Genomic DNA, 63,231 nt, shown 5'->3' with positions numbered 1-63,231 from the left:
TTTCTCCATATCTAACCTAACAAATCCTTAAACAGTTTAGACATCTCTATCAGATTACCCCTCAAACTTCTATTATCAAGGAAATACAAACAAGCCAGATCTCTGAAACCTGCCCTCAGAATTTAACCTCCTAAGCCATGGTATCATTTTTCCATCAAGTAACATCACTAAAACATAGAATGTGGTCATTGTTGATTGCTGGAACTTTGCTGTATGCAAATTGACTGCCTACACAGTAACAGTGATTACACTTTTAAGAGTACTTTAGTGGTTGTGAAACGCCATGAGGCATTCCCAGGGATGAGAAAGACTCTACCTGAATCCAAATGTGTCTTTCAGCATTATCTCCTTTACATTCGATGAATCAATCTAAGCTTTTCAAAGGTCAGGGTGTAGAACTTCTTTTCTCTCTCTATGAATATCAGTTTCGAGTTTGGCTAGGGCTGGAATGTGTGTGGGTGTGGGTACCAGTGTGCATGTGAGGGCAAAGGGCAGCACTTGGTAACTTAAAGCGGCATTTCTGATGGCAGTGAACTGTAATGCAGCTGCAGTATTCAGAAAAACAAAAACCATTTAATTCCACATCTAACCAAAACTTTTTTTAAAAACTGCAACATATTGACAAAGACGCGGGTACCTAATATAATGTTGCATTTAGGTATAAACGCGTAGTTTGGTTAGTGGGAAACATTGTGTTGCGTCAAAGCAAAACAACGAGGGCTTTTTTTGGTCGGAATGAAACAGGAATGTGTCTCTGTGTGTGTGCGAGAGGGGGATGTGAGGGAGGTCCAGTCTAAAATGAAGCCCGATTTTCTCGAAACTACATATTCAATGTAACTATCTCCTTTTTAAAAACATTTTGATCATTGCAGTTTGAAAATATATTGTCTCCGCTAGCCGGCCACAAAACAAACCACAGGCAGTGAGTAACTTTTTGTTGGGTGTGAGAAACGCATCTTTGTTTTTGTTGTAGGGGACTGTGGGGGTCAGCATGCCTTCACAGCGACTGAATTTATCAACTACACGCTGCTTTTATGCAATCTTAATGTCTCACACTTCCAAACGGGAACAAATCCTTGTCTGATTTTAAAAACGTGGAAATGGCAATCAAGGGATTTTCCCAGGAAGATAGAACCTGCCTTTGTTGGAGAGGAGGAGGGGTCTGCAAGATAACAACTTTTCCAATTCGATTTATGTTGTTCAAGATGTATACTGAGATATAGTTTATGCAATGTATTGCATTCTTAAAAATACACCAACATACTTAAACAGTTAAGAGAACAGGATCTTGCGAACGATTTAATTGAATAACGTTTAAAGTTTATTTAATGGTGTCACAAGTAGGCTTACATTAACACTACAATGAAATTACTGTGAAAATCCCCCAGTTGCCACACTCCGGCGCCTGTTTGGGTACACTGAGGGAGAATTTAGCACGTCTTTCGGACTGTAGGAGGAAACTGGAGCACATGGAGAAAACCCACGCAAACACAGGGAGAACATGCAGACTCCACACAGACAGTGACCCAAGCCAGGAATTGAACCCGGATCCTTGGCACCATGAGGCAGCAGTGCTAACCACTGTGTCACCGTGCCACCCAATGCGACCAATGCAAAAGAGATACTTTTTTTTTCAAAACGTATCTACTTTTGGTGAACATGGACTCCAGCTGAATCTCCCCCTTGGGGGTAGGGGTGAGCCGGGGAGGGGTGTGGAGCAGGCAAAGAGAGAGAAAGAAGGGTGGGGGAAGGAGCAGATGGCCAGCAAAAGAGGGTGAAGAGGAGGAAAGAGGAAATACGGGGGAAGATGGATGGAGGGGATGGGGAGAGACGGGTGAAGGATGTTCTGGTGGGGATGGGGAATGATAGCGGTGAGGGATAATGGGGTGGGGGTGATGAGGATGGGGAGGGATGGGGTGTTTAGGGGAGGGAAGGAGGTGGGTGATTTGGGGGATGGGGTGGGGATGATCCAGGAGGAGGTGGGAGTTTGGCAGATGATGGGAATGATTGGAGGGCATGGAATGGGAGTGTGGATGATGGAGTGGGGCTGGGTTAACTGGGGGAAGATGGGGTGGGGGTGTTGGAAGGCGGATGGTGAGGGGGTGGGGAGTGGGAGGGTGAGGGGTGGGAGGGTGAGGGGTGGGGGGGTGGGAGGGTGAGGGGTGGGGGGGTGGGAGGGTGAGGGGTGGGGGGGTGGGAGGGTGAGGGGTGGGAGGGTGAGGGGGTGGGGGGTGAGGGGGTGGGAGGGTTGGGGGGTGGGAGGGTGAGGAGGGGGAGGGGGAAGGTGAGGGGGTGGGGCGTGGGAGGGTGAGGGGGTGGGGCGTGGGAGGGTGAGGGGGTGGGGAGTGGGAGGGGGAGTGGGAGGGTGAGGGGGAGTGGGAGGGTGAGGGGGAGTGGGAGGGTGAGGGGGTGGGGAGTGGGAGGGTGAGGGGGTGGGGAGTGGGAGGGTGAGTGGGAGGGTGAGGGGGTGGTGAGTGGGAGGGTGAGGGGGTGGGGAGTGGGAGGGTGAGGGGGAGTGGGAGGGTGAGGGGGAGTGGGAGGGTGAGGGGGTGGGGAGTGGGAGGGTGAGGGGGTGGGGAGTGGGAGGGTGAGTGGGAGGGTGAGGGGGTGGTGAGTGGGAGGGTGAGGGGGTGGGGAGTGGGAGGGTGGGGAGTGGGAGGGTGAGGGGGTGGGAAGGGTGAGGGAGTGGGAGGGTGAGGGAGTGGGAGGGTGAGGGAGTGGGAGGGTGGGGAGGGGGTGGGGAGTGTGAGGGGGTGGGGAGTGGGAGGGAGTGGGAGGGTGAGGGGGTGGGGAGTGGGAGGGTGTGGGAGGGTGAGGGGGTGGGGAGTGGGAGGGTGTGGGAGGGTGAGGGGGTGGGGAGTGGGAGGGTGAGGGGGTGGGGAGTGGGAGGGGGTGGGGAGTGGGAGGGGGTGGGGAGTGGGAGGGGGTGGGGAGTGGGAGGGGGTGGGGAGTGGGAGGGTGGGGAGTGGGAGGGTGGGGAGTGGGAGGGTGAGGGGGTGGGGAGTGGGAGGGTGAGGGGGTGGGGAGTGGGAGGGTGAGGGGGTGGGGAGTGGGAGGGTGAGGGGGTGGGGAGTGGGAGGGTGAGGGGGTGGGGAGTGGGAGGGTGAGGGGGTGGGGAGTGGGAGGGTGAGGGGGTGGGGAGTGGGAGGGTGAGGGAGGGGGGTGGGGAGTGGGAGGGAGGGGGTGGGGAGGGTGAGGGGGTGGGGTGGGAGGGTGAGGGGGTGGGGATTGGGAGGGTGAGGGGGTGGGGAGTGGGAGGGTGAGGGGGTGGGGAGTGGGAGGGTGAGGGGGTGGGGAGTGGGAGGGTGAGGGGGTGGGGGAGTGGGAGGGTGAGGGGGTGGGGAGTGGGAGGGTGAGGGGGTTGGGAGGGTGAGGGCGTTGGGAGGGTGAGGGGGTGGGGAGTGGGAGGGTGAGGGGGTGGGGGTGGGAGGGGTGGGGAGTGGGAGGGTGAGGGGGTGGGAGGGTGAGGGGGTGGGGAGTGGGAGGGTGAGGGGGTGGGAGGGTGAGGGGGTGGGGAGTGGGAGGGTGAGGGAGTGGGAGGGTGAGGGGTGGGAGGGTGAGGGGGTGGGAGGGTGAGGGGGGTGGGGAGTGGGAGGGTGACGGGGTGGGAGTGGGAGGGTGAGGGGGTGGGAGGGTGAGGGGGTGGGGAGTGGGAGGGTGAGGGGGTGGGGGAGTGGGAGGGTGAGGGGGTGGGGAGTGGGAGGGTGAGGGGGTGGGGAGTGGGAGGGAGTGGGAGGGTGAGGGGGTGGGGCGTGGGAGGGGGTGGGGCGTTGAAGGGTGAGGGGGTGGGGCGTGGGAGGGTGGGGCGTGGGAGGGTGAGGGGGTGGGAGGGTGAGGGGGTGGGGGTGGGAGGGTGAGGGGGTGGGGCGTGGGAGGGTGAGGGGGTGGGGCGTGGAGGGTGAGGGGGTGGGGCGTGGGAGGGTGAGGGGGTGGGGCGTGGGAGGGTGAGGGGGTGGGGCGTGAGGGGGTGGGGCGTGAGGGGGTGGGGCGTGAGGGGGTGGGGCGTGGGAGGGTGAGGGGGTGGGGAGTGGGAGGGTGAGAGGGTGGGGAATGGGAGGGTGAGGGGGTGGGGAGTGGGAGGGTGAGGGGGTGGGGAGTGGGAGGGTGAGGGGGTGGGGAGTGGGAGGGGGTGGGGAGTGGGAGGGTGAGGGGGTGGGGAGAGGGATGGTGATGAGGTGGGGGATGGGATGATGAGGTGGGGGATGGGATGATGGGGTGGGTTGTGGCTAAGTGAGGGGGTGGTGGGTTGTGGCTAAGTGAGGGGGTGGCGTGTTGGAGCGGGGATGATGGGGAGGGGATGGTGAGAGGGAGGGGATGGCTTGTGAGGGGAGGGGATGGTGAGGGGGAGGGGATGGTGAGGGGGAGGTTGTGGGAGGGAGATGAAGAGGGAGGGGGATGGGCTGTGGGTAAGTGAGGGGGATGGGCTGTGGGTAAGTGAGGGGGATGGGCTGTGGGTAAGTGAGGGGGATGGGAAGGGAGGGGATAGTGAGGGGGATGGGAAGGGAGGGGATGGGGAGGGGGTGACGGAAGGGGGTGACGGAAGGGGGTGATGGGAGGGGAAGGGGATGACGGGAGGGGGAGGGGATGACGGGAGGGGGAGGGGATGACGGGAGGGGGTGATGGGAGGGGGAGGGGATGACGGGAGGGGGAGGGGATGACGGGAGGGGGAGGGGATGACGGGAGGGGGAGGGGATGACGGGAGGGGGAGGGGATGACGTGAGGGGGAGGGGATGACGGGAGGGGGTGACGGGTGGGGGTGATGGGAGGGTGAGGGGATGACGGGAGGGGGAGCGGGTGACGGGAGGGGGAGCGGGTGACGGGAGGGGGAGGGGGTGACGGGAGGGGGAGGGGATGACGGGAGGGAGAGGGGGTGACGGGAGGGGGAGGGGGTGACGGGAGGGGGAGGGGGTGACGGGAGGGGGAGGGGGTGACGGGAGGGGGAGGGGGTGACGGGAGGGGGAGGGGATGACGGGAAGGGGAGGGGATGACGGGAGGGGGAGGGGAGGGGATGACGGGAGGGGGAGGGGAGGGGATGACGGGAGGGGGAGGGGAGGGGATGACGGGAGGGGGAGGGAATGACGGGAGGGGGGGATGACAGGAGGGGGAGGGGGAGGGGGTGACGGGAGGGGGTGAGGGGAGGGGGAGGGGGTGAGGGGAGGGGGAGGGGGTGAGGGGAGGGGGAGGGGGTGACGGGAGGGGGAGGGGGTGACGGGAGGGGGAGATGGGAGGGGGAGGAGGTGACGGGAGGGGTGGGTTGTGGGGGTAGGGGGATGAGCTGTAGGTGGCGGAGGGGGTGGGTTTTGGGTAAGGGAGGAGGGGGTGATGGGTGTGGGCTGTGGGTAAGTAAGGGGATGGCGTGTTGGAGCGGGCATGATGGGGGAGGGGGAGGTTGTGGGGGAGATGGGAATGGGCTGTGGGTAAGTGAGGGGGATGGGAAGGGAGGGGGAGATGGGGGTAAGTGAGGGGGAGGGGGTGGGTTGTGGGTAAGTGAGGGTGAGGGGGTGGGTTGTGGGTGAGTGAGGGGGAGGGGGTGGGTTGTGGGTAAGGGGGGGGGGGGAGGGGGTGAGTTGTGGGTAAGGGGGGGAGGGGGTGATGGGGGGGGGTGTTGTGGGTAAGTGAGGGGGGGGTGGTCCGGGGGGAGGGTCGCTCCGAGCGGAAGCTCCGGCGCTGCCATGTTGTTTGGAGGCGGCTCCGGATGGCGGGGGCCCGGGCTCGGAGGTGAAACAAAAGCGGCTGCAGGAGCTCCCCCCGCGGCGCCGGCCCGGCCTGGCTCGGCCTAAACCCCGCCGCTCGGTGTGTCCCAGAGCCAGGCCCAGCGTGTGGCCTCAGCCCCGGGGGCTCGGCCGACAGCAGCCCGGGTGTGTGAGCTGAGGGGAGCCGGGGTGGGTGAGCGGTTTTCCCGGGCGGTGTGTGAGGGGGCAGGCGGGCGGGAGGGCTGCCATGGAAAGAGCTGGCGAGCAGGCCTGGAACAGCTACACCTACCAGGTGAGCCAGCACAGCGCCGACATGTTGAAGAAACTCAACGGGCAGAGGAAGAACGGCGGCCGCTTCTGCGATGTGGTGCTGCGGGTGGGCGACGAGAGCTTCCCGGCGCACAAGGCCGTGCTGGCCGCCTGCAGCGACTACTTCGAGTCGGTGTTCGGCTCGACCATGGACGAGGCAGCCGGCCGCGAGCTGGAGATGCACACCATCAGCGCCAAGGTCTTCAGGGACATCCTGGACTTCGCCTACACGTCCCGCATCGTGGTCAGGCTGGAGAGCTTCCCCGAGCTCATGACGGCCGCCAAGTTCCTCCTCATGAGGTCTGTCATCGAGATCTGCCAGGAGGTCATCAAGCAGTCCAATGTCCAGATCATGGTGCCCCCTGCCAGGGGGGACATGATGCTCTTCCGCCCTGCCAACGTGGACTTCGGCTTCACCCTGGACCTGGCCGCGGCCGCTGCTGCCAACTGTGCCAATGGCAACTTTGTGGGTGAGAATGGGCACTTGCCTGGCACCGCTGAGGTCAAGGTGGGCAGCCCCGGCGCCCCAGTGGCCACCCTGCCATCCCTACAAGGCTCCCTGCCTGCCATGGATGGCTTGGTGACTTCGCCCACAGCGCCGACCCTCGTGGCCGGTCAGTTCCAGGCCCCAGTGAACTCAGTGGGCATTGACCACGCCAAGGTGGTCAAGCGGGGGCGCGGGAGACCCCGGAAGTCGTCTTTGCTGGACCTGCCACTGCTGACGGCCCCACTGGCCATGAGGGACGAGGGTTTTTACCCCTGCAGTTTCTGTGGGAAAGTGTTCAAGAACGCTAACCGCCTGCTGCTTCACGAGGCTCAGCACACTGGACTGAACATGGAGTTGGGATCAGGGGAAAATCAAATCCCAGGACTTGGGGATGGTCTGCTGGCATCTTCGAGTGGCCTTGACCTTCCTCGTAAAAGAGGCAGAATGCGGAAAAATGTGGCCTGTGAGCTTTGTGGCAAAGCTTTCAGGGACGTTTACCACTTGAACCGTCACAAACTGTCACATTCAGGGGAAAAACCGTTTGAGTGTCCCATCTGCCACCAGCGATTTAAGCGGAAGGACCGGATGACTTACCACATTCGGTCTCACGATGGAGCGGTGGGCAAACCGTACATTTGCATCAGCTGCGGAAAGGGCTTTTCAAGGTGAGTGGAAAGGGTTAATTTATCTTTAAAACTTAATGCGCTGAATAAGGAGGAACTTGACCTGGTTCACACAGTAAGTACTATGCAAGTGATGGGTTCAAGCCAGATTGAAAATCTGAAAAGCAGTCGTATTTTGGTGAAATTATAATTTTTTTAAGAGTTTGAAATTTTCAAATTATTTTCATTTGAAATGTGTAAAGCATTCAGCAGTACAGTTATAGTTTCCTGGCCTTCAGACTTGAGAGTAAAGCACAACACTGGGTACAGATCTGATGGTGGGAACAGTTTCAGCAGGTTAATTAAGAAGCATGTTGTAACAGATCTTAACAGTGTTTCTCTTTCCTGCACCCCCCCCCCCTCCCCTTTATAATGTGTTGGCATTAATACACTGTAAACTGGGCAAAGGAATTATCAAAAAATTGGAAATTTAAGAGGAAGTTATGTAAACTCTCAGCAGGTTGGTCGGTATTTGAATTTGAAAATTTAGTTAAATCAAGTTTGAAAATTCCATTAAAAGACTGTTGGCATCCTATGTGACTGCCACTCAAAGCTTTCTTACTGAGGACAGTGTTCCTAAACAGTATTGTTGCTGTCAGGAAGTCTTCCCATACAGTTTACCATTTAAAAAATAACAGGTGTACTGTACTGTTTCAATTCTTAAACTTTGTGCTTCAGTGCTGTGCATGTAGGCAATTATGATTTTCAATTCTGGATTCTGTTTGGGATAAAAAAGGGGAAAATGTTCAAATAAAATTCAGTGATCATGTTGAAGCACTGTATTTAAACAGGGACAACACAGGGCCTGTTAGACAAAGAAACAGCGTGGAGTTAGAGCTCCTATTGTTTTCAAATGACAAAGTTTGAATCTCTGAACTTGAATTGGGGATTTCAGTAAAAGATGATAGATTTCATTTCTGAAAATCCATGCTCTTTATTTTTTTAGCATATATTTTAACAAAAAGAGCCCTGTTTTCGACCTCCTGTTTCCACCATTTTGTAAGCCCTTTGCTAACACTCACCTCCCCCCACCCCCCCACCAGCCCGCCCCCAAGTGTTATCCACAGAGCATTGGTAGGCACAATGCTTACAGGCTCTGTGATTCTCCATTAGCCACCAACAGACAGAAGGCATGTGTAAGCAGCACTATTTAACTCCTGAATTTTCTCTCTCTCTTTCTCACACCCTCTCTCTGCCTTTCAAGATTACTCGGCTGAGATTTTAGAAATACGCATTTTGCTAGCCTGCATGTTAATGCATCCTGTTACAGTGATACAGGATGTACTTTTTCTTTCTACTGACTTTTTATTACATTGTTTTTCTTTGCTGCACAAGGTTTTGGGGGAGTGAAGGAGGGTCAGGTGGGTGAGCAGTAAACTCTCAGGCTCAACTAATGGCACCATAAAACTAGCTGCTGGGCATGGGTGAAAGATTTTGGCCACTTAATTGTTGCTTTGTCTCTTCTTCCCACTTTGCTCCTCAGTATTCCCCGCAGTAAGGTAACTGAGACTGGCAGTTAGGATTTAAAGAGGCTAGGGAACCAACATGAAGCTATTCTGTCATTGGCATGGTACTCTGGAAGCAGTTCAGAGAAGGTTCACTAGGTTAATTTCTGTGATTAAGGGGTTGTCTTATGAGGAAAGATTGCGCAGGTTGGACCTCTGCTTTTTGGAGTTTAGAAGAGTGAGAGGTGACCTTATTGAAACATATAAGATTCTGAGAGGGTTTGACAGGCTAGATGCTGAGAGGATGTTTCCCCTTGTGGCCGATTCTAAACTAGGGGCACAGTTTAAAAATAAGGGGCCTCCCATTTAAGATGTAGATGAAGATGTAGTTCTTTAAGGGTGGTTAACATTTGGGGTTCTCTACCCCAGAGAGCTGAGGAGGCTGAGTGATTGAAAATACATATTTTATATCTATAAGGAGTGGATGGTTATAGGGGGCAGGCAGGAATGTGGAGTTATGATCACAACCTGATTAGCCATGATCTTATTGAATAAATCATAGAATCCCTACAGTACAGAAAGAGCCATTCAACACATCGAGCCTACACTGACGACAATCCAACCCTGGCGCTATCTCTGTAACCCCATGTATTTACCCTGCTAGTACCCCTGACACTAAGGGGCAATTGAGCATTGTCAATCAACCTAACCCACACATCTTTGGACTGTAGGAGAAAACCGGAGTACCCGAAGGAAACCCACGCAGACACGGAGAGAACTTGCAAACTCCACACAGACAGTCAACTGAGGCCGAAATTGAATCTGGGTTCCTGGCATTGCTAACCACTGTGCCACAGTGCCGCTGTGGCAGAGCAGGCTTGAGGGTCCGAATGGCCCACTTCTGCCCCTGTCTTATGTTCTTGGTACTTGTGTTGCACCACTATATTAACTTTACACCTTATGCTTGATGTGTAGCTTTTACTCATGTTTCAGATTGAATTTGTGTTGTCACTAGGATTCTATTAATAGTGTCCTGTGGAGTTGAAATATTCTTATTGTGGAAAAACAGCAGTCCAGGAATGGATTTTGAGTTAAATTTGTAGGTAATGGGTGAAAAATATGGCTGGTCTGATCTGATTATTGTGTTGCTTGTTGAGAGAACTTAATGTGTCAGAGTGCTGCTTACAAGTGTGTTTCTGGTCCTTCGAATAATTTCGGGATGAATTAAGATGCAAGCATCGCTGGCAGGCTGGTGTTTACTGCTCATCCCTAATTGCCCTTGAGAAGGTGATGGTGATTCCATGTACAGAACCCCTCTGTAGAAGGGTCATAGAATCCCTACAGTGCAAAAAGATGCTATTCAACCCATCAAGTTTGCACCGATTCACCGAAAGAACATCACATGGACTTGAAAATTTAACTATGTATCACCACAAATGCTGCTAGATCTGCTGAGTTTGTCCAACATTTTCTGTTTTTATTATTGATTTCAGTTATTCTGCTGTGGGCATTTACCCAGTGGAGGTTAGACACACTTGCACCCATCCCTCCCCATCAGGAAGATGGGGAGTTGGAGATAACTATATGAACAACAGTGGTTTATCAGGCTTCTTTCGAATAGTCTTTTGGTAGTACAGAACTTGAATATTGCTGATAAAGGAGACATGCTGCCAAATCTTTTCATCTTGCACTCATCAGAACAATTTCATAGTTTGGCCTCAGCTGGAGTATTGCATCCGGTTCTGGGCACCACACTTTAGGGATGATGTGAAGGCATTGTTGAGAGTGAAGAAAAGATTCAAGAGAATGGTTCCAAGGATGAGGAACTTCAGTTATGAACACAGGTTGGGAAAGTTAGGACTGTTTTCCTTGGACAAGAGGAGGCTTAGAGGAAATTTGATAGACATATTCAAAAGCATGAGGGATCTGGACATAGGGAGAAACTGTTCCCACTTGTGAAAGGATCAAGAATGAGAGGGCACAGATTTAAAGTATTTGGTAAAAGAAGTAAAAGTGACATGAGGAAACATTTTTCAAGCAGCGAGTGATTAATACCTGGAATGCCCTGCTTGAGAATGAGGTGGTACAGGAAATAGACAGTATCCTGACAAAAAACAATGTGCAGGGTTACTGGGAAAAGGGGAATGGCTCATTCAGAGAGCCAGTGCAGACATTAAAGGCTGAATGGTTTCCTGTGCTGTAACGATTGTGGAAGTAAGAATACCAATTGTAAAGGGAGTAACAATTTATATTGCAAGAAAAGAGAGTGCTGATTGTTTGGCAAGAGGACTCTGGTAGAGGTGTTGCCATGGGGAATGCACCATAGAACTGTTAACTGTCAAGCTTTTGTTAAATTCAATCCAAGCAGACCAACTCTGGTCAAGGAATTGTCATGGGGAATGAACCAGGGAATGGCTGACCCCCAAGCTTCGTTTAGTCAAAAAAGGGCACAAAGTGCGGACGTGCTCTTTCTCTCTACAAAAGACAGGAACCTGTGTAAATATATGTAGCTTCGAGCACGCATAAGTGAGCCTCACTACAAGCCCAACTGATAATCTTAAATTGGTTGTCAATGTAATTCTGAGCACAATCAGGATTTCTTAACAAGTGCTATCCAATCATGGAATCACGTCTAATATTGTACATTATATTCTGAGGTTTGCAAGCACAGGCTGGTTGGATATGGTCAGTACTTTGCCTGTTACAAGCAATCAAAGGGACATGCTGTTTTATACAATGTGCCACTTGTTGGAATGTGTGGCCTGCATATCTGGCATCAGACTGGCACTGAAATTCATCTAGCATATTATTAATTTGTGTGATAGGCAGAAAGTCTTTTTGGCTCAATGGCAGCATCCTGTTTGTGGAGAATATCACTCGTGTTGTTGCTGCATCGTCGAGTGTGAAACGGTTGGTTTCACCTGTTGCTCCAATTTTTATCCTTCTAGCGTAATCTGAGGTATAACTGGGAATTTTACAGGACCAAAGTTCGCCTTGAGCCCATTCATGAGTTTACGTGATGTACACTGGGCCATGATCTGTTCAGGGTAGCCATTATCCCACAGGAAGGCTTTGATGCGCCCTATTTTGGCATCGAGTTTGCAAGGTGAGCTAATCACTTGGGCCCTGTTTACACAGTTGCCGAAGAGGCCAATTTTATAGCGTGTGGAACTGCAGCGATCCCAACAAGCATATTATCCAGTGAAGGTGGTAGTTTTATGGTAGACAGTCGAGAATCCATTGGCATGCTTCCCAACTGGTACTTTAAGGAAAGGGAGCTCCATTTCAAAGGTGAATTTGAGCACAGGTTGGAGCCTGTTAAGATGTGCGAGGAAATCCTTACCGTGCAGTGGCAGATTCAGATACAACAAATGTATCATCTATGTATCGGAAACCGACAACAATGTTTGTGAGAACTGGGCCTAGGGGGGGTCTCCTGGCAGCACCATCTATTTGGGCATACCGGATACAATTAAAGCTGACAACTGCATGAGTTGCAGAGTTCATAAGTTCAATGACTACAGATTCAGACAATGGAGGTGCATCTAGATCACCAGGATATAGTGATGCAGTGCAAATATCTGACTTTCTTGCGCAATATTTGGTGAACAGGCTAGTAACATCAAACAAGCACATGGACACTGTACAACTATCAGTACACAGGTCCTGTATGGCCTTCTCAGAAATCCTTCACCATGTACGTGGAAAACCTGCTCAGAATTGGTTGCAGCAACTTGCCTAATCATTTGACCAATTCACGTTCTACAGAACTATTCATAGAGCGTAGAGTGCTTCTGTTTGTCTTGGGCAGCCCATATATGTGGACATAATGAAGACAGACAAATCGTATCAGTCCTAACAGTCCGTTACTCTTGCACAAGTCCAACAGGTGTTTTTGTAACTCACTTTTGAGTAGGCCTGTCCAGCCATGCTTAGCGGCAGGTCCAATGGATGTGCATTTGGACTAGTCAGGTCCAATGGATGTGCATTTGGACTAGTCATTAAGAATGGCGTGTGTTTTGTTGGTATAGTGATACTTGTTAAGGATGATTATTCCAGTCCCTTTGTTGAATTTACAGATATGTGTGTCTGGTTTGGCCTTGAGGCCTTGCGACATTACCGGACGTTTGCATTCCGTGTGGGAATCAGCCAAGTCACTCAGTCTCCCACAATATGCTTGCGGTAGACCAGCTATGTGTGCTTTCAAGGATTCAGTGTCTTCAGTGGACACTAGTTTGTGGCGGGATAGTTGGAAATAGAGGAGTTTGAATTTAGCAGATACCTCTTCCCATTTGATGTGGGACAAAGGCACACCAAAATTGAAAGCATTTGCAAGAACAGACTGCTCACTTTGAGAGAGTAGTATGTGTTCAGAGAGATTTACTGCATGTTTGGTGGTGTTAATTACATTGCCAAGCTGCTTCTGCTTAAGTGTGTTTATAGTGTGGATGTGTTTCAAACAGGTATTGCTTATAGTGCGGTCAGCTATTGAAGCAATATAGTAGCACAAACTGATGAAATAGAAAATGAAATAAATTTGTGCACCTAAGACCAAGGGCAGTGTCAAGCACAGCACATATGATTAACCTTATTGCCAATTTGTTCAGTCTCATTCTGCATTAAAGCTCGTTTGATCGGGGGACTGCGTCTCACAGCATTATCAATATGCTTGAAAATTAAAACTGGCACAAGTTTGTGTCTAACATACTGTCAGAAATACAATAGGTGGCTTGCCTGTTCCTAATTTACCTGTGAGTCAAACTGTGTTGTTGATATCTTGAATTTGGTCTTTGTTTTACCTTTATCTCAGGTATACAAATAAGTTGTTTGGGATTGTTGGTAGTATAGAAGTTGTGCTGCAAAGAGACGTACTACGAAGCTTTTCATCTTGCACGCGTCAAGACAGATTCGCAAGAATATTAATTATAAAGGGAACAACAGTTTGAATTTCTTTGCTGCTGTGATGCCAGTTATGTAGGTCGTATGTTTCAACAATTGGCAAATCATATTAAATAGCACATTCCTTCAGCTATTTGCAATAGGCAAAGTACAGATTGTATCCAACCAACCCTTGCATGCAAAACTCCGAATATAGTACGCAACATTAGATATTATTCCATTAGATATTGTTCCATGATTTGACAGCACTTGCTAAACAATCTTGATTGAGTTCAGAATTACACTGACAATCAATTTAAGATTATCTGTTGGGCTCACGATGTGGCCCATTTACTCTTGCTAGAAGCTACTTATATTCACACAAACAACCATGTCATTTGTAGACAGAAGGAGCATGTCCACACATTTCTCCTTTCTTGACTAATCAGAAGCTTGGGGGACAGCCATGACCAATCAGAGTCGACCTACCTGGTTTGAATTTAAACAAAAGCTTGGCAGTTAACTGTTCCTGGTGCATTCTCCACGGTAATGCCTCTACCAGAGTCCACCTGCCAACCAATGAACAGTTTCTCTTCTCATGCATATAAATTGTTGTTCCCTTTGCAATTGGTATTCTTGTGAACCTGTCCTGATGAGTGCAAGACAAAGCTTTGGCAACCGTCTTTTTTTTTAAGCAATACTCAAGTTTCTTTCACTTGCTATGAGAAAACTAGGATATCCCTGCCCCTGGATTGCATTCCCTGCCCTTTGCCTCAGAGTTGGAGATATAGCAGCTGCAGCACTGGATTGTAGCTTAATATCTCATAGCTGAACAGGCCAAGGAAGGAAGCACACATAACAGCAAATCTGTTGAGCCTCACAGTGATGTGGGTGTGGGGACCAGGGGCATGATGGCCTGTGAATGATCCAGGGTTGTTTTACGATTACCATTGCTTTATAGAGTGCTGGAAATCTCATTGGTTGAGTATTGCCAACTGCAGATGCCCTTGATGCATGCAATGCACCCTGCAGTTCACCCAGCGCTTAAACCTACAATGGGAAAGAAATATTGGGGCTAGAAGGTTTTGGTAATTCTAAATAAGTTTTCAATAAAGAGATGTCACAGGTAGAGTAACGAACTTCATAATGACCGTTTTCCCTTTCCCATATTAAAAACTAAGTTATGCAATACTAAATGTATGCTGTGTGGTTCAGACTCCTTGCAAAATAATGCCCTGCTAAGGTTAGTCAAATACGGTGATCTTTCAAGAACTACTCTAGATTAGGATTTAAAAATGCACATTGAAATATAGTTTATTCAGCTAGGGTCCTGAATGATTAATTTGTGCATTGATTGATTATGGGTGGAACACGCTTTATGATACCAGCTGGTCTCTTTGACTTTTATAATCAGTACTTGCCCTTGAACATTGCATCATTGGAGGTATAATGATCTGTGGCAATATGCTGAACCAAGGGCCTTTTAATTCGTTGTTCCATGGGTTTTAGGACAACTTAACCTAAATTCTAATTGAAAAGGAAGCTTTCTTTGAAATACTTTAATATTGTGTGGTTTCTCTCTTTCATTGTAACCTCTTAATGAACTTAAGAACTGACAGCCTAAACCGGGATGTTGGGTTTATGTCACACTATCAGTAACTCCCACAGCTTGCCTCCTGGACTTGCAGAATCTCACTGGCTGTCCTGTCTGGAGACAATACACATCTCTTTAACCTGTGCTTAATGCTCCCTCCACTCACATTGTCTGTATCTTTAAGACCTGGTTGGCTGTAGAGATTCGCATTCTAATCAGTATTCTGTAACTTGATTTTGTGTCTCTGTGCCCTGTTTGAGAGCAGATTTCCACTCCATCTGACGAAGGAGCAGCGCTCCGAAAGCTAATGGTATTTGCTACCAAATAAACCTGTTGGACTTTAACCTGGTGTTGTTAAAACTCTTCCTCAGTTTATGTACAGTGTTAGAGAAATTCCAAATAAACAAGGATTTAAGACATTGATAAAACTACCAGCTCTAAGTGAAATGACTCCAGATCAGACTTATAGACTAACAGGGAATACTGTCTGCATAAAGACACATATAATCACAGTAAGAGATTTGAACAAGTATTTCTGATTTTAACATGTATTTTTAAAGCAATCTGTGCACTTTAGCCAAAGGCAGGCTGCTCCAGAGCATGATGGGATGAAGACTGAGTGAGACGAACCACATTCTTTGGAACAATGAAACCACAGAATGTGTATATTTTTATCAGCATAAGTTACGGATGGTATGGGTTCCCGAAGCCATAGCATGAATAGAGCTGTTCAATTTGTACTGATAAGGCAGTGCTTCTCAGACATGGGAATATCTACTGTCTGACTTGATCATTGACGTAATTGAGAGTGGGTAAGAACAGCAGCTTTGAACTCTATAGCTAAGCGTCAGGGGTTGCTAAGCGATAGGGGGAAGAAGTATCCGGATTATACGAACCAATGAAATCCCATGATGTCAGAGGATAGAATGTAATTGGCTAAGGTATATGAGAACTGTTAACAATGATTGATTAATACTAATGATGACTGGTTAATAACTAACAGAAAGGCGGGAAAAGTGAACTTGAAAATGTATAATTGTCCTGTCTGATGTATTGTAACTTCAGAGTGGTATTGGAATGCTTAGGGTCTTCCCTTCAGAGAGGTGTTGGACTGCCCAGTGCTATCTCTCCCAACTTTCATTGGTCAAATGAAGATACATCTTTAAGCAGGATACTGACTTCGCGAGTCTTTGTATTAGCTGAAGCTTTGACAAATACTCAGTCTCTGAAAAAACCCCACAACTTACGGCCACTTATAGTTTACCATCAATCAATGCCAAACTTTGCCTTTTCTGCTGTCGACCAAGATTTTTTGCTCAGGGCGGCACAATGGTTAGTACTGCTGCCTCACAGTGCCAGGGACCCCGGGTTCGATTCCCAGCTTGGGTCACTGTCTGTGTGGAGTTTGCATGTTCTCCCCCCCTGTCTGCGTGCATTTCCTCCGGGTTCCTTCCACAATCCAGAGATGTGCAGGTTAGGTGAATTGGCCATGGTAAATGCGTGAGGTTATGGGCATAAGGCGGAAGGTTAGGCCAGGGTGGGATGCTCATTTGGAGAGTTGGTGCAGACTCGTTGGGCTGGATAGCCTCTTTGTGCATTTTAGGGATTCTGTGGAGAGCAGTGTAAGAGACTCCAGTTGGACAGTATAGTACAACAGTCTTTTATACCTCCATAGCTCTGCAAGATGTTAAAGGACTAAATCAACCAGAATGGACAATCAATGTCCTTTCATCTCCTTTCAGGGCATGTTGGAGGAAGAACTTCACCCCATACATTGGAGGCTAGATATCTGCTAAGTTGCAAAATGTTTTGCAATATATTGAGGCTTGGTTGCTGGGAAATGTTTTCTCTGATCAAAGTAACATATACTCTGGGATGTGCCATGTCGACCTTTGTAGAATCGGCTGAATCATTGCAATCTTACAACACAGAAGAAGGCCAGTTGGCTTGTTGTGCCTGTGTTGAAAGAACTGTTCAATTAGAAAGTGTAGATGTACGAAGGGTGTCCTTGACCATAGGTCACTGCAGGTGCAGCAAGCTATTAGGAAGGCTAATGGAATGTTAGCCTTTACCATAAGTGGATTTGAATACAAGAATAGTGAAGGCTTGCTTCAATTGTATCAAAACTTGGTTAGACCGCACCTGGAGTACTGTATGCAGGTTTTGTCCCCTTACCTTAGAAATGATATTATTGCCATAGAGAGAGTGCAGCGAAGGTTCACCAGACTTCTTCTGGGGATGGCGGGACTGTTACGAAGAGAGATTGGGCAAACTGGGCCTGGATTGTCTAGAGTTTCGAAGAATGGGAGGTAATCTCATTGAAAGTACAAAATACTTAACAGAATAGACAAGATAGATGCAGGTAAGATGTTTCCCTTGGTTGGGGAGTCTACAACCCAGGGACACAAATTCAAAATAAGGGGGAAGCCACTTGGGACCGAGATAAGGAGACATTTCTTTACACGCAGAGTTATGAATTTTTGAAATTCGCAACCATGGGGGCGGTGGAAGCTTGGTCATTCAGTATGGTTATGGTAGAGATTGATAGATTTCAGATTGACAACATAAAGGGTTATGGGGATAGAGTGGGTAAAAAGCACTGAAGTGTGTCCGATAAGCCATGATTGTATCAAATGGTGGCATAGGCTCCACGGGCTGAATGGCCTACTCCTGCTCCTATCACTAACAGTGGCGATGCAGATTAATAAGACCATTTTAAAGCTAAAAGCAAACTATGCACTGGGGTTAATTTCTAAAGGAATAGAATTCCAAAGCAGACAAGTTGTGCTAACTCTTGTCTAGATTATATTTGAAATGCTGTGCACCGCTCTGCTTTGGTTATAAAAGATACAGACGCCATGGAGAAGGTGCAAAACTGGGTTAATACCTAAACTGAATGATGAGCTCTCTTTAGAAAAGAGAAGATTTTGGGGTGGCCATATAAGGCCTTTAGGATTTGAAGGGTTTGATGGAGTAGACTTCAAGATGATGTTTCCATTTGTAGGGGAGGCCATAAATTCAGGAAAAACGTTTGAGTGGTTAGAATGGAACATGGTACCACAAGGTATAATCGAGATGAATAGCATATATGCATTTGTGAGGAAGCTGAGGGACAAAGGAATAGAAGGATGTGCTGACAGGGTGAGATGAAAAAGGAGAGGAGGGAGTTTGTGTGGAGCATAAACACTGGCATAGACCAGTTGAACCGAATGGACTGATTTGTTGCTGTTGGCTGAATGAATTTAATGTACTGTTACTTGTGTTCAGATACTTGATTTTTTTCAAACTGGGTTTAATGCTTATGGCATTTACAATTCTTTGTAGGACCTTTCTATCCTGCCATATACATTTTCAAGAGAACTGACTTATTTGTTGCCATTTACAGAGTTATTATTTAAAGAGGGGAGAGTAAAAGATCAAACTCAGTAGTTCACTGCTCTTCTAAGCGACGCCTTCAGTGATGATACTGGAACATTATTTGAATCACATCATTATCCAGTATTGAATATTGGAGCCATTACCAATTGTGCCATCACCACCTCCCACTACTACTTATTGTAGAATTGTATGTCTCTACAATGTGTATTGTAGAATGTGTATTGTAGAATGGCTCGAGTAGACATAGTCTCTGGTTGTCATTGTTAGGGACGCAAAGAGTATTGGTTGCACTGTGTTGAGAGAAGAGAGCAGCCAGTCTGGTCATCGTTTGCATTTGGGGTTATTTACTGATCTTTTGGGAAGGTAGAATCTTACAACACAGAAATTTGGCCCATTTTGCCTGTTCCTGTTCTTAATGCAGCTGGACTTAACATCTGCTTAGATATGAATTGTTACTTGAGGTTATGGTTCTTGTGAAAGCCTGGGACTGTCTGTTCCATATAGTAACTCTTTATGCATTGGTCATTTGTATAAGATGGCGCTTGTGCTTTGGGTTGTTCAGTTGTTTAGACACATTGCCTACCAAATCGAGCAGTGTGATCGATCATTTTAATAAGGTTAAATTGTAACGTTCACAATGTAAAAGCAATTGCATTAAGTAATATATTTAATAATGTGCTTATGTTCATAGAATCATAGAAGAGTTACTGTGAAAAAGGAGGCCATTCAGCCTGTCATACCCATGCTGACTCTCTAAGAGCAATTCAGTTAGTGGCACTCCCTCACCCCCATAGCCCTGCAAATCTTTCCTTTTCTGATAATTATCCAATCCCCTTTTGAAGCCATGACTGAGTCTGCCTCCACCACTAGCTCAATCCGGATCCCAGCCATTTGCTGTGATTTTTTAAAAAAAACGTTTTTCCTCATGCCACCATTGCTTCTTTTGCCAACTACCTTTTTAATCTGTTCGCTCTGGCTTTCAGTCTTTCCACCAACAGGAACAATTTCTCTCTATCTACTCTGTCCAGACCCCTCATGATTTTGAATAACCTCCATCAAATCTCCTCTCAACCTTCTTCAAGGAGTACCGTCCCATCTTCTCCAATCCATCTATGTAACTGAAATTCCTCATCTCTGGAACCATTCCTGTGAATCATTTCTGCACTCTCTCTAATGTCTTCAAATCCTTCCTAAAGTGTGGTCCCAGAACTAGATGTAATGTTCCAGTTGAACAGTGGCGGAGTGGTAATGTCGCTGGACTATAGTAATCCAGAGACCCAACTAATGCTCTGGCGTTATGGATTGAAATCCTGCCAGGGCAGCTGATGAGATTTGAATTCAGTTAATAAATCTGAAATATAAAGCCAGTTCAGTAATAGTGACCAAGAAACTAGCATTTATTGCTAGAAAACCCCACCTGATTCACTAATGTCCTTTAGGGAAGGAAATCTGCCATCCTTAAATGGTCTGGCCTACATGAGATTCCGGACCCACAATAACGTGGTTTACTCTTAACTGCCTTCTGAAATGGCCTCGCAAGCCACTCAGTTCAGGGGCAATTCAGAATGGGTAACAAATGCTGGCTTTGCCAACGACACCCAATTCTCATGAAAGAATGAAAAGAAATCATCACCCCATCAAGTGCATATCGACCCTCTCTTTAACCCAACAAAAAAAATTAAAGCAAGTAAAAATGCTCATCCTCTGATTGGGTTTGGATTCGAGGTCACTGCTGAGAATAGCAAATCACTAGACCACGAGGGGAAGTTAAAGCAGGAGACATAGTCGGGGAATGTTGTTTATCATCATGCAATTTTAAAATCCTTTTGGAATAATTCTAAGTTTCACTCAATGAAGGAACATAGTCATGGTGGAAAATCTTAGTAAGAAGTCTCACAACACCAGGTTAAAGTCCAACAGGTTTATTTGGCAGCACAAGCTTTCAGAGCGCTGCTCCTTCTTCAGGTGAGTGAGGACTCGTGTTCACAAACGGCATATACAGACACAAACTCAATTTACAAGATAATGGTTGGAATACGAGTCTTTACAGGTAATCAAGTCTTAAAGGTACAGACAATGTGAGTGCAGAAAGTGTTAAGCACAGGTTAAAGAGATGTGTATTGTCTCCAGCCAGGATAGTTAGTGAGATTTTGCAAACCCAGGCAAGTCGTGGGGGTTACAGATAGTGTGACATAAACCCAAGATCCCGGTTGAGGCCGTCCTCGTGTGCGGAACTTGACTATCAGTTTCTGCTCATCGATTCTGTGTTGTGTGTCGTGAAGGCTGCCTTGGGGAACACTTACCCGAAGATCAGAGGCTGAACTGCTGAAGTGTTCCCCAACTGGAAGGGAATACTCCTGCTTGGTGATTGTCGAGCGGTGTTCATTCATCCATTGTCGTAGCGCCTGCATGGTCTCCCCAATGTACCATGCCTCGGGACATCCTTTCCTGCAGCGTATCAGGTAGACGATGTTGGCCGAGTTGCAAGTGTATGTACCGTGTCCCTGGTGGATGGTGTTCTCATGTGAGATGATGGCAGCCGGCAGGTCTTGCAGAGATTGCTGTGGCAGGGTTGTGTGGTGTCGTGATCCTGAAGGCTGGGTAGTTTGCTGCGGACAATGGTCTGTTTGAGGTTGTGCAGTTGTTTGAAGGCAAGAAGTGGGGGTGTGGGGATGGCCTTCGCGAGATGTTCGTCTTCATCAATGACATGTTGAAGGCTCCGGAGAAGATGTCGTAGCTTCTCCGCTCTGGGGAAGTACTGAGTTTGTGTCTGTATATGCCCTGTTTGTGAACACAAGTCCTCACTCACCTGATGAAGAAGCAGCGCTTCGAAAGCTTGTGCTGCCAAATAAACCTGTTGGACTTTAACCTGGTGTTATGAGACTTCTTACTGTGCTTACCGCAGTCCAACGCCGGCATCTCCACATCATGGAAAATCTTAACGCATATATCTCCGGAACTGTCTCAAATAATGAAAGAACTTTGGAGGATGTCAAAACATTTTTCTTAAAACTGTTCTGATTTGATTTGCTGAAGCTTTAGCCAAAATCTAAATTTCCCATCCTGCAGAATACAATTTTCTACTTGCCAAAAAAAAGGTGCTCAACACCTGGGTACTTTTAGTTTGTACACAGTGTTTGTTGGTAATGGACCTGTGTTCCCTTGGGCATTGTTAAAAGATAGTGAAATTCGATGTTTCAGAAAGAAGATTGGCACTGTGTTGTGTGATTGGAAGAGTGATTGTCTCTACCCATTTGTTTGCTGTGTGGCAATTGCATGACAGATGGAAAAATCTGCACATGAAGTAGTTTCTCTGCAAGAATGGAAAGTTGGAGGGTGTTTCCTTGTGCCACTTTAGATCTGGGCAGCAGGAGTTTGGATGACATTGTGACTGACCAGGGAGTCAAAGGATAGGGGTAAGACAGGAAAGTAGAGATCACAATCAGGTCAGCCATGATCTTATCAAATGGCAGAGCAGACGCCAGTGGCCAAAGGGCCTAATTCCTCCTAATTCATCTGTTTGGATATCTTGACCTGCACCAAGTCCTGCTCACCAATCATCCCTGTGCTCACTGACCTACATTGACTTGTATTTAAATAATGCCTCAATTGTTAAATTTCTCATCTTTTGTTTTCAAATCTTCAGTGGAGGGATATCACCAAATGTGCCTTAATATAAAATTTTGCTTTGTGCTTCTGTGAAGTGCATTGAGCCATTTTACTGTTTTAAAGCTACTGTATAAATGCAAGTTATTGTTGTTGCTCACCTTTTGTTCAGCAGCCTGTTTAAGACCTGGGAATAGGTCACCTGTGCACCGTCCTGGACTAGATAACAGTGGCATTTGGTAAATTTTAACAAATGCATCTATACCTGTGGCAGGAGGATAATTTCCAAGCTGTGATTAACTCTCTGCAGACATTGAGACTGTGCACTCCTACTGCGCCTAACTGTACTGTTTAAAACTAGAACAGTATCCATCATGTTAGCATTCAAATTGAATAGCCCATTCATATCTAATAATTCTGTTGTCTTGAAAGTGGCTTTGAAGTTTGGTTTATTTGAATTCTCTGTGTGCAGGGAGTGCACTGTGGTGGTGATCAAATTCTGGAATGTTGATGCACTGAGCTGGGAGGAAATTCTTCAATGTTGGGGAGTATTTCACAGTAATGTGGGAGTGAATTCTAGAATCTAAGGAAACTAAATCATTTAGTTCAAGAATGTTTTAACTTTAAAATGAAAATTAATGTGCTCACCTAGGGGTTAGAATATAACTTGTTTTAATATATGAACATATAAAGAATTTGCATTTATCTAGTGCCTTTCATGACCTCAGGACATTGCAAAGTGCTTTTCAACTGTTGATTGACTTTTTAAAGTGAACTCATGAGTTGTAATCTAGCAGTTAATTTGAATAAAGCAAGATCCCACAAATAGCAACAAGGTAAATAAATTTTTGGTGTCACCTCTGAAGAAATCCCTGCACCTCTTCTCATAAACAGAAAGGGCCTTGCTTCAATATCTGGTTCAAAAGACAGCACTACTAAATAAAATAGTGTCAGAAGTATATATTTTGTGTTCTAAACCCTGGAGTGAGACTCAGATTTGCAGCTTGGTGATAGGTGGAATGAAGCAAACACAGTTTTTCCTGCTTCTGCTAACCCTGTCCATGGATCAACTGTTGTAAGGGTGCAAGATTAACCACGGGCTTATTTAATAGATTCAGGCTGCCACTGAGTGGGCAGGTGCAGCCACTGTAGTTGCTGAAGAGCGGTCTGGAGAATTAACAATGGCTGATTTATTCTCTTTCCTCACCCGCCCACCATTTGCTTACACATTATGCAATCCCAAAGTTGTATAAGTCACTAAATAGAGCTGTTAAACTATTGAATTTGAGATTGACATTTCTTTTTAGCATCAGTAGGGCCCTGAACCCATTTGGAATGTCCAGCTTTCTTGGTGCTTACATTTCACCACCTCTTGAAGCTCATCTTGTGCTTTATAACTCCAAAATTCTTGTGTGTATGAGAAAAGAAGCTCAGGGAAGGCATTGTCAAACACTAGGGCAGCACGTAAGCTCTTACATTACAATAGCTGTACGCTATATTTATGTAGGAAAAAGTTATTTTTATTACATTTATACATTTGTCAAAATATTAGCACTAGAATCCAGTGCTGCATGCTAGGGCAGCAGTTGCTATGGAAACTAAATCTATTTTGGTTGAGGGCATTTTGACGTGGGACAGTGATTCCTCATTGGTTAGAAACTTGGTGATGCTTTGTTTAAACAACCATAACTGAGCAAATTGTAGGGCAATGATTTTGGGTTCATACCTATGGGAATAAGTTTGGAGTTTCAAGAGACACTCAATTACAAGATCCACACGCATGCAGACAATACTCAGCTGTATCTTATAACCATCTCTCTTGATCCATTCAATGTTTCTGATTTATCATATTACTTTCCAATTTCCAGTATTGGATGAGCAAAACTTTTCAACAGCTAGATATCGGGAAGACTGCAGCCATTGTCTTTTTTGTCCCTGCAGCAAACTCTGTTCCTCGACCACTGCTTCTAAGCTAGGCAACTGCCTGGCACTTAGCCAGATTGGTTAGCAGCTTTGGTCTTGAATTTGATTCCAAGATAAGCGTCCACACATACCTGCCCCATTACCAAGACTACCTACTTCCACCCAATTTCAGCCCAGCCGTAGCTCATCTGATGTTGATGGGGAAGGGGTTAGGTTGACCCTCTAATCCATGCCTTTGTTACCACGAGACCTACCTATTCCTGCACCCTCTTTGCTGGCCTCTTACCTCCCATCCTACGCAATTTTGTACACACCCAATACTCAGCTGTCCATATTTTAACCCATTCACTCATTATCCCAGTGATAAGTGACTTGCACTGGGTTCTGGTTTGACAACACCTCAATTTTAAAGATCTCCTTGTTTACAAGTCCTCCATAGCCTCAGTGCTTCCTATCCCAGTTACTTCCTTCAGCCCCACAGCCCACCAAGATCTCTGTGCTCCTCCGATTCTGACCCCTTGTGCATCCGTGATTTTAATTGCTGAACCATTAGCCATATGCTTTCATCTGCCTTGGTCCTGACCTTTGGAATTCTCTCTCAAACCTCTCCGTGCCTCCTCAAGGAAACTTTTAAAATCAAGGTTTTGGTCATGTGTTCTGATATCCATCCTGTGGCTGATCCAATTTGTTTTATTGAAAATGCTCTCATTAAGCACCTTGTGATGTTTTGCTGCATTAAAGGCACGATATAAATGCAAGTTGTTGTTGCTGGGATAGTTTAGATCAGGATAACGTTCTGGATTTAACTTTTCCATACTGTTTATGCTCTGTACCTCACTGTAAAGTATGATGCAGTTTTTATGTTCTCTGAATATAGTTTGTTGTCGAGAACCTTTTTAAGGTCATCTTTCAATTGTTTCCTTGCAAATGGCGGCCAAATTTGCCTACACAACAATTTGTAACTTGAGTGTTGCGGTGCTGAATGCAATGAAGTTTGATATGAATGTATTTGTTAAAACAAAAGTATCCATGTTGACAATTGGTGTTGCTGGTTAACTTCCTGTCATGCCAAACACCACTTTCCTTATTGTATGGCCTGCTGGCATTATGAAGCTGTTATCCACCTCATTGTTGAACCTTCTTCTTGGAGGTGTGAAGAGTGCCCAATTGACCTATTACTCACCCACACGATGCACCTCTCAAGAGTTGGTCCACAGGCATGACTTGTACAACAGAATGTGTGTATCGTGTGGTGAACTCAGATCCTCATCACTGCTTCGTGGCGTATGCTGTCAGGACATGTTCATCTTTAATCCTTCAGAGTTAATGTTTTTTGTGGGGCATAGCTTTAAATTGAGGGGTGATAGATATAGGACAGATGTCAGAGGTAGGTTCTTCACTCAGAGAGTGGTAAGGGCGTGGAATGCCCTGCCTGCAGCAGTAGTGGACTCGTCAACATTAAGGGCATTTAAATAGTCATTGGATAAACATATGGATGATATTGGAATAGTGTAGATTAGATGGGCTTTAGATTGGTTTCTCAGGCCAGCGCAACATCGAAGGCCGAAGGGCCTGTACTGCACTGTAATGTTCTATGTGTGGAAGGCATTATTATTTAGTTTTTATTAGTCACAAGTCGGCTTGCATTAACGCTGCACTGAAGTTACCCTGAAAGTCCCCTAGTCACCACGCTCCCGCACCTGTTCAGGTACACTGAGGGGAGAATTTAGCATGGCTAATGGACAGAACCAGAATGTTTTTTGGACTGTGGAAGGAAACCCACACAGACATGGGGAGACTCCGCACAGATAGTGACCCAAGCTGGGAATTGAACCTGGGCCCCTGGCGCTGTGAGGCAGCAGTGCTAACCATTGTGTGTTAGGTCTGCTGATGAACTCGGCATGGTTTGGAAAATCACATTTTTCTGAGAAAATAAAGGGACAATATCAATATGGTTGGGATAGAATCTGGTTAGTCTTCACTGGTTTCAGTGCGCTACATATTAAAGGTATAAGAATGAAGTGTGTGGGTGTATCCATTAGTGTGGGAGTTGGTATACATAGTTATGTAGAATATACAGCACAGCAACAAGTCAGTTGACCCAACTGATCTGTGCTGGCATATATGTTGTACACAAGCCCACCACCTGCTTTGACCCAATCCTATCCAGTACCTGAATATAGTTATTATGAATAAAGTGTAGACATTATTATAACCCGAATTGGTTGTTTCTTTTTGTTTAAAATCGGAATAGAACTATGTTGTACATCTGTCTGTATTAATTTTATTTGAGTGCCTTTTGAGTGAATTGGTTGTTTAATGTCCTATTGCACAGACCATTGACCAAGCCAAGTATAAGGACTAGTTTCACGCATTTTGTTGAAGCAGATTTTCACCAAACGTTAGTTTTATGAAGTTGTATAAAGAACCAATTAAACCACTGTATCGTTACTGTTCACATTTTCTCAGTCTAGAAAGCCCTCGGTTTCTAGATCTCTGAAAAGTTGCATTATTGGACATAGTTTGCTAAGAATTATCCCTATCTCCTTAACTCCTTCCTATCCAATTCCACGTTCTGTATGATTCCAGAATACCCCATTTCTTTATGGTAACAGCGATGGATTGCAATTAGTGGCTGGTCTAACTCAAAATACTTAAATATTTAAAATTACAATTGGAAAACACTGCAAAATAATTTGTGGCCTCCTGAGAAAAGCATTTTGGCTGCTTTGCAATATGTCAGCATACTATTTACCTTACTTGCCAACATATGGGATCATATTTTTAGCCCCTGCCTCAAGTTATTTCTTTTCCACTGAAATGTATTAGGAAAGTTAGAAAAATATGAGCTGCTCCGTTGGGTGTATTGTCAGAAAAATCTCTACTCCGACTGATGGGGATATTCAGGAATGAAAGGAACTAGACTGTTGTCCCTGGATGTATGTGTACACATAGTATTTGCTGGAAGAAAACTAGAATGGTTGCAAACTCTCATGCAATAGTCAAAGCAATGACGTGTGATGTTTAATGCACACCAGAATGAAATGCTACAGATAGGAAGAAACATTGAGCAATGTAGGTAGTCAGTGAGTCGTGCTGAATTAACTCAGTGAAGTCAGAATTCTACATGCCTAGTCGCTGCAGAACTGTCTTGGTAACGTGTTCTCACAACCTTCACTGTTACTGGGTCAAACAAAACCCAGGAATTCACTCCCTAACTGTGGGTGCAACGTGCAGTTCAAGAAGCCAAGTGACCAACACCTCCTTAAGAGTAATTAGGAATGGGCAATAAATCCTGGCCTTGCCAGTGATGCTCACATCCCAAGAATAGATTTTTAAAAAAACATTGTATAAATCAAATAGAAAACTGAACCAAATATCTAAAACAAGCTTACAAGTTGGAAGAAGTCACGTTTAACTCATAGAGTGCCCTGAGAATGAGAATGGGGAGTTAATAGTAGATAATAAAGAAATAGAAAATGAAATTAACAAATATTTTGCTTCTGACTTCACTATAGAAGATACAAAAGCCATTCCAATACTAGCTGTAGATCAGGTGCTGGAAGGGAGAGAGAAACTTGGTGAAATTACAATCACTAGGGAAGTGGTTTGAGCAAACTGATGAAGCTGTGGGCTGATAAGCCTCCGGGTCCAGATGGGACTTCATCCCATGGTCTTAAAAGAGGTGGCTGATGAGTTAGTAGATACGTTGGGGTTAATTTTCCAAAATATGCTCTATTCTGGAACGGTTCCACCAGAATGAAAAGTAGCAAATATAACCCCTCTATTCAAGAGGGAGGAAGGCAGAAAGCAGGGAATTTATAGACCAGTTAGCTTGATATATCATGGGGAAGGTGTGAGAATCAGTCATTAAAGGGGTTGTAGTTGGGCTCTGAGAAAAACACGAGAGGAATCAGCATGGTTCTACAAAAGGGAAATCATGTTTAACCAATTAAAGTTCTTTGAACGAATAACATACACTGTGGATAAACGGGAGCCTGTCAGTGTACTGCATTTGGGTTTCCTGAAGTCATTTGATAAGGTGCCACATCAAAGGTTATTGCAGAAAATATAAGCTCATAGTGTAGGGGCTAACATTTTAGCATGGGGAGACGATTGGGTAGCTGACAGAAAACAGAGAACATAAACAAATAGGTCTTTGTCTGATTGGCAGGGTGTGTGAAGTGGAGTGCCGCAGGAGTCTTTGCTGGGGCCTCAACATTTTACAATGCATATCAACTATTTTGCTTCCCAGTTAAGAGAGCAAGGGCATGGTAGCTAGATTTGCAGACGACACAAAGACAGGTAGGAAAGTATGTTGTGAAGAAGACGTAAGTAGTTTGTAGACAGATATAGATAGGTTGAGTGAGTGGGTGAAAATATGGCAGATATAGTATAATGTGAGAAAATATGAAGTTGTTCACTTTGGCAGTAATAATAAAAACGCAGAATACTACTAAAGTGGAAAATACCCATAGAATTCCAAGGTGCAGAGAATTCGAGTGCATGAGTCACAAAAAGTTAGCTTGCAGGGGCAGCAAATAATTAAGAAGGCTAATGGATGCTATCCTTTATTACAAGAAGCTGAACATAAAAGCAACTGTGTTATGCTTCAGTTGTACAGGGTATTGATGAAACTACTTCTCAAATACTGTGGTGGAGTCTTGGCCTCCTTATTTAAGCAAGGATGTAAGTGCATTCAAGACAGTTCAGAGGAGGTTTACCAGATTGACACTTGGAATGAGCAGTTTGTTTTACAAGGACAGGTTAGGCAGACTGGACTTGTTTCCAGTAGAGTTTAGAAGACTGAGGGCTGACATGATTGAAGTACATAAGATCCTAAACGGCCTTGACAAGGTGGATGTGGAAAGTTGTTTCCTGTTGTGGGTGAGTCCAGAACTAGGGGGCACTGCTATAAAATTAGGGGTTGCCCTTTTAGGATAGAGGAGAAGATAATTTTTTTCTGAGTGTTGTGCAACTTTGGAACTCTCTGCTTTGGAGATGCGAGCATAGAATATTTTTACATGGTAGATAGATGCTCATTAGGTAAAGGAATCAAAGGTTATTAGGGGCAGATAGAAATGTGCAATTTGAAACACAAACAGTCTAGCCATGATATTGAATAGTGGAGCAAGCTTGAGGGACCAAATTCATTTGTGGGACATGGACATCGCTGGCTGGCCAGCATTTATCGCCCATCCCTGGTTGCCCTTGAGAAGGTGGTCGTGAGCAGCCTTCTTGAACCGCTGCAGTCCATGTTCTGTGGGTTCACCCACAATGCCATTAGGGAGAGAATTCCAGAATTTTGACCCAGCGATTGCAAAGGAATGGTGATATATTTTCAAGTCAGGATGGTGAGTGGCTTGGAGGAGAACTTGCAGGTGGTGGTCTTCCCATTTATCTGCTGCCCTTGTCCTTCTAGCTAGAAGTTGGTCGTGGGTTTGGAAGGTGCTGTCTAAGGACCTTTGGTGAATTGCTGCAGTGCATCTTGTAGATAGTCCACACTGCTGCTACTGAGCATCGGTGGTGGAGGGATTGAATGTTTGTAGATGTGGTGCCAATCAAGCGGGCTGCTTTGTCCTGGATGGTGTCGAGCTTCTTGAGTGTTGTTGGAGCTGCACCCATCCAGGCAAGTGGGGAGTATTCCATCACACTCCTGACTTGTACTTGTAGATGGCGGATAGGCTTTGGGGAGTCAGGAGGTGAGTTACTCACCGCAGTATTCCTAGCCTCTGACCTGCTCTTATAGCCACTGTGTTTATGTAGCGAGTCCATTTGAATTTCTGGCCAGTGGTAACCCCAAGGATGTTGACAGTGGGGGATTCAGTGATGGTAACACCATTGAATGTCATGAGGCGGTGGTGGTTAGTGCCCCTTATTGGTGATGGTCATTGCCTGGCATTTGTGTGGCGCTAATGTTACTTGCCACTTGTCAGCCCAAGCCTGGATATTGTCCAGATCTTGTTGCATTTGAACATGGACTGTTGACTACTGTCTTATTTTCTATGTGTATTGTGTCCATTTTGTGGTCACTCAGAAACTAGAGAGGTAGTCACTCAGGAGGCTGTTCTCAGAAGAGCAACAAGACTCAGTTAAGAGGGGAGAAAATGGAGAAACATGGGCTTTTCAACAATGGAAGGAGATGATTTTTGAATATAAAATAATGAACAGTATAAAAAAAGCTTTGTCCAGAAGAATACTGGCCTTCATATCTAGAGGACTAGGATATAAGGGGCTCGAGGTCATGCTTCATCTCTTTAGATTATAACTAGAGCACTGTGAGCAGTTCTGAGCACTACACCTTAGGAAGGATACATTGACCTTGGAGGGAATGCAGGTTCGATTTACTGAAGTGATGCATGGAATCGGGGAGGTAAATTATGAGAAATTACACAACCTATGATTGTATTCCTTGGAATTTATAAGGTTAAGCAGTGATCAGACTACAGTTTTCTGGATGTTAAGTGAAATGGATGTAGGGGGAGAGAAACCTGGGGTCGAGGATCTTGGACTAGTATCATAGTCTAAAAATTATAGTCTGATCTTTCAGGAGTGAAATTAGCAAATGTTTCTTCATGCAAAGGATGGTAGGAGTTTGAAATACTCTTCTGCAAATGGCAATTTATGCGAGATCAATTGTAAGTTTTAAATCTGAGGTTACCAGATTTTTGTTAATCAAGTGTATGAAAGGATATAGACCAAAGGCAGGAATATGGAGTTAGGTCAAAAATCAGCAATCACAGAATCCCTACAGTGCAGAAGGAGGCCATTCAGCCCATTGAGCCTGCACCGACGACAGTCCCACCCAGCTCCTAATCCTGTAACCCCCACATATTTACCCTGTTAATCCCCCTGACACTAAGGAGCAATTTAGCATGGCCAATCCACCTAACCCGCACATCTTTGGACTGTGGGCGGAAACCGGAGCACCTGGAGGAAATCCACGCAGACACGGGGAGAACATGCAAACTCCACACAGTCACCCAAGGCCGGAATTGAACTCTGGTCCCTAGTGCTGTGAGGCAGTGGTGCTGCTCTAATGATCTAACTGAATGGTGGAACAGGCTTGAGGGGTTAAATGGCCAACTGCTTTTCCTGTGTCCCAGGTTTGTGTACCACAAACCAAACTGTGACAGTAGGACAAGAAGATTTGACTTCAAATTAGTGGAAAAACAAATTTAGCTCAGATGTCAAGAGGTTCTTCTGCACAGATGGATTAGACCCTTTGAGTGGAGTACTGGAAATTGAAGCCCAGGAAAGTTTTAAGAAAATTTGATGCAATGCTATGTTATGTATGTTTATGTATTGAGGGTTTTCTAAAAGGATGGCCACAATAACATTCTTTATCGATACCCATCTTTTGAACTCTAATGGATAACTTCAAAGTCAAATAGATTTATGGAGGATTGGTTGTGTTTTTTGGTTCTAGGAAGGGGGAAATAAAAGAAGCAGTCACTGAGAGAATGAGAACTGTGCAAAAAGAACACTTGAAGGAACCAAGTCTTTTAATATTACCTTTCTCTGAAGCTACCAGAATTCCATCGCAGGATAAGTAGTTTCAAATAAAAAGTATCCAATTTTTCCCCAGGTCACTCAACTTGCTTTATAAGTGTCAAAATCTTCAAGTCAATTGTGATTTTTATTCAAAATACTACCTGAAGCACCTAATTGAATGCAAATGACTCTGATTTTCATTGAAAACCATGGAGCTGGGTTACAAATGCTTTGATGATGCTTTGCATGGAGGGTGTTAATTCTATAAGGTTGCTTATAGTTAAGACATTTGCCCATTCATGTTTGAAACTTTTGAGTCAAAACCTTCAAAACCATTTCCAAACTTGCAGCTTTTTTTTCTCTCAAGCTGGATGAAATGCAAAAATTTGTTGGAATTAGGAAAAGGTCATTAAGGTTAATTAATCTGACCCTTTTTGGTGGCATCTGAACTCGTGTCTCGGGATCATAAATCCAGGCCTCTAGTCTATGGTCCAGTAATATAACCACTGTGCGACCATACTCACCAATCCTCATCACTTAATTTGGGACATGTGGACACACTGTTGGAGCTCTCTTTCCATCTCTCTAAATATATAGATAAGTACATCACCCTTTTTGTCTCTAGGACCTGGATAAGGGTCGGGCAAAAGGATTGAGATCTCTTTTCCAGTGGCTGTGGGTGTACTGCATTGAAATGCATTTGGAATAAAAGCAACCTAACTTTTGGGATTGTGAATTGACAGCACAAAACTGTCCAGACTGAATCAGTGATCTTCAATCATGGAGTGAGCACAGATTGGCTGTATGGAAAACGGAAAAACATTAAAATTTAAAGTTTATTTATTAGTGTCACAAGCAGGCTTACATTAACACAAATGAAATTACTGTGAAAATCCCCTAGTCGCCACACTTCGGTGCCTGTACTGGTACACTGAGGGAGAATTTAGCACAGGTTTCGGACTGTGAGAGGAAACTGGAGCACATGGAGGAAATCCACGCAGACATGGGGAGAATGTGCAGACTCCGCACAGGCAGCGACTCCAACCGGGAATCGAACCCGGATCCCTGGTGCTGTGCGGCAGCTAACCATTGTGCCACTGTGTACCAGCGCAATGAAGTTGTGGCTATGACACAATGTTGGAGCAGAGCAGATAGAGCTTTACTCTAGAGCTAACAGGCTCTATATGACCTGGGATTACTTGATGGTGACATGGTGTGCCGAAACGAGGAAGAAATAAAACAAACATGTTGGAAATATTTAGGTCTGGCAGTATCTGTGGAAAGAGGAACTGTTAATGTTTCGGGTCACTCTCCACAGAAGCTACCTCACCTGCTGAGTATTTCCAACATGTTCACTTCATATTACCAACATCCACAGTATTGTCCTTTTTCTAAACAAGAAAAAGTTCTTTTTCCCAGTCTTGACGTCCTTCACTTTCATGACAACATTTTAATTACATCCTTGTGTTTTGCTTCTCTTGAGTTCTTCCAAGTGGGGCTGTAGCAGAGAATGGAGAGAGAGCGATGGTCTTTTCTCTATAAATGTAATTCAGTTTGGTACTTCTCTATGGTGCCTATAATACAATTGCACATTGCTGAGTTTGTCCCAGAGAAAATCTAGTGTGGACTCAAAATTGTCAGAGTTAAATGCTTCTGAATCTGTCACTGGCATAAAATTGTTCCCACTTTCACAGATAAAAATTGTATGATGCCACAGTCAAAAGCAGACTAGCTTTGTTGCCAGCCCAACAGGGACTTGTGATGTAATGACTTCTATTTGAGTAGCTCGCTTGGTTAATCCTAGATTTCTCAGCCCTTTATCAAAGGCACTTCGTATTTTTGGGATGTAATTTCATGCATGATATTGGTAACTGATATTCTAGCCTATTCACAATGAAAGAGGTCGCTGAGGAGCTTTACCGAATATCCATAGATGTGCGTTTTCCAGTGAGGTTTACTGGCTGGCAATTAGAAGCAGGTGAGTCTCTGACCCTCCTCTATCCCTCCCCTGCACCACCACCAACCCCCACACCAAACTGAGAACCAGCCCAGGTTTTGGATTTTGGGTATGTCAATGAACTAAGGTATGCTTTCTTACATATAAGCACGCCTTGAGTAGCTTGTGAAAGATTTCACATTGCAGGAGATGCAATGTCTCCCTAATATAAATTGTCTAAGTGTGTGCTGCTGGAATTGAAACAGAGTTTTTGGTGTAACGCTGTATCAGCACTTTAATCATGTCATTGTCTTTTATTCTTCAGTGGTGTTGTACCTGTTAATTCTTAGATACTTTCAACCAGTTTACTTACTCCAAGGTTTTTACCCCGGTGCCCTTATTTGCAAGGTGGACAAAGGACAAACACAAAGGTTCAACAAGTTTATTAATAATAACAGTATTAACCCTTAAATTACCCACATAAAATAAGAGGATACCCCAGATTCAAGTATTCTACCCGTAAAGATGGTTTGGTTAAACTGCAGGCCCGATTCTCTGAGTCCCTCTGGTCTGTCGTCACGAAGGTGAGTCTCGATGGCAGCTTCTTCCTTCTCTGGTCAGTCTTCCGAATGGTCACAACTGCCTCCCTCATCGAGTCTTCGCTGCAGTGTGCCTCTGAGTGTGTCCCTTTATCCCCAGCCTGCTTGCCTTTCCAGAAACTTCTCTGGCTTCCAGCCAATGAGGTCCCAGGAGGGGGTTCCAATACCCAGTGGATTTCTTGATGTCTGCCTGACAGGACACCAGGGTCCACCCCCCAGGTGTCCATCTCCATGTTGTTGAACTTGTTATCAGATAAGGTATCTACAGGAACTCTTGGTGACAGAAAGTCTGGCCCGATCTGGGCTTCTAACAATAGACCGATGCATTTCAATGAGGTGCCATGATCTCCTGCTAAGTCTCAAGTAGAGTGTAACAACCTTTGATGGGTGGTTGATGGGTCAGGCCCAGACACATTTGTGTATTTGTACAATTGGCCTGCCTGAGGTTTGACTGTGTTTGATTTCAATATGCCCAATTCTTTAATTTAGGATATCCAATTTTATCAGCCTTAAAACTAGGCCCTGTTTATATCTCCACAGTGGCAACTCTATTCGGATGTCACCTTCTTGTTCGTCCTTTCAGAATTGTTACAGAGCAGGAGGAGGCCATTTAGCCCATTGTGTCTGCACCGACTCCGAATGAGGAACTCACCTAGCTAACTATGTCTTCTTGATCTCTGTTTGCTAGCCGCTGTTAAAATTTCAACTCCTGTTCAACTGTTAACAGTCCCTTGCAAAACTTTGAACAATTGGTAATTGTTGAAGCCAAAGAGCTAAATATTGCTCTCCACAGGAGAGGGTTACAGTCCCTTGGGTCTGAGCCGAGAGCTGCATGCAATTGGGCACCCTGCTGATCTCAGGCCCAGCAATAATGCTTTCAATCTCAAACGTGGCTTCCTTGAATGACTATAAAATGATAAACAGAAGCCTGAAGATCATGCTGTAGGTGAAAAGTGTATTTTGGTTGCATTTGACCAGTAATGCTATCATTACATGCTCTGTAATGATAGAAGGAATTTGTGTTGTCTCTTTGCTTCGGAATGCAGCTTGTACTTTGCACTTCAGTGGTAGTAGTGTATAAGCTTCAGTGGTAGTAATGTGGTTGTATAACGCAGATTGGTAGGAATGTTGCTTCATTTGTGCTCGGGTTCAGTTTATCAATGCTGTTTAATTTTCTGTCTCCTATCCAGGCTTCTTTCTTAAGATCATAAGAAGTAGGAGCAAATTAAGGCCACTCAGCCCATTGAGGCTACTCCACCATTCAATACAGTCATGACTGAACTGATTGTGGGCTTAACTCCACTTTCCTGTCTGTCCCCCATAAGCCTCAACTTCCTTGTTGGTCAAACAGTCTTGAATATATTCAGTGACCATCCTTCACTGCTCACTATGAAAGAGAATTCCAAGACTAATGACCCTCTGAGAAGAGGTTCCTCCTCACCTCTGTCTTGAATGGGGGACCCCTTATTTTTAAACTGTCTCTCTTTGTTCTAGATTTCTCCCCAAGTGAAAACATCTTCTTGGCATCTATCCTGTCAAACTCCAACAGAAACTTGTATGTATCAATAAGATCACTTATCATTGTTGAGGTGGCACAATGGCACTGTGACTTTCATGTCACAGAAAGCTCTTCATATGAGTATAAGCTGATCACAAAGAATATGGATTAGTGAAGGGTAGGTCAACACTGACTAATAAAATTACATTTTTTGAGGGGGTCACCAGAAAGGTCGATGGGGAGTGTCTAAGCTTGTTTTTAACGATTCCCAGAAGGCATTTACTCAGGTTATATGAGAATCTGATTATTAGCAAAACTTAGCCCATCATATTTGGAGTGTATTGCGGTGCTGTGGGTGGGTCAGACTTTGGGGACATAGTGTGGTTTTGTGGGTGAGGGAAATATTTCACTTCCCAGCAAGGTAATATAGCCGAGTGAGATGTCAAATGTACAGTGGGGTGTGCCTGAGGGCTGGGGAAATGTCACCGTTTTGTAGTGACTCGTATATGTCCCTTTTTAAAGTAGGAAATGAGTTCTCTTCAAGTTGCTTTCTTTTTATTTCCTGAGAGACATGCCGAATGTTGCGTCCATCTCCTGCCTCCGCCATAGATACACAAGGTTAAAACAATAGTTTAGATTTAAGACCGGTTTGGAAATGATGCAGCCATGGACTGAACATAAATAATAAAAACATAAAATGTCCAAAAAACTCAACAGGTCTGGAAGCATCGATGGCAAGAGAAACAATTTCAAGTCCAGTATGGCTCTTCCTTCAGATTCGTTCCGCAGCAGAGTCATATTGAACTTGAAATGTTAACTCTGTTTCTCTCTCCACAGATTCTGCCTGTCCGGCCGAGTTTTTCCAGCGTTTTCTGTTTTTCAGGTTTCCAGCATCTGCAGTATTTTCCTATATTATTTTGCATTGATCGTGTGTTGCTGTGCTTAGTGTGGTGCAGTCATTTTACAGGGAGATTAACTTTCAGCGTGGGGCTGCACACACGCCCACACAGCCACACACACAGCCAGACATGCACATGGTTACCACAGCAACCAGGTCACTGGAGCTTATCTGAGACACCACAGCAAAATTAATAATGGGAGACAGCACAGGGAACACAACAGAAGTCGATTCCAGAGTCAGTTACTAAGTAAAGAGAGTTGGCGTTCAAAAGATTTTTAAAAATTCTTCTGTGGGTTGTGAGCATTGCAGGCAAGGCTAGCATTTGTTGCTCATCCCTAGCTGCTCTTGAAATTGCTTATGTTTTCAACTAATAATGTTTCCAGGATTTAGTAATGTTTCTGTCATGTCCTATAATTGACTACCTGGGGCTGTGCTTAAAACTCTAAGTAGTTTGAGTACCAGTGCTTGATCATTGCCCAACACTGTTAAATAACTGTCCATGTCGCATAGGCTCAGTTAATAAGTTCATCTTGTGAAGATATAAATAAAACACTCTAATCAATATTTATATCTCCTCTTAAATGCTAGAATGATTCCCTGTTATAATTTATCATTCAAACCTGCTGTTAGTCGAGACAGCTCCTTGAAGATGTGAAAAGGAGGTTAGTGGATGAAGATCACACACTTGCAGGTGGCGATGTTCTCGTGCATGTGCTGCCCAGGTCCTGCTAGATGGTAGAGGTGCAGGTTTAGAAGGTGCTGTCGAGGGAACCCTGATGAATTGCTGCAGTGCATCAACTGCTGCCATTGTACATCGGTGGTGGAGGGAATGAATGTTTATGGCTGTGGTTGGCATATTTCTTTGTCCTGGATGATGTCAAGCTTCTTGAGTGTTGTTGGAGCTGCACTTTTCCAGGCAACTGGGAGGTATTTCCTCGCGCTCCTGATTCTTACCTGGTATAGTTGCGCAGTCCTGAAGACACAAAGTACATCAACTTGTACCTGGCATAACAAAAGTATTGATACACCCGACAGGGGTAAACCATATCTTAGTAGCTGTACTCGGGTATAAAACGTGCTCTACATGCGGAAGGAAGACATCTTGGAAAGCATTCACATGACAAAGAAAGGCAACATAGAGCAAAAAGAAAAATTAAAATCCCCAGGGATTAAGAAGTTTTTTTAAAGAGACTTTTGAAGGCTGGAAACCAGCTGGAACTCGAGGAATGGCTTTAGTGAATGAGTGAAGGATGTTAGGTGGTGAATAAGCAGTTACCTGAGCACAGGGTATTTGTGGGGATGTTACAGCAGGTCCCTTAGGGGAGGACAAAGATGTGGAGGAATTAAAAGTAAGAATCAGAAGCTGCAGCTATATCGTGGATTTTCTGTCCTTGTAGCTATCTTGCTTTAAAGAATACAATTGATTTCCTTCAGGGCAAGTTTTGCAAAGAGGGCAAACATAAACATCATAAGACCCATAAGATACAGGAGCAGAATTAGGACATTCGGCCCACCGAGTCTGCCCTGCCATTCAATCATGGCTGATATGATTCTCATCCCCATTCTCCTGCCTCCTTCCCGTAACCCTTGATTCCCTTATTAATCAGGAACCTATCTATCTCTGTCTTAAAGACACTCAATTACCTGGTCTCCACAGCCCTCTATGGCAATGAGTTCTACAGATTCACCATCCTCTGGCTGTAGAAATTCTTCCTCTCAGTTTTAAAGGAGCGTCCCTTCACTCTGAGGTTGTGCCCTCGAGTTCTGGCCTCTCCCACTAGTGGGAACATCATCTCCATGTCTGCTCTATCTAGGCCTCTCAGTATTCTGTAAGTTTCAATTAGATCTCCCCTCATCCTTCTAAACTCCATATGTTATAGGCCCAGACTCCTCAACCGCCCCTCCTATGACAAACCCTTCATTCCTGGGATATCATTCTTGTGAACCTCCTCTGGACCCCCTCCAAGGCCAGCACATCCTTCCTGAGGTATGGGGCCCAAAACTGCTCACATTATTCCAAATGGGTCTGACCAGAGTCTTATACATCCTCAGCAGTACTTCCCTGCTCTTGTATTCTAGCTCTCTAGAAATGAATGCTAACATTGAATTTGCCTTCCTAACTGCCAACTGAACCTGCATGTTAACCGAGACTCCTGTACCAGGACTCCCAAGTCCCTTTGTGCTTCAGATTTCCGAAGCCTTTCCCCATTTAGAAAATAGTCTACGCCTCTATTCTACCTACCAAAATGCATAACCTCACACTTTCCCACATTGTATTCCATCTGCCACTTCTTTGCCCACTCTCCTAGCCTGTCCAAGTCATTCTGCAGCCTTCCTCAACACTACATGTCCTTCTACATATCTTTGTATCTTCCTCAAACTTAGCAACCATACCCTCAATTCCATCTTCCTGATCATTAATGTATGTAGTGAAAAGTTGTGGTCCCAACACTGACCCCTCTGGAACGCCACTAGTCACCGGTCGCCATCCTGAAAAGGACCCCCTTATCCCCAATCTCTGCCTTCTGTCTGTCAGTCAATCTTCTATCCGTGCCAGTACCTTACCTCTAACACCATTGGCTCTTAGCTGATTTAGCAGCCTCCTGTAAGGCACCTTGTCAAAGGCTTTCTGGAAATCCAACTAAATCATGTCTACTGGCTCTCCTTTGTCTAGCTTCTTCGTTACCTCCTCAAGAATTCTAACAGATTTGTCAGACATGACTTCCCTTTGATGAAGCCGTGCTGACTCAGCCCTATTTTACCATGCATTTCCAAGTACTCTGCAATTTCATCCTTAATAATGGACTCCAAGATCTTACCCACGATCAAGGTCAGGCTAACTGACCTATAATTTCCCATCTTCTGCCTCCCTCCCTCATGTTTGTCTGTGATTGGGTGTGTGCCCTGTGACGGAATGGTGTCTCATCCTAGCTGTATCCCCCTAATGCCCAATATCTGTCAGCATAGGCTCCGACTCCCTGTGATCCTGAATTAGAGTAAGCAGTTAAGTGAAAGTGAAGTGAAGAAGATGAACTGTAAAACCGCCTATACAGGCGACGTCTTAGGGAGGTTGGAGGTGGATCAGATTAGGCTTCAACCATTACCTCAAGAACCCCTGACTGTAAAACTTCAGTATTATGTTCAAATTCTCCACATTTAGGCAGGGCTGGAAAGTGGAGTTGAGGCCACAATCTCATCAGCCGTGATCTTATTGAATGGCTGAGCAGACCCGAGGAGCCAAATGGCCTACTCCTGTTCTTTACAATGTCATGAACTGACGCCTGTTTTGATTTCCCATGTTCAGCTTTTCTCCCCCTCCCCTCCTCCATCTCATCTCTCCCAGAAGAACAGATTAATTTTGGGATTCTGCTTCGATTGATCCTGATATCATTCGAGCAATATTAAGTGTCAGTCTAACACCTTATCCAAAAAATATATTTACTTTGTTTGAGCTGGCTGATAATTTTTTCTTCCTTACACTGAAGCCAGTTGTTAGCACCCTGGCAGATCAGCTTTCATAACCAGACCAAAATCAAGCTGAAGACCATCATAGAAACATAGAATCCCTACAGTGCAGAAGGAGGCCATTCGGCCCATTGAGTCTGCACTGACCACAATCCCACCCAAGCCCTATTCCCGAAACCCCATATATTTACCCCGCTAATCCCCTGACACTAGGGTCAATTTATCACGGCCAATCAACCTGGCCTGCACATCTTTGGACTGTGGGAGGAAACCGGAGCACCTGGAGAAAACCCACGCAGACATGGGGAGAATGTGCAGACTCCGCACAGACAGTGACCCGAGGCTGGAATTGAATCGGGTCCCTGGCTCTATGAGGCAGCAGTGCTAACCATAGTGCCACCGTGCCGCCATTAGGCATGTACTTCTGTTTGTACCATGCCTGCTGGGTGACTGGGAAAATTACCAATTATTTTTGCATGTCAATAGTCTCTTTAGAAAGGAATACTGGAATAAATCTTATCTAATAGGCAGCCTGCCACTTGTAGCTAAAGTAGTAAGTGGAGCGCTGTATTGTACTGAAACTGGATTTCAGAAGGTTGCCCTTTCACCTCCAAGCCTGAGTTTCAATCCAGGCTATACGGATGAGGTAGATTGAAGCCTGCTTACTTTCTGGAAGACTTCTTGGGTGAAATGATTTTGTCTGGATCCTTGTGAATGTGGATGTACAGGGCGTCCGCAAGCATGCATATGTACTCATTGTGATTTCATATAAATCAGCAGAATGATTGGCTGCTGTTAGAAGTGGAAAGGTTTGCAGTTGGTTAAAGTTGAACCAGAGTAGTGGGTATCCAACAGAAATTATGAAGAGAAGTGGTTAACGTTTTTGGTCAAAGGAAATACTGTTTCATTCTCCGCAGATGCTGCTTGACCTGCTTAGTATTTCCAACATTTCCTTTAATTTCAGATTTATAGTGCCCATAGTATTAAAGTAAAGTTTATTTATTAGTCACAAGTAGGCAAGTATTTATTAGTCACATTGCAATGAAATTATTGTGAAAATCTCCTAGTCGCCACACTCCGGCGCCTGTTCGGGTACACTGAGGGAGAATTTAGCATGGCCAATGCACTTAACCAGCATGACTTTCAGACTGTGGGAGGAAACCGGAGCACCCGGAGGAAACCCACGTGGACACGGGGAGAACGTGCAGACTCCACTCAGACAGTGACCCAAGCTGGAAATTGAACTTGGGTCCCTGGCACTATGAGGCAGCAGTGCTAACCACAGTGCCACCGTGCTGCCTCTTTTGCTTTTGGGAAAATTATCAACTGTTTCCTGCTAGTGAATTGCCATTTTTTTTCACCAAATCCCTCCCTGTCCCCAGTCCCCACCTGACAACAGTGATGCTGTTGTTCACAGGTCCTCTGGCAAAGTTGCTTTCAGGAATTGGGGAGCAGATTAATTTTACTTGTATATTGCTGAAAGGTAAAGTCGCCATAGTCCCAGATGACCATAGACTGACTGGTGGTGATTTAACCTGAGGATCGCCACACCCCAGGCGAGGAGCAAGGTTGAGAAGGCAGGCCCTCATAAATAACCACAGCTGGTACGGGAATTGAACTTGCACTGTTGGTGTCGTTCTGCATCACTAACCAGCTGTCCAGCCAACTGAGCTAAACCAAACCCAATTGCTGCAAAGAGACATGTTGTTAAAGCTTTTCATCTTGCACTCATCAGAACAAATGGAAGAATGCCACTGAAGACTGTCCCCTACTACCACTACCGTCTTATGTGCTCTGCTCACTTGAATGGCTTCCTGTACCCCAGTGCCATTTTGTTCTTTCCCCTGCCTGCAGCAGTAGTGGACTCGCCAACATTAAGGGCATTTAAATGGTCATTGGATAAACATATGGATGATATTGGAATAGTGTAGGTTAGATGGGCTTTAGATTGGTTTCACTGGTCGGTGCAACATCGAGGGCCGATGGGCATGGACTGTGCTGTAATGTTCTATGTTCTATGCCATGGCCAGTTAGCTTATCACCCTACAGCCCCCACACTCAACCAAACAAGCTGAGAGAACCTTAAACCTGTTGGATAATTGCAGAGGCTGACACTCCTGCCCTCTGGCGTGCCTCAGCTGTAGTCACACCCCCCCTGTCCCTGACCACTTTCCAAACCAGAAGATCCTATCCTAAGGGGTGTGACCGCCTCCTGAAACAAAGCATCCAAGTAATTCTCTCCCTTTCTGATGTGTCACAGTGTCTGCAGCTCAGCCTCCAGCTCAATGACTCTGAGCCAAAGTTCCTCCAGTCTCAGACACTTAATGCAGATGCGTTTGTCCTGGATCAATGTCATCCAGCAGCTCCCTAATGCTGCAACCTTGACAATCACCTGTCCTGCCATCCTTAATGTGTTTTAAATAATTAATTAAATTATTTACTTAAGGTGCTTTTTATATATTTTATTAAATAACTACCAAATTGTGAACTGTTTTAAAGCCTATGGGAAGAGTAGAACTTGCCCACTTAACTCCAAGCTTGCACTCTGATCTTTGGTGCACTCTGTTTACTTCTCTTGCACAACTCTGTTCTATTTTGAACTACTTGTATCACCATACTATATTCAGCCCTAACTTTCCCTTATTCCCGACGCAAGATTTTCACACACTGCCCCTTACACTGAGCACTTAGTGATCAATCAGCTTACCAATTTCTTGTGACCACAGTTGAGTTTTGTTCACCCACTGCTACCTCACAGCAGCTGAAATATTCACTTGTTGCCATTCCTATCCCTTCCTATCAGCATTGTTAGAGTTCCTTCACCACACGGATTGCAGAAGTTCAAGGAGAGGGTTCACCGTTACTTTTTCAGCAGCCAAGAATGAGCAATATACCCCAGTCTTGCCAGCTATTGTCTGTGAAATATTCTATACAGACACTTCAACCAGTTTATTACACTTACTCAAGTGCCTTTATTTTATAAGACGGACAAAGGACTGTGATTCAAACTTAACTTTATTAAAAACACTCAATATATTAAGTTAACTTTCTCCAAAGTAGGCTAATTGCCTGGTGAAATCGATTGGGTTGTTGGATTCAGTTCACTGGCTCACAACGACAGATGGACTTGGTCCGCTTAGTACAAAGGTGGATCTCGCACGCACTCCTCCTTGCGCCGTCCCAGGTCACAGTGGTGGAATCTTTGCTGGAGTTTGTCTTGAATATGGCTGTTTTTATCCCTCCTTCCTTCATAGAATGTTCACTGGTTTTTGGCCAATGGGATGACAAGTTGGAGGGTCACAACACCCAATGAGGTTAGGCCAGGTCATCCTAGTTGTACATATCTCTTTAATAGCGGGGAGTCTGGCTGAAACTAGGGAATACACAATCATATCTTTTGGCTGAGTACCTCCTGATGGGTTTGGGCTATAGCGACTCTTCCATTGTAAAGTTTAAGCCTCTTCATTCAATATGTAAAAGGTCTGGTTTCGGGTCATGATGACTCCCCTATTGTTAAAGTGAAGTATCCCTGTTCGATATGCGAGACAGTTCTGGTATGTGTTCCTGTTGGCTTTTGACCTGTGGTGACCTTCAGCAGTCACGGGCATTCAGCCTTGGATCTTCAGGTAAGCGTTCTCCAAGGCGGCCTTCACGACACATGACAGCGCAGAGTCGCTGAGCAGAAACTGATAGCCAAGTTCCGCACACTTGAGGACGGCCTAAACCGGGATGTTGGATTCATGTCACATTATCAGTAACCCCCACAGCTTGCCTCCTGATCTTGCAGAATCTCACTAGCTGTTCTGTCTGGAGACAATACACATCTCTTTAACCTGTGTTTAATGTTCCCTCCACCCACATTATCTGTACCTTTAAGACCTGGCTGGCTGTAGAGATTTGCATTCTAATTAGTATTCTGTAACTTGATGTTGTGTCTCTGTGCACTGTTGGAGAACAGATTTTCACTCCATCTGACGAAGGAGCTGTGCTCCGAAAGCTTATGGTATTTGCTACCAAATAAACCTGTTGGACTTTAACCTGGTGTTGTGAGACTTCTTACTGTGCTTACCCCAGTCCAACGCCAGCATCTCCACATCGTGACCTCATAGAAGCAGTTTTGAGCTGCATTAATTTAAAATGTCCAGTTTTATGTTGGCTTAATTTCTCAGGCCTTGTCCACTTGACCATACCATGATGCTTAAATTCCTAGAATTAATTATTTTAAAAATTCTCCAAAGTACTTAATTCTGTGCACCCGGAATGCTCTTTGAAGATGTGTGTGTAATAAATATGTTTTTAAAATCTTAAATTTCAATACCTAGCTAATTTAAATATTTTCTTTTACAGACCGGATCACTTGAATGGACACATCAAACAGGTGCACACTGCTGAGAGGCCTTTTAAATGTCAGGTGTGTTGTTTGTTCGTTATACAATCTCCAAAGCTCTTAGGTTTAGCAGTGATCTGCCCAAGGACAGGTTATCTGCTCTTTGCTCCACGTCTCGCAGTCCTACAGGTTCTTCTTGTGCTGCTTGTATAGCCTCCCATGTTGAGGTTCAGTGACCAGTTTGACTAGAGAAAAGAATACATGTGGTGGTTTCCCATTGCCTCCCTCGAGTGCTTAAAGGAAACACCAGTTCTCTTTCCAAAGGAACGTATCTGCCTGTAAGCATCCGCCGTCCCTCGAGGTTCCAGCTCTTTCGCCACTGCCATCAAAAAGTAACTGGTTTTGCCTTTGGCGATGCCTTGCAACCCTGAGCATGGGATCCTAACCTGGATCTGGGACAACTTGCAGCAGGGCAGAGTCGATTTCCCTCTCCGGACTCAAATAATCTTGCCCAAATGTATAATTTAGGTAATGCCATACCTTACTCTATAGCAGCTGCTACATTTCTGCCAACGATACTCCCAGTGCAGTTTGCCAGTTGGAGAGTGTCACAGAAAGCCTGGTCCTGTCTTCACCTGGCAGCCGGACATCAGGAGCTACTGGATAGCAATCAGGCGCAGGAACCCTAACTTTCTCTCGCCCAGGGACACTTGAGGCCAATTTCAGCAATTTTACACCTACCTTAACTGACATCAATAATTCATCATAGCTCCGAGATAGAATGTTATGGTGTTTCTGGCCTCTTTAGGGCAGGGAGTTTATCAACTGAACTGAAAGGAAGAAGTGTTGATTTCTGCTTAATTTCTAAGTGGTAATTGGGAATTATACTGTTGAATAGATTTTTAAAAAAGGACTTTATTTCTGTAGTGTCCTTCACCACCACCAAACATCTCAAAATGATTTAAAGTTGTTTTAATGCGTTGTCACTGCTGTAATGTAGGAAACAAGGCCGGTGCACAGCAAGCCTCCACAAATAGCAAAGTGATAATGACCAAATCATTTAGTAGATGTTGATTGAGGGATAGATATTGGCCAGTACAGCGAGGATAACTCCTTTCCTACTATCTTCAAAACATAGAAACATAGAAGATAGTAGTAGTCAGAGGAGGCCATTCAAACTTCGAGCCTGCTCAGCCATTCATCACGATCATGGCTGATTGTCCAACTCAATAACCTAATCCTGCTTTCTCCCCCATAAACTTTGATCCCCATATTCCACAATATGGGATATTTTATGTCCACCTGGGAGGACAATAGATGGCTCAGTTTAATGTTTCATCTGAAGGTCTTCTCAGCATTGCACTGGAGTATCAAACTTGATTTTTGTGTTCCAATCGTAGAGTGGGACTTGAACCCAGAGGCGAGAATGCTACCAAATGAGCCATGGCTGACACCACTGTTATTATCAGAATCATTTCCTTATTGTTTGTGTTCTGCAGACCTGTGAAGCTTCCTTTGCGACCAAAGATCGCCTGCGTTCTCACTTGACATGTCATGAGGAGAAGGTCCCCTGTCAGGTGTGTGGGAAATACCTACGTGCAGCTTATATGACTGATCACATCAAAAAGCACAACGAAGGACCGAATAACATCTGTAACATCTGTAACAAAGGTAACGTTTAAAAACTGAAGAGGACTTACTTAAAAAAGAAAACCCAACTTGCTGTGCTATTCACCTCAATTAAAGGTTGATTCTGTAGAGATGTTCTATTAATCTGATGTGCTTTGTTGGTCTGAGGATTTTGTGTTTTTAATTGCACTAAGGGACAAAGCCAAAGTAAAAACATTCAGTGATTTATAGTCTTTACTGTCATTAGTAAAAGTTGATTTGCAGAGTTGGTGAACTGAAAATCTTTAGTTTACCTTTCTAATAGGAAGTCCTTTGAGCTCTTACCCTCAAGTTTCATTTTAATCACGAAATTGTGCCTATCATGCCTTTTGTATGAAAGATTCTTGATGGTAAAGTTGAAAGAAGCACCTAAAGCCTAAGATGTTTTTGGAAGGATGAAATTAACCTTCATGAAATTTGGTGTCTCTAACGTGAACCTGGACTCCCATGTGAAATATAGCATAGTGTTACGGAAGTATTACACTTCAACCCAATTAGCTCAAATATGTGTTTGGAAATTATTGTTAACTGAATGTTGCTGATAGAAAAGGTGATTGTGAGTTTTGCACTGTCATTAGTAGAAGTTGATTTGCAGAGTTGGTGAACTGAAAATCTTTAGTTTACCTTTCTAATAGGAAGTCCTTTGAGCTCTTACCCTCAAGTTTCATTTTAATCACGAAATTGTGCCTATCATGCCTTTTGTATGAAGAAATTTCAAAAGTCCAGATAATTATCCACCTTCTACAGCAGAAATAGCAATTGATGACAGTAGCAAATAACTAAGTGGGTGGTGGTGTGCCTCCTGCACTGCTACCATATTGTAGAGCATCTGCCCAGCAAACTGGGATTATCTCATCTTAATATTTACAATGCTGTTGTGTTTGGTAATCCTTACACTTAGTAAGCAGTCGCTGTCTACATCTGACTGCTAACAAGTTCATCCTGTAACTGGTTTTGCTCTTCTGCATGCCTCCCTCTACCCTTTCCTGAATTGCACAAACTCCAGTGTGAGCAAGCCCATGTAGCACCTTGGTCTTACGGCTATACAGTCTGTCTCTTTCTTTATCCAGAGGTGATTGGTTGCCATTTTTAAGACCTAAGATATGAAGTGTTTATAATGCCACATGACTAACTGTATGTTTTCTTCACTAGTTTGGCTCCATAACTTCATACTAAGACAATCTTGGGAGATGGTGACATAGTGGTAATGTCACTAGCCTAGTCATCTAGAGATCCAGGCTAATCTAGGGACATGGGTTCAAACTCCACCACAACAGCTGGTGGAACTTAAATTCAGTTAATAAGTCTTGGAATTGAAAACTTGTTCCAGACTAACATCAATCGTTGTAAAAACCAAACTGGTTCACTTGTGTCATTGAGAGAAGGAAATTTGCCATTCTTACCCAGTCTGGCCTATATGTGACTCCAGGTCCACACAATGTGGTTGACTCTTAACTGCCCTCTGAAATGGTCAAGCAAGTCACTCAGCTCAAAGGCAAGTAGCAATAGGCAACAAATGCTGATCATGCCAGCTATGCCAAATTTCCAACAAAGATTATTTTTAAAAATTTGAATAAGTTGCTAAGCTTGCCATTAATCACTGTGGGGAAAAGTATTGCTTTTCTGTCTCCAGTTCTGTATAGCAGCCAGTAAGTGTTGCAAAGCATCTCAGTAGGTCTGAGTGAGGACTTGCGCAGGCCCACCCTCACCCTTCCCCATTTAATTAGTCTTTTATATGCCAGCATTATAAATCTTAGGCTGGGACGAAAGTCAATGGACTTCTGGCTGCCTTTCCAAATTTTCTGTCCTGCCCACAACATTTCCCACCGTGGGTTGGACTGGAAAATCCCACCCATATCTTTCCTGCCTTTCAAACTTAGTTTGTGAATTTTATGTTCATATTGAGGGATGCAATATTTCCTCCAGTGTTGACTCGTCCTCTGATCATATATGTGACTTTTCAATGAAGAGGGAGGCTCCCTCTATACAACCCTAACAATGCTTTCTGGCTGCTTACTTAAGAAGAGTGTGTTTTATCACTGTGACACTCTCTCTTTCCCACACCAGCGATCATGTGGCCTTGAGACAAAATTCATGTCAAACCGAATTGGGATTTTTAAGCATGGTGGCATTTTGTATTTAAAAGTATTGTACTAAGTTCCTGTTTCTTAACTATAGCCAGAGCACTCAACCCTGGTTGAGCAATATAGGTTGAGTTCCCAGTGTTTGAATGGTATCAATGCAAGGCCTTTGAGATTGGGATTGTTTAGGTAATCATGCCAACAGAAATCTTAATCCCAGCAGAAGCCAGGATTCCCAGAAGTATCTGATTAGTTGGGGTTTATTTTTGAGCACTATGGCAACCAAGGAAAGACCATGCAGTGTGGGATTCAGTTTAATACCCTAGTGCACATTGTGAATATGATATTGGTTACTTGAGACACTGCAGGAATAAATTGAAATGATGAATGCTGGATCTTTTTTCTATTTGCTGAGAGTTTATACCTTTCTCACACCACCATTGCGGGGCAAATGTCTTTCTGGCCAATCAGAGTATGTGCCAGGAGGCATACAGGAGCACTGAAGACACCTTGTCTGATTTGCATTCATTGTGGGTGATTGGTATCTTCTGAATGGAGCTGCTTACATACATTCAGCCTGTAACATCATTGTTTTATCAACTCACTCCCATATGAAGCTGAGCTTTATCCGAGAATGGTGTTTGGAAAATAGTGTCCTGTGCACCCCCCCCCCCCCCCCCCCCCGATTTTTGTGTTCCGTGTGTGTGTGTCAGTTTCTTGCTGCAGCCAGTGCAGATGGTTAGTTAGTTGGGCATTATACTTGGAAGGGTGGTGTTTCTGTGCCCAGGCATGAAACACTGAGCTAGGAGCGAAAACACAAAAAAATTGCAAGGTGATGTATAATTCTTCAGTCACAGCCCACGATGAAAGCCAGCAGACTGATATCCTGAACTCTTTGTCTAATACACAAATGACATCAACTGGTTTGTGCAAAGAATTTTGGTGACTTACATTAATATTTTTTCATATTTGATGTTTTGTCAATTGATTTGAGTGTAATGTGAGCAGATGTCCTATTTCTTCAAATATGTTGTAATCGTTTAGTTGAATTCCCACTGCACCCTTAGAATACAGCAAATATTGACTGAAATATGCCCAAAAAGCAATAATTCATTCAAAGTTGGGTGTTGGAGTGTCTGAATGAAGATGTAATTTCTAAAGCTGGTCTTGATGTGGATTTAAAAGTACACAGTCACAACAATGTCTTAAACTACTGATCAAAGCATAGAATCATAGAATGGTTGGTTATAGTACAGAAGGGGGCCATTCGGGTCTGTGTGGCTCCCTGTATGAGAAATCCATCCTTTCCCACATCCCTGAATGTTTCCCCTCTGCAAGTACTTATCTAACTCCCTTTTAAAAGCCATGATTGAATCTGCCTCCAGCACTCTTTCAAACAGAGCATTTCAGATCATAACCACTCATTTCATTGCAAAGATTTTTCTCATGGCACCTTTGCTCTTTTTGCCAATCAACTTAATTTAGGTCCAGGAAAAAATTTGTTGCGCGAATGCTTAAAGATAAATGCAGAACTTCACTGCCACTATCTGAACAGTAAACCAGAGCTCACATGGATCACGCTACACTAAACCTGAGTCATTGGGTGGCTATGTGAAGTGGATGCTCAGCTGTTTATTTAAATATAATGGAGAGGTATCCATTAATTAATCCTCTCCTTCCCTCCTCCAACTCCCATTCCAATTTAATCCTATCCTTTTCTGGAGTTGCTTATCATGTTGGGCTGTGGTCCCACAAGCAGTGACTGCCTTCCGGCACTTCACTCGAGTGCTAATTCTTAGTACATGACCCCCTGCAGGCTACTGCGTCGTTGGATGGTATGACTACTGTAGCCAATAGGAGGGGAGTGTACTGTTCCTTGGCTAAAATTCGATAAGCAGCAAACCTTTTTATCTGTGTAACTCAGTACCATAACATGATGCATTTACCCAGTGAACCACTCAGGGAAGCTTCATATGTATTATTATAGCCAGCTAAATGTTAGTGTACCCCTTTCTCTAGAGTTCTGGTCACTAAGCACAGTGGCATGCAATGGCTATATCCTGAAAGGATGTATGAGTTCAAATGATGTATAAATGGCTGGGTTTATTAGCACCATTGATAAGAAAGAGGTAAAACACAGCCCATGAAAATGTTTGTCTTTAATTCTGTAATTAAATCTTTCTTAAAAATAGGAGTATTAGAATTTAGCATGAATGCTTAATGGAAGTCTTTTTAAAAAAAACTTCTGAAGGGCTAGAATAGGACTCTGGGGCAAACCTTGTCCTACAGCTAGACAAATCTAATGGTCATGTCTTCATTTCACATTTATGCTCTCACAAAATATCAATAAGCCAGCATGTATTGTTCTTTCCAAGCTGGTGAGTGCTTTATGGTTAATTGTAGATCTCCCTCCTCCCTCCCACTGCTGCCACATCTTTTGCTGATGGTGCATAGTTAGCTGATCTCAAAGATCGCACTGTCACACCTCCTCATTAGTGAGGCTTGCTTTCTCTTGGGCTGTTGATTTCACAGAGATTATTGATTGTGATCATCCAACACATCTTTTTATTTTTTGGCTTCTTTTCACTGGCTGTTCCTGCTGGCTGGCTGTTTTGCTGCTGCTTTATTTTGTATTCAGAGGTTCCTTTTCTGTTAATGACCACCAACAATTGTTGGATAGCATAGCTATTCTAGATAATCACTGCAGGATTTTCCCTTTGAAAAGGACTTTTGCCATTTCCTATTTGAGACTCAGTTTATTAGCCCTGCACTGCAACTGTACATTGTTACTCATCAATTATGCATCTTGTTTATTTCATTATGCATCTCATTTTATGAGCCTTATATCTTTCATTCTTTGCCCATGCATTTCCACTACTGCCTTCAGTCTGAAGTGTTGAACAGTCCATTTTTGCAGCAGTCTCCACACTGAATGAATCTCTGAGTTAATCTGCCTTCAGGCTTGTTTTGGTGGTGAGAGCTCGGGATGGGATAATCTCGACCATTGCACCACCTCAATGCCACTTTTCCACCAGATGGTGCCAAGCAGTCTGACCTGAGACTGAAGGATTTGTTTGCCACAGTGCAAATATGAGTTGAAATTCTGGTTTGTAGAATCATGGTTCTCGGTCCAAAGACCAACCCTGAATCCTTGTAACTATTTAGTAGCTGTGACTTTACATTCTGTATGTCACTGCACACTGAACAATCGGGTAAACCAATCTTTTCACAGCCTCTGTCTGTCTTGCACAAGGAATAAGGGAAGAATATATCTGGTTGATTTTCTTTTGGGAGCGCATTGTCTATCCATTAACTCCTTTCCATCCCGTCCCATGTTGCAACTGCTGGACTAGCTATATTAGCGCCTCTGCCTTACCAAGGTGTGGTTTCCACACACAGTTCCCTCAAGTTAGATATTCAAAAATGTAAAACTAACCTGATGTAGTATACTCAGTAAAGGGAAACCCTGCAACTCGGAGTTTAAGATGGAAAACAAACTCTCCATTGTACTTTGTTTTTAGAAAACGTTTTACAATTTTGGACTTTGCCATTCCAAACTTGAGAAGTATCTGCAACGAATATTTGGAGATGTAAGACACAAGTATATTAAAGTGCTGATGGTGTCTCAGTTCTGGTGGTATTGCTGGGACCAGCTTGAGGGCAAGTGTGGAACAGAATGTACCACAAAGCATTAAAGTGTAATGGTTTAAGTATGCTTATTCCCAAATGTGCTAAGCCTAGTGCTTTCCCCTCCATGCCAAAGGATACTGCTTGACAAGTGTACAGGGATAAAATGTGAGGGGCGAGCTACTGAGAATAAAATGTATTAGACATGAAGCAACTCCTTTAGAGAGGACTGGTGGCATACTCTAATTTTGGATGTTCAGAAGGCTTGGAAGGGTTGGGGTTTCATCTGATGGAGTGACAGAATCTCTTCTGTCTTTTTCCTCAGGTTTTTCTACTGCTTCCTACTTAAGGGTCCATATTAAAACCCACCATGGTGTCCCTCTGCCCAACTCGCACACTTCTGATCCTTGTGACAGGCGATGCAAGCCCCAGCCTCAGATCATGATTCACAAGCAAATGCAGAGCGGGGAGATGGCTTTTCACTTTGACAGAACACGTTCGTTACAAGGCAAGCCAACTGCCATCATTCTTTTGTATTGTGTGAGTGGGCAGGCCCATTCAAAAGTCGTCATTGTGTGACACAAATCCTATTGTAAATCTATACTGGTATCTGCTGAGGAATAACAATGTTTTTCCAAGGGGCTGATGTTATCAATGATTAAATTAATAATTGTACAAGTTCTTATCTGTGGAGTGACAGGATACAGTAATGTATCTGCGAGTTCCCTCACTAGGTTAAATTACCAACTGCAGCAGTCTCTCTGGAAGAGCTTCTTTGAGTGTGGCTTAATCTCTTTTCTGAGCAGAGGAAGGGAATGTCACTTGAGGAAAAGGAAAAAAACAAGACTCTGCTATTTGCATATCTCTTGTCCTCTTACAACACAATATTATGGAGGGAGGCTTTATTCTGGAGGAGACTATCTAGAGCATTCAACAAAATTAGAAAGACTGAGCATGATAAGAGAAAGGGGAAACATTACTGACAAAATGCTAACAGGAGTGCAATGATTGCAGTGTTAATGGATACAGTTATTCAAATAAAACATCGACAGTATTGGGCTTTGTGGGGGCAGTTGGGCAAAGGGTATGATTTTTCTGACACCATCTCATTTGGAGGTTTCTATGCTAGTCCTGTCTTCCTAACTCTGCAGGTGGCCAATAAATAAGTCACCAGCTTCTCTGCAGATTCTGAGGTCTGTGTGGCTTCATTTTCTCCTTTCCTCCCTCGGTGGATTTGTTTAATGGCTGAAGCCCAAAACAAACCTGACCTTGCTGTTCTTTGCCATGAGCAGTTATGAGCAGCAGCCTGCAGGTAGCAATGTACGAGAGGAATCATGGCTGCCATCCCCTCCCATGTCCTGTCGGGGTGTAGGGCAGATTGTGATACACCCCACCCATTCACTGGGAAAATTATGTGGTCAAAGCAACAACCTAACACTCAGTGCTACAGCAGGCAGTGCCTTTACTCTAGGGTCCTGCTGTGCAATGTTAAAAGGGAAATATTGGGGTCCCTGCAGTATGCAGTGGCCAGGGTCCCATGGCAGTGCACTGCATGAGCAGTGGAACATTACACCTGTACAGTATAGGTCACACACTAAAAATTAAACATAATGTAAACCCTCTTCCTTGGAAAGTCAAGAAGCTCTCCTTGTTGAACAGCTTGTTGCATTTTTCTAACAGTGCAAACACCATTGAACTTTAGTTTCTAAGTAGTTACCATCTTGCATTCAGTTCTGAATGGTGCCAGCCTGATGCATAACTTGCTATGTGATGGGGAATACATACCATCTCCCATGCAATAGCTTATGGATCTCTGCTGGGGAAAAGGGGAGATGCATATGGTTTTGACCAGCAGAAAGGAATGATATGCCCCCCCCAGTATGCCTCTAGTAACAGAGAAGCATTGGTAGAGAGCCAGCCCTGTGTTGAAAGGAAATGATTAGAATCTGGAAGGCATTGCTAAAAAGTGACTGAGCTGAATAAAGTGAAGTCTAGGTTAAAAACTGGGAAGTGAAATTGCACTGTGATGTGTGTTTGTTTGAAATTCCTTCAAGTGATCATCTGCGGCAAGTTTAAAAGATCCTTAAACAGGTTAGTCGTCATCCAAGTCAAGAAATGAAGAATTTCCTGAGGGTGCATTTAAACTTTTCACTAAACAAACTCAGCCCAGAAGTTCCATTTGACGGATTCGTCAGGTTTGGAAAGAAAACAACAATGTTTGAAATTTTGTTTTAAAAGTGCTAAATTTTGACAGTTTGAATTATATCGATGTTGAATAAATGCTTTTCCAATGTGCCAGTCATATTTAAAACAACCCAAATATTTCACCAATTGGAAGGGGAAAAAGTGATGAAGTCACAGTCACCAGCGATGGTGACTGTCACTGAGACTTGAAGGGAAAGGTCTAAATCGGTCGCGTTACTTGTAGCACACAAAAAAATGTCCAGCTCGTATCAGAACGGTGTTTCCGGAAGATCCTTAATGAATTATTTTACACGTTCCACTCCTCCTTGCGTTCTACTTTACCCGTTCTGTCACGCACCACCTTTTTAAATTGTATCGCTTCAGGTTGAGTGAACCTGAAAGATGATCACCATGTAAAAAACCTCTTCCTGATTTCCTGTCAGACTTCCAGCAGTGTGTAGTGGACTCACTGTGACACATTATGTACAATGGGCACTGAACAAGGCTTTGGAATTAAATTACTTTCCAGAACAATCTTTATCTTTTCAAAAAGATAACCATTCGCAACTATTAATGTGTTTTTTGCTTAGAATCCCTTCTAGATTATATAGATTTTTAAAAAATTACTTTTCCCAGTTGAGAAAACAGACGGGTAATCTGCCTCCAGGGCTCTGAGACAGATATGTTGCTCTCCATTATTGATTATAGGTTCCTATGTTCCGGTCATGGCAGTGTGTGTACGAGTGATCCAGTAAATTTGATCTTGGATTTTCCATCTGCCTCCATCTCTTTTTCCTTGCATCTTATCCTGACTAAAACTGGAAACTTCCTGAGAAGGGTTGTATGCACTAAGCTATCACTCTGCCATCACTATAACCTTTTTTGAGGACTGGAGAAAGGAGGGAGAGACTGGATTTTTTTTTCCAGGCTCTGTACTTGTACACAGACATATGGTGCGTAATAAATTGTGACTGTTCCTGACCCTTCAACCAAATGCAAATGTTGTAGTTTTTTCCAAAACACTTCATTTAGTTTTAAGGCGCGTCTGTTGGTGAATTTTGTGTACAAACTATGTAGATGAAGTAAATGAATTGGAAATGATATTTTGTGAAGTGAAGCCTGCTTTAAGTCTGTAGTCAGGACAGAGCATTGGGTGGTGTGGTGCCTGGTTTGTTTCTGTATTTCCAGTCACAGCAAGCTATGGCTAACATTGATTTTCTTGTATTTCTGCAGACGGTGAGATGGATGGTTTGAAGTGTCAGCATCAGGACTCGCAGGACAACTCTGACTCCTTTGGAGATCTCTCAGACATCAGTGACCTTAAATCTCCTCTGAAACATGACCAGGATGAGTCCTTTCAGTGTGACCTCAACAACGGGAAAATTAAAATCGAGGCCAGTGCTGAGCAGTACACTGAACCGAAAAAATACACCTGCCCAGACTGCGGCTCAGTGTTTAAATCCAAGTCTTATCTGAACAAGCATATGCTAAAGGTCCACGTCAAGCCCACTGGGGGTCCGCTGGCTGACTTGCCCACTGGCCTAAGCTCGCCTTTTTCACCCCAGCAAAACATGTCCCTCTTGGAGTCATTCGGGTTTCAGATTGTTCAGAATGCATTTGGCTCCACTTTGGCTGATCCTGATCCTGATCCAGGTCCTGATCCTGGTCCAGAACCTGAACAGAGCACTGAGGATCCTGCAGAGCAGAAATGAGGTTTCGTCCATGAACAGCTCCTCAAAGTACAAAACATGGTCAGCGTTCAGTGAATGGCAGTGCTTAAATTGTCCACATTTAAAAAAACAAGACATCCAAAACAAAACACTGGGTGGTGGGAAAGGGTCCGTTGGGTGCTGTGGTCTGTGTCATCCTGGCCACCAGACTCGGTGTTCTCCAGAACATTTTCTTGGATAGAAAACGGTTCCTTGCCCTTTCATAGTAGGAGTCAGTTAGCCCACAGGTTGGATGCAGCAGGTGTATTTGTACCACGTTCAGTATATGAATTGGGAGTTGTCTCCAGCAGCTGATTATTTCCAAAGAACTGTTTTTAATCAAATGGTCGCGTCATGTTTTTCCGGCAGACGTGCTTCCATGCCAGCTAACAAGCATCTGCCCAATGAAATTATTAAATGGTGGAGGAGGCTTGAGGGGCCGAATGGCCTAATCCTGCTCCTACTTCTTATGTTCTCCAATGCTAAAAGTATACACTAAGTAGTCTTTTTTAAAATTGAAAAGTGCGCTAAGGAATGAATTAGATACAAGTATTAAGATCGGTTTAGTACCAAATATTGAGTTTTTAAAAGAAATTATAACTCCAAAGCCCATAAAGAATGACCGTTGCACAGGCCTTTGTTAGTTGTTAGGTGCCCTTTTAAATGGCTTAGATGCACGGCTCACAGAATTGTTGAGTGCTTTTGTGGATAGAAAGTGGATGTTTGAGTCATCCATGGGCTAGCCTGGATGTAAAGGGACATCCCATTACAGTGATGTCTTAAAAAGGTTACTCCCAACTCCAAACTGCTGATTGCAATGCGTGTTGCAATGCCAAGTGTTTGATGCTGAAATTTCGCTGTTTGGTACTTCGTAACTAAATTGTGGGGGGAGAAAACGATGTTGGTATGGTTTCAGTGGGGAAAATATTTCTGAACATATCTACAAGCACATTAACACAAAATGGTGAGACAAAATCCTAGTGACTTATATTTAACCTACAGAACATGCTGTCATGTTCCAAAGCGAATGCTACCGGCAGTCATTAACTGCTGATGGAGAGAGAATCCGCAGCCTTTTACCAGGATGGCAGCATGAGTTGAGGCCCAGATTTTCTGAAATTTGAGTCCTTTTATAAGCTTGTATTCACTGAAATGCAAGACTGTTCACTGATATATGAAAGCTCTTCCATCTGATCTGATTTTTAAAATGAAATCCAAATTTGAATTGCTAAAGGTGTATCACTTTCCTCACAACAATTGTGATCTCTTTTGACACCAGCAGGCTGTTAGCCAGAGCAGTGAATGACTCCACGAGGTGCAAACATTCTCTTGGAAACTTTATATTCAGTAGATGAACTGATTTTAAGAAAAAGAATCTGTGATAGGAGCTAGACATTAGCAAAGTGTTTTGTGTACAGATTATGTGAAGCTTGAGGCTTGCTTTCAAAGGTTTCAAGATAAAGAGAATGAAAATACACAGGACAGGAAAAGGCATTTTAAAAATAATATGGGTCAAGGCTCACAGACAAGTGCACCAGATCTTCAGTTAGTTAATGCCCGGTTAAATGGGGCCCTTGCTTTTTATTGATGTTTATTTATCAACTAGCAATTGAGTTGAAGTTGGGCTCAGCGATTTTATTAACATGGTAATGTCGTTGTCTGGAACTAATGCCTTTGGATAAACAGAGGAAAAAGGAGCTTCATACGATTGCTGCCTTCGTTCCAAATGCCGTGCAATGCGATTTTAACCTTATCGTGTATTTTAAAATGTGATAGGCTTTGAAACTACAGTTTGAGCAAGCAGAGGCTAAATGAAAGGAATGGCCGTGACTTAATAACAGCACACATTAGGTGTTTGGTTAATGAGACAAAAACCATTCTCTTTAAAGTAGAATAATAGTTAGTGTCTGTTAAAATGGCAGATCCCATCTGATCCTAAAATGAAACTGGAAACTGCATTTTCTGTGTATGGTACAGTTCTTAATATCCAGACTACTGACTCCAGTCAGAGGATGCTCGGTCAATTTGAATCATGGAGCTTTGTACCAGTTGCAGCTGGTTTAGGTGCTGCTGTATGTTCTTGACAGGCTAGGAAGTGGCCATGCAGCAGTCAAGAAATTCACATCTGGGGAGGGCAGGGGAGAGAGAACTATGTCTCCTGCTTCAAATTGACATTTTTGTTACGTTCTGTGCTGTAGAGAGGGTGTGGGTAGATGACCTTATTTCTTGCTGTTTATGCTGACGTGGAGCCCCATTGCTTGAAAGTCCGTGGCACCTGAAATGAAAAGGAATGGGAGCACACCAAGCTGGGAGGCTGGGGGGGAGAGCAAAAAACATGTACTTTTATTTAAAACAAAACACTGTTTACAAAATCCTTTTGGTCATTGGAGTCAGTGTTTAAAATTGGACACATAGTTGGGTTAGTGATGTGCTTGCAGTGTCTGTTCAGCCTTGATGCAGGAGCCTACATGTATTTTTGAACGATCCAGGCCCGTGTATTTCTGATCAAATCAAACAGCAGGGACAGTGAAATCTGTTTTTGTCCTTTTCATTAGAGTTTCTGTAATTTAATTGGATAGGAAGAAAGTTTTGTTACCATTGGCAATCTCCAATTTACATTAATATTATGGATTCTTTAGGGATATGTAATAATTTATGTTTTGTCTTTGTTAAATATATATATCTATATATTTATATATATTTGGTGAGGTTTTGTACTAGGGAATAGAACACTTTTCTACTTGGTAACGCATTAGTTTGCAACACTTCCTCAGGTCAGGTCTGGCACAGACCACGTGCTGCCACAGCGTGTATCAAGTCCGAGCTTCTCTGTTTCCATATCAGCTATTCTTACAGATTCTCTGAGTAGACTTTTTCATTTGTGGTGAGTGACTCATGGAACTGGTTGGAAATGGTGCTAAATTCCCTTTGTTACTTCCTACACTGCAGAGAGAGAGTGTCGTTCATCCCATCTGCGAGACTGTATTAACATCAAGGTCTCAGGTGATGGACAGTGCACGCACTACTGATTCACGCTCCTCCCTTTTCTCTCCCTTGTTTAAAAATGCAGGAGCTGATTATTAGCCGTCATCCTTCATTTATCAGTGAATGAAAAATATCCTGATAAACCCAGAAATAGTTTCCCAGTAAATGATTAAGATTTTCCACAGGCTGATTACATCTGAAAGGCTAATTTATTGTGTGTGTTCCTTGTCCCATTTCTTTATCAATGTTGCCACCAAATCTGAATGAAACTAGTTCAACTCCCAGATCTCTATCCTGGGCTGTGGTGACTAGAATAATCTCAGCCAGATTATAATATGGGTCTCATAAAAGCCTCTCGGTGACCCCCACGTTAGATCGGGGAAAGTTGGGCTAGAGTTTTTGCTCCTAATTACTCAGTCATTACCTTTGTTGGAAATGTGTGGGAAGGTTGAGTGTTTACAGGATCGAGCTTGAATATAATCTTCCTCCAAACACAGGTAAATTCCCTGTCAGTATGTATCTGGTCATTATGCAGAGACCCTTCTAGAAATTGCAGGAGGGTCACTACAGAATGGCCCTGTGGGGTCATGTGGGCAGGTCGGGTGAGGACAGGATGGGGGTTGGCTGTCCTGGTTTACCACTGCCTATTTAAGAGTTCTGTTGCAATTCATTATCCCGATTCACACACCGAGAGGGAAAGGCTGTCCTACATTTGGAGGCTGTCCTATACCTGTGGAAATATGTCCAGCAAGACTGGTGTCTTTGAGAGATGGGATGCACATTTGGCAAAAAGGCGAACCCATGATCTTTTATTAGGGCGCAATGAAATGGGAGGGTTTTATGTCTGGAATTCTGTATCATAAAAGTGAATGAAAAGTAAGGAGTACAGTAGAATCTATTGGACATGCTTTGTGATCATCAGGATTTGATGCTGCACAGATGTAAATGTATGAGAGTATTTAGATTATTTAGTTTTCCAGAAATAGTGATGTTTGTGGGTGACAATACTATGGGGAGTGCATTTAGTCAGGAAGTATCTTTTAAAAAGAAAAATGAATTTCTATCTTAACCTTGAGAAGCAGCAGTTACTGTACAGGTGAGCTCCTGATGGGAGCTCGATGTTACCAAAGAAGAGCTGAGCTGGGGATTGGTGGAGTTTATCTGACCTGTGTACAAACTGAGATGGCAGCTTTCACAACTCGGCATTGGCAAATAAGATTAGAAATGGGTAACTCAGCTAGGAATGAATTGGGGTGAGATTTGAGGAGTGTTTAGGTAGGTTTAAGTATACTGTTTCAAATTAATGATTTCTCGGCCCTTCTTTTGACTGCTTCCCCCCCATTAGGAACTGGTAATTTGCATTTAGGCAGGTGCCATGTCTGTTACAAAACACTGAATGGCAGATAGGAGCTACTTAGAGAGTTAGAAACTGGGCATGTGCGGCTGTAAGAAAGGCCAGGAAGAAATGGACACGATTTCCGGAAGTTCCTGTAACCTTTGACCAGTTGGATGAATTGCTGAGTTTGTTGCCTCTCGGGATGTTTTAGGGGAATGAACTGTTGGGTGCTGAAGAGGCTTGGTGAGGTGGCTTTCCCAGGATCAGTCTCTTGTGCTACGTGCTGAGGGTTTATAACATCGTGGGGTGTTCATTTAAACAAATATTTCTATTCCAATTTGTACTGAAGTCTGTGCAAAAGTTCAATTTTCACAACATCAGAAACTTGTGTAGTGCACGTTTGTCACTATCCCTCAGGAATAAATAAAGGCCAGGATCGCAGACAGGAGGAGAGTATTATTCCCCAGTCTCCCCAAAAAATTAACATTTTAAAAAGCCCAGTATCTTCTAAGGCTGTGAAAGGTTTTGGAGATGGGCAGGGAATTTGGGGTTAAATTAAAAATACAATGGCTGTGGCTGCAGCAAGACATGTTTGGACAATGTGGTCTAATTCTATATCTCCTGCCTCAAGTGAACATGTGGTTTAGTTCTGTGCTGCATAGAGACCTGCTTTTTTAGGTTTCTGAATTACTCTGGTGTTGTAAGCTGCAAGGATTGGACAGTCGACATGCCCCAGACTCGCCCCATTGATAGGAACTAGACTTCCGTATAACCAGAAGGCTGGTGGGGGTGGTCCAGGGAGTTGGGAAAGAGATAGTGGGCTGTGTTGGTTACCTCCAAGTTAACCTGCTGGCCTGTCTGAAACATTAACTTGAAGTCAGTGGGAAGGCTCTGCGACATAAGCACAGTGCTCCCAGTCACCATGTTTGCAGAGCAGCACAGAATTGTATAATGCTGGGAATGGGTAAATGCTTTTTCTAATAGGTATGGGACATATTTTGGAATTTAGATGTGGTTTACTTGCACACAAACAACTCTTTCCCCTCGCTACAATCCCAAACATATCCATCTCTTTTGAAATTAATTTCTTTGAGGCACCGGCCCCAGACGAGAAGTGGAATAATGGGTGAACCAGCTGCCTCCCATTCAGATTTGTCACAGGCCCGGATTTAATGACTTGTGTCACTGCAACCAGCCTGGGGTTGGAGTGGATTTCATCTGCTTGGTAGAAAGGGAAAAGATAGTGTAGCCAACGTAAGACACCCACTGCCAGTTTGCTGGTTGGAAGCAGTGGCTGTCATCTCAGTGCCTTCCTGACTGAATCTCCTGCTATTGCAGAGCGACTTGGAAAATTAAACAGCAAGCAGGATTCAAAATAACTGGGAATAAAACCAGAGAATTCTGGAACCATGCAGCAGGTTAGGCAGCACCGGTAAAGAGAAATGGCCAACATTTTAGGTTGAAAACCTTTTAAAATTATTTTCTAGCTTTACTCCAGATGGCCACAGTCCACAATAATTTGCTTCTTATTTAAAAAGTGCTTTGTTTAATACCAGCCTGCACCACACTTGCTGTGCTTTGGACTGAACTAAAATATGGTGGCCAAAATTACAGGATGGGGGGTCTAACATGTTTCTTCTTGGCCTGTATCTAGCTAGCAGGTCCCACATTGGACAGCAATAGGGTGGCAGAACTCTCTCAAGCTGGGCGCTTGCTATCCAGTGATTCCTGACAAAAAGCATATGCATACAGACATTGCGGGGGAACGGGGTTGACAACACTTTGGTTAGACGCTGACTTAATTACGCTGACAAAAATGGAATCAGACTAGGAGTATGTCAAACTGCTGAAATTTATACACTTCCAGAACTCTGCATCACTGATGTGCCATAACTGTGTGGGCAAATTATCATATAACTAGCATTAAAACTGACAGTTTTTAGGTGAATCTGAAATACAAGTGTGATTTAGCATTCGTTTGCTGCAAGAAATTTGGAGCACAGAAGCGGGCCATTTGGTCCCACTGGCCCCTGCCAGTCTTCTACACAAGCAACCTTTTTTTTGATTGATTTCATTTATTATTGTCACATGTATTAACATACAGTGAAAAGTATTGTTTCTTGCGCACTATACAGACAAAACATACCGTTCATAGAGAAGGAAACGAGAGAGTGCAGAATGTAGTGTTACAATCATAGCTAGGGTGTAGAGAAAGATCAACTTAATGCAAGGTAAATCCATTCAAAAGTCAGACAGCAGCAGGGAAGAAGCTGTTCTTGAGTCGGCTGGTATGTGACCTCAGACTTTTGTATCTTTTTCCTGAAGGAAGAAGATGGAAGAGAGAATGTCCGGGGTGTGTGGGGTCCTTAATTATGCTGGCTGCTTTGCCGAGGCAGCGGGAAGTGTAGACAGAGTCAATGGATGGGAGGCTGGTGTGTGTGATGGATTGGGCAACATTCATGACCTTTTGTAGTTCCTTGCGGTCTTGGGCAGAGCCATACCAAGCTGTGATACAACCAGAAAGAATGCTTTCTATGGTGCATCTGTAAAAATTGGTGAGAGTTGTTCCTGACATGCCAAATTTCCTTAGTCTTCTGAGAAAGTAGAGGCATTAGTGGGCTTTCTTAACTATAGTGTCGGCATGGGGGGGGATCAGGACAGGTTGTTGGTTATCTGGACACCTAAAAACTTGACGCTCTCGACCCTTTCTATTTTATCCCCGTTGATGTAGACAGGGGCATGTTCTTCTTTATGCTTCTTAAAGTCGATGATAATCTCCTTCGTTTTGTTGACATTGAGGGAGAGATTATTGTTGCTGCACTAGTTCACCAGATTCTCTATCTCATTCCTGTACTCTGTCTTGTCATTGTTTGAGATCCGACCCACTACAGTGGTGTCGTCAGCAAACTTGAAAATCAAATTGGAGGGGAATTTGGCTGCACAGTCATAGGGTATAAGGAGTATAGTAGGGGGCTGAGAACACAGCCTTGTGGGACACCGGTGTTGAGGATGATCAACCTACCATCCTTATTCATTCATCCCTCTCAGCAGAACCAATTGTTTACTCCACATTAACTTAGATACGTTAAACTATGTTATTTGCCTCAACCACTCCACGTGAGAGCAAGTTCCACATTTTAACCATTCTCTGAATTTATTAGTGTCTATTTTATATTTATGGCCTCAAATTTTAGACTCTCCTATAATTGGAAACGTCTCTATATATCTACCCCATTGAGTCCCTTTGTTAATTTCAAGACCTCCAATGGGTCACCCCGTCAGAGAGAAAAGTGCTCCATCCTTTCCCAATAGTTACAAGCATTTTGTTCAGTTATCCTTGAAAATCTTGCACATTCTGCAATGCTTCGATATCCAGGGTGGCACGGTAGCACAGTGGTTAGCACTGTTGCTTCACAGCTCCAGGGACCTGGGTTCGATTCCCGGCT

The 63,231-nt window shown here is 44.4% G+C and overlaps 1 protein-coding gene across 2 annotated transcripts; it reads left to right on the top strand.

The window, feature by feature from the left end:
* Positions 1-5,701: 5,701 nt before the first annotated feature.
* On the top strand, positions 5,702-56,035 carry patz1 (POZ/BTB and AT hook containing zinc finger 1). Of its 2 annotated transcripts, XM_078226812.1 has the most exons (5): positions 5,702-7,154; positions 44,216-44,279; positions 45,695-45,866; positions 51,897-52,079; positions 54,989-56,035. In XM_078226812.1, exons 1-5 carry the CDS (start codon positions 5,941-5,943, stop codon positions 55,465-55,467), a joined length of 2,112 nt encoding a protein of 703 aa, XP_078082938.1. In that variant the 5' UTR covers positions 5,702-5,940; the 3' UTR covers positions 55,468-56,035. The 2 variants fall into 2 exon arrangements, with proteins under 2 accessions (XP_078082938.1, XP_078082939.1); XM_078226813.1 differs by lacking the exon at positions 51,897-52,079 and having other exon boundaries at positions 5,753-7,154; positions 54,989-55,600.
* The last annotated feature ends 7,196 nt before the right edge of the window (positions 56,036-63,231 follow it).

This window comes from Mustelus asterias, chromosome 13, assembly GCF_964213995.1.
Source record: "Mustelus asterias chromosome 13, sMusAst1.hap1.1, whole genome shotgun sequence".
In the NCBI taxonomy this organism is placed as follows: domain Eukaryota; kingdom Metazoa; phylum Chordata; class Chondrichthyes; order Carcharhiniformes; family Triakidae; genus Mustelus; species Mustelus asterias.
This window is presented reverse-complemented; position numbering and strand designations above follow the sequence as displayed.

Excerpts from the sequence above, each read along its gene's own strand:
- patz1 (XM_078226812.1), top strand. The coding sequence starts at position 5,941 with ATGGAAAGAGCTGGCGAGCAGGCCTGGAACAGCTACACCTACCAGGTG. Across the intron at positions 44,280-45,694 it reads AGAGGCCTTTTAAATGTCAG|ACCTGTGAAGCTTCCTTTGC; the intron begins GTGTGTTGTTTG and ends TGTGTTCTGCAG. Across the intron at positions 52,080-54,988 it reads CAGAACACGTTCGTTACAAG|ACGGTGAGATGGATGGTTTG; the intron begins GCAAGCCAACTG and ends GTATTTCTGCAG.